A 53,298-nucleotide genomic window follows, 5' to 3' on the forward strand; every position below is an offset into this window, starting at 1 on the left:
GGGGAGGACGGAGGATATGTTCATTTCCTTTTTCTATCTTTCTCATCCCATAGAAATTGGTTCTTGCTCTACTACAGGGAAAGGAGCTAGCTGTTTGGCGAGTATCTGGTAAGTTGTTAAGGTCTATTCTACCCCTAAAATTTAAAATAGTACACAAGTTGGTGGTAAAGTTCATAAAATATATAAGAAAGCAACTTAATAAGTGATTAATATAATTAAGAAATTATTTAAAACACATTAAGGATGGCAGGACAGGTGATGTGTCAAGCAAGGCTGCAGCATGTGGGAGCTCCTGGATAACATTGTGATCCAGGGCAAACCCATCTGAAGTAAGTGTTTGTGGCTTCAGGAACTTCGGCACAGAGTCATCGAGCTGGAGCTGAGCTGCAGACTCTGCGACACATCAGGTAGGAAGAAAGTTACCTGGATGCTTAATACCAGGAGGCGGTCACACCACTTAGAATAGGGTCTTCTGATTTGATCAGTGGCCAGGAACAGGAAGGTGTGACTGCAAGTGAGGCAGGTAGGAGGACCCAGAGGTCAGGAGTATAGGAGTGTGAGCCTTTGCAATTGTCCAATAGGTTTGAGGTTCTCTCAGCTTGTTTGGATGAGAGCAGGGTCTGCAGGGTAGATGAGCAAACTGACCATGGCACCATGGTACAGGAAGCCATCCAAGTGGGGGGAGCAGAAAGGAACATAGTGGTAGTAGGGGACAGTGTAGAGAAGGGGGTTGATACTGTTCTCTGTAGCAAAGCACGAGAGTCTAGACAGCTTTGTTGCCTGCCCAGTGCCAAGGTTTGGGACATCTGCTCAGGGCTGGAGAGGAATTTGCAGTGGGAGGGCAAGGTTCCGGTGGTCGTGGTCCATGTAGATACCAACAACATAGGCAGGATGAGGGGGGAGGCTCTGCATAGTCAGTTTGACGAGCTCGGCAGCAAATTAAAAAGCAGCACCTCAAAAGGTAATCATTTCTGGATTATTACCTAAGCCACGTGCAAATTGGCATAGGACAAATAAGATTAGAGAAATGAAAGCATGGCTAAAAAACTGATGTGGGAGAAGTGGGTTCAGGTTTGTGGGGCACTGCCACCTGTATTGAGGAAAATGTGATTTGTACCGTTGGGACGGTATACACCTGAACCGTGCTGGGGCTGGTTTCCTCGTAAGCTACATAACTAGGGAAGCAGAGAGGGTTTAAAACTGAATAGTGTGGGCAAAGGATCAAATTTGGGACAATATGGTAAACCAAAGAATGGAGACAAGGCGAGAGAAAGTTATTAATATGGGAAATGATAAACAGATTGTGACAGGAATGGACAGAGAGTACAATTCTAAGAGTAAATCAGCAGGTAAAGCTAGATGCTAGAAAAATAATAAAAGGACAAAACTAAAGGCTCTGTATCTAAATGCACGTAGCATTCAAAACAAAGCAGATGAACTGATAACACAAATAGAAATAAATAAGTTTGATCTGATAGCCATTACCGAGACATGGCTACAGGATGACATAGATTGAGACTGAATACTGAAGGGTACATGACATTTCTGAAGGACAGGAAGTTAGGAAAAGGTGGAGGTGTGGCTCTGTTAATTAATGATGGTGTTAGCACATTAGAGAGGGATGACCCAAGTTCAGGGCACCAGGATGTAGAAGTGCTTTGGGTTGAGATGAGGAATGATAAAGACTTGCGGGAGTGGTGGACAGGCCCCCTAATTGTAACTACATGGCAGGACAGAGTATAAAAGAAGAGAAAATGGGAGCTTGCCAGAAAAGTACAGCAATAATCATGGGGGATTTTAATCTACACATAGACTGGAAGAATCGGGTAGGCAAAAGTAGTGTAGATGAGGCGTTCACAGAATGTTTTCGGGATAGTTTCTTAGAACAGCACGTTCTGGAGCCAACCAGACAGCAGGCTAAACTAGATCTGGTATTGAGCATTGAGATAGGATTAATTGATAACCTCATAGTGAAGGCACTCCTAAGTAGCAGCAATCATAATATGATTGAATTTTCCATTCATTTTGAGGGAGAAACGAGTGCGTTCAAAGCTAGTATTTTAAACTTAAATCAGGGCAATTATGAGGGCATGAATGCAGAGCTAGCTAAAGTGAACTGGCAAATGAGGTTAAGGAATAGGTCCATAGAGGTTCAGTGGCAGACATTTAAAGGGATATTTCAGAATACACAGAATTAATACATTCCAATGAGAAAGAAAATTTCCAAGGGGAGGGCCTACCATCCGTGGTTAACTAAAAAAGTTAGACAGTATCAAACTTTAAAAAAGCATATAATTACACAAAGATAGGTGGCAGATCAGAAGATTGGCCAGAATATAAAGAACAACAAAGAATGACAAAAAGATTAAAAAGGAGGGAAAAATTAGAGTATGAGAGAAAGCTAACTAGTAATATAAAGGCAGATAGTAAGAGTTTCAATAGATATTTAAATAAGAAAAGAGTTATCAAAGTGAGCATTTGTCCTACAGAAAGTGCGTCTAGGGGATTGATAATGGAAAATAAGGAGATGGCTTCGGTCTTCACTATAGAGGACACAAGCAACATCCCAGAAATAGCTGTAAATCAGGAAATGGAAGGGAGGGAGGAACTCGGTAAAATTACAATCACCAGGGAAGTGATATTAAGCAAATTGTCGGGACTGCGGGCTGACAAGTCCCCAGGTCCAGATTTCACCCTAAGGCCTTGAAAGAAATGGCTAGTGAGATAGTTAATGCACTGGTATTAATTTTCCAAAATTCTCTAGATTCAAGGAAGGTTCCAGAGATTGGAAAATAGCAAATGTAACTCCTTTATTCAAAATGAGAGGGAGACAGAAACTTACAGGTCAGTTAGCCTAACATCTGTCATAGGGAAATATTAGAAGCTATTATTAAAGATGTTATACCAGGGCACTTAGAAAAATTCAAGGTAATCAGACAGAGTCAACATGGTTTTGTAAAAGGAAAATCACGTTTAACCAATTTATTGGAGTTCTTTGAAGGAGTTACATGTGCTGTGGGTAAAGGGGAACCAGTGGATCTACTGTACTTGGATTTCCAGAAGGCATTTGATAAATTGCCACATCAAAGGTTATTGCAGGAAATAAAAGCTCATAGTGTAGGGGGTAACATATTGACATGGATAGAAGATTGGCTAGATAACAGGAGGCAGAGAGTTGGCATAAATGGGTCTTTTTCTGGTTGGCAGGATGTGATGAGTAGTGAGCCACAGGGATCAGTGTCGGGGCTCAACCTCATATAATTTACATAAATGACTTGGATGAAGGGACCGAAGGAATGGTTGCTAAATTTCCAGATGATACAAAGATAGGTAGGAAAGTAAATTGTGAAGAGGACTTAAGGAGGCTACAAAGTGACATAGATAGGTTATGTTAATGGGCAAAGATCTGACAAATGGGATATAATGTGGACAAATGTGAAATTGTTCATTTTGGCAGGAAGAATAAAAAAGAAGCTTATTATCTAAATGGTGAAAGATTGCAGAGCTCTTAGATTCAAAGGGATCTGGGTGTCCTAGTGCTTGAATCACAAAAGGTTAGTATGCAGCTACAGCAGGTAATTAGGAAAGCTAATAGAATGTTATCATTTATTGTGATGGGAATTGATTTGGAAAGTAGGGAGATTATGCTTCAGTTGTACAGGGCATTGGGCACAGTCCTTATTTAAAGAAAGATGTAAATATGTTAGCAGCAGTTCAGAGAAGGTTTACTAGACTAACACCAGGAATGGGTGGGTTGTCTTATGAGGAAATGCTGGATAGGTTCAGCTAGCATCCACTGGAATTTAGAAGAGTAAGAGGTGACTTAATTGAAATCTTTAAGATCCTGAGGGGTCTTGATAGGGTGGATGTGGAGAGGATGTTTCCTCTTGTGGGAGAATCTAGAACTAAGGGTTACAGTTTAAAAATAAGGGGTTGCTCATTTAAGACAGAGATGACAAGAAATTTTTTCTTTCAGAGGGTTAAGAGTCTTTAGAACTCTGTTCCTCAAAAGGCAGTGGAAGCAGAGTCTTTGAATATTTCTAAGGTAGAGCTAGATAGATTCTTGATTAACAAGGGGGTGACAGGTTATTGGGTGTGGACAGGAATGTGGGGTTGAGGTTACATTCAGATCAGCCATGATCTTATTGAATGGCGGAGCAGGCTTGAGGGGCTGAATGGCTTACTCCTGCTCCCAATTTGTATGTTCACTATGGAGCCCAATTTGTGGCCTGAGTATTGACAAGCTGCTTCACTATGGCTGACATTGCAGCTGATCCTGATGCTGATCCTCAGCAGACATCCACATACATATGTTTTAGGATTCGTTAAAAGGATTCTGAAGCAGGTGCCAATCCCCTCACACCACCATTACCTTGATTGCGGATCTATTAGAGCATATTGTAGTCCACCATGCTATTTGAGTGTATCTAACTCAGCATAAACCAAGGGTTAAATTTACTAGTTTCCTTTTTTTATTTGTCTATCTCTTGCTTGCATTTCTATTACTGATAGCTGTGTACCAGAAAATAAGTGATAAGATTGCAAGCAGCTACCTCTAGTAGACATTAACGTCATAAAACAGTCCTATAAAATGAGTGGAGTATATAAGTCATCCATCCAACAGTTGATATTTTCTCCATAATATTATCTGAATTAAAACCAGACCTGTCACCCCTGCCTACAGCAAAAAGATTTTGTAGAACCTTCAAGCTGTTGAAACTGCTTTCAGCATGGTATGCTGTTGGTTCATGCTTCCAGTTATCACTTTCCCATTTTTTTCACTTCAACCCACATGGACTGCAGCAGTTCAAGGTGACTCAACACCACCTTCTCAACGGCAATTAGGGATGGACAATAAATGCTGGCCTTGCCAGCAATGTTCAATCCCTTGCACCAACAAAAAAGAACCCTCCTAATGTGCACCAAGTTGAACTCAAATGTGTTATGTCTTCTGGTTCCCATATGTTAGAAATAGTCACAGGAGAGGGGAACCAAGGATCTTTCGTTCCTGACACGGATTCACAGAGGCAGGAAATCTGAGGTGTTGTGAGACAGAGTTAGGCCCACCACCCCAGATGCTGATCAGTGGCAGCCACAGGGGCTCCTAAATGCAATTCTATGAGACTTGGTCGCAGTTGTTTTGTTAAACATAAGGCCCTTTAGCCCTCACCTCTCAGAACCTCTTCAGCTTTCCCACCCACTCCCCATGCCCATACATGCCAACTCATGCCAACCCATGTCTCCCACCCATTTCTATGGCCCCTATGCCAACATAGTGTCAACTAATGCCAACCCATGCCCCCATCCACTTCAATGCCTCCTTTATAGCCTCATTCCAACCTAGCCAGTATCCACCACATGCAGACCGCAGAAGCCATGCTGAGAGGAAACAAAATAGTTCTAAATATCTATTACAGAGTTCACTATGTATAAAAAAACTTTTAAAAAAATTCATTCGTGGGATGTGGGCATTGCTGGCTAGGCCAGCATGTATTTCCCATCCCTAAATGCCCTTGAGAAGGCAGTAATGAGCTGCCTTCTTGAACTGCTGCAGTCCATGAAAGTCGATTCAATTCAATGACATCTCCCCAAAGTATTTAATCCCTTAAAAAAACATTTGTATTCACAATCCCCCATCAAAAACAGCTAACCTTTAATAATGTATTTCAGCTGTCAATCAAACTGTGAACTTAGAGACCCCTATTGCCGCTCCCCCCCCACACCTCCCCCCCCCCCCCCACCCCCGACCTCTCCCCCATCCTGTGATGATGATAGATTGTGGAAAGCACTAAGGCATTGATAATGCTACAATGATAGCTCTTAGGATGATGTACAGAAACAGTATTGAAACTACTACAGATCTTTTTTACTTTCATAGACATAGGCAAGCATTTTTTAATTGTTAAAGGGCTGGGGATTTAAATAGCTTGGCAGTTCTTCATACCTTATCTGCCCTTCAAGAGCATTTAGATGTACTGAAAAAATTTGCAATTCACACACTGCAGGATAAAGTCCTTGCTGCAGTGAAAATAGGACCTGATTAAACTCAGCATTGAATTCAAATAGCCCTGTTGAGTTTGGGTTTCTCTCATGTTAGTCATGCTTCCCCCTGTTTCCCCACCCCCACGCACCTGTAAAAATGGTTTCTGCCAGATGTGGGGGCAGGACCTCTGGATTTGGGGTCTGTATGCCATTTTGGATATGCCACGGAGTCACCATAACTTGACAAAAATCCAGGCCAAGGAGGAATTTCTTTATTCCCTTTTTAATCCCTTGAATCCTGTGAATTTTTGGAATACCCCACCCCAGCAGAGTGTGAATGCTCAGTTGATGAGTATATTTAAGACTCCACTCAATAGATTTTTGGACACTAAGGGATATGGGGCCAGTGAAGAAATGTGGAGTTGATATAAATAGAGCCGTGATCTTATTAAATAGCAGATTTGATGGGCCATGTGGCCTATTGCTGTTCTTATTTCTTTTTCTTATTAAATTAAATACTGGACTTCATACATTGCAATATTTTAGGCTATTAATAGACAAGGGAACAGGAGGTAGCCATTTAGCTCCTCAACCCTGTTCTGCCGCCATTCAATTAGATCATGATAGATCTATACCTGGACTCCATTTTTCCACCACTGTTCTATATCCTGGATACCCTTATCTAACAAAAATCTATCTTGGCTTTGATATTTTCAATTGACCTAGCGTCGGCAGTTTTGAGGAAGAGTGTTCCAGATTTCCACAATCATTTGTGTGAAGAAATGCTTCCCGACTTCACCTAGCTCTAATTGTTTTGGACTTTCTCAACAGAGGAAATATTTTCTATTTACGCTATCAAATCCTTTAATCACCTTAAACCTCATTCAGATCATCTCTTAATCTTCCGTACTCAAGGGAGTTCATGCCAAGTTTACACTGTCCTCATAATTTAACTCTTTTAGTCCAAGTATGATTGGGTGAATATGTGCTGAATCTCCCACCCTGTCTTTCCATCCCTGTTGTTTCCGCCACCACCCCACCCCACCCCACCCTCAATATATCCTTCTTCCTTAAGTACGGTGCCTAGAATTGATGTGGTACAACCAGTGCTCTATACAAGCATAACTTGCATCCCTTTGTATTCCAGCCCCTTTGGATACATTATTATTGTATCTACCCTTTATAGCTTTTAGTGATTTCTGTATATGGATCCCTAAATCTCTTTGCTCTTCCACAGTTCCTGGCTTCTCATCATTTAGCTTCCTTAGGTCCAAAGTGAATGACCTCGCACCTCCCCACGAACTCCATCTGCCACCGTTTTGCACACTCGTTTATCTGGTTTTCTGCTTCCATTGATGTTACCTACTGTGCCACCTAACTTAATGTCTTCACCAAACTTGTTTATATGGCCCTTTATTCATTCACCCTTACTTGTTACAAAATTGTGATGCATCTGCATGTGTTATTTTATTATTTGCTTAGGGTGAGAAGAGATGTGAAATAAATGCAAATGAGTGGCTTATTTTAGCTCATCTATCCAGAAAACCCACAGTTCCAAATCATTGGAGAGATGCCGAAGGAAATTTCTAACCAAATATTCATCGACTGCCTGATTAAGATTATAAGAATTCCACAAATAATTATTATACTTATTTAATCTGTGAATGCAGGTCTGGACATATTGATTCATGTTTGATTGCAAAAACAATTGGTAAACTGAATTACATTTTTTCTTGGATTATATTTCTCAAACAAATGGTGCACACATTAATTATTTTGCCACTTGGGCTCAGGGGAGAGGAAAAGGTAGTCACATGATACCAACAGCCATTTTGTGAATACATTTGCTGAAATTGGCTTTAGATGTCGTCAGTTTCACCAAACAAGACTTCGTGTGAAAACATTTAAACGTGGTTGCGTGGTGGATGCCTTATTACCATTAAATGTTTACTAAATGCTTAAAATCCTACACAAAACACAGTACCTCAAGATATTTTTTTCAAAACTAACCATAGCGGAACAATGATGTCACATCAGCAGATTTTGCAATTGGCTTACTTAATGCCAAGACACGAATTCCAATGCGCTTATGTTTTCAGATCGAATTAAGCTGAGTTTTAATTAGCAAGCGGATTTGTTCGTTCTCTTCATTAATATTTTGACATTCTCAAAAAAATATAATTTCTCTCTGGCGAAGATTGCGCATTTTTCACATCGGTGCGATCGCTGGCAGCCGATTGGTCAGGTGTGATGTCAATCATCTCTGGACGCCGCCCTACCTGTGTGCCCGATTGGTCAGCTCTATATTCGGCTCGGGCGTCCCATTGGTTACTATGCACTTCATTGCTCGGCACTGAATTGGTCAGGAGCCGCGTTAATCATATACGCCCTCCCTCGTCCGTACGTTCAATTGGCCCAGAGGGATGTCAATCATCACCCCGCCCCGCTGGAGTCCGCGGCGGCTACATAAACGGCTGCATCCCGGAGCCATTCTCATTCAGTTACGAAGCATCTTTAAGAAGCAGTTTTATGCACAATTTATTGCACAATACTGGCTTAATTTTTTAGAAAAAATACAATATAACCTATAGAAATAGATTTTAATTTCTTGAGAAGCTATATATTTATATATCAGCGAAAAAATAAACGACAGCTAGCAATGGTAGATGCCGATGGAACAGGATGCCCTGTCACAAAGACAATACCTACTGCTTGCGGTAAAGATGTGGTTATAAATGGCATTAATGGCCATATCGAAGGCGTTGTGCAAGATGGAAAAACGGCGAAAGGTGTTAGGTCCCCGGAGGAAAGGGAAGCTATGCTGACCGGCGATGTGAAGCCGATCCAGACCCGGGTTTATTGTAAACGGTTCCTCATCCTTACCGTGTTCAGCCTCTACTCCATGGTGAACGCCTTCCAGTGGATCCAGTACAGCATCATCGCCAACATCTTCTGCCATTTTTATCAAGTCTCCTACGAGCAAGTCGACTGGCTCTCGGTGGTCTACATGCTCGTATACGTCCCCCTTATCTTCCCCGCCGCCTGGCTGCTGGACAAGAAAGGCTTGCGGACCGTGGCGCTGCTGGGTTCCGGCCTCAACTGCATCGGAGCATGGATTAAAATCGCCAGCGTGAGGCAGGACCTGTTTGGAGTGACCATGTTCGCCCAGACGGTCTGCTCCATCGCTCAGATTTTTATCCTTGGGCTGCCCTCTAGAGTGGCATCAGTATGGTTTGGGCCTAAAGAGGTGTCTACAGCGTGTGCCACCGCCGTCCTGGGCAATCAGGTAAGGAGCATGTAGTGTGAGGGGTTTAACCCGGGGTTTGGGGGGGGGGGGGTTCGGCCGGGGCGGGGTGGCAGCTTCACGCTAATTTTCTCCGCTCTTGCCCTCTTAACTTTGGGTAAAAGAGGCATCAGCTTGTCGGGTATCGGCAACCTTCCCGCCTATATTTGGGCGCACGAACGGGGTGACCCTCCCCCTTTTCCCGGTGATGCGGAAACTCGCCACAGCGGGAGCGCCGCCACTTGGCACGTTTCCGATCCCCTCCCCTCCCCGGGGATAGGGGGTGGGGTGCGTTTCCCTCGGCGAATGTTCCAGAAGCCGCGTTGCCCCAACCCGCAGTGAAATTTGTCACGTTGCCGTTTCCTCTTCTTTGCAACGCTCTCTCTCTCTACCCTCCCCGTCCCTTAACCTGAGCGAGGTTCAAGAATGACCACCTTGAATTTATGTCCCTCTTAAACCGCCAAGACATGATTATTGGACCTCCCACTCCTTTAAAAATGACGGGACTGGCAATCTAGACGGTTTTCTTAGCCGCAAATGTTTGAACTTGGCTTTATCTTGGATTCCACGCCGTTATCTGCAGTTACATTCCCCTCCCAGCCACGATGCCAGCTTTTAACTCTCCCTTCTCCGAGTTAGGGACATATAGCGCATTCATAACACGTGCATTTCTTAATTTAAGTGGAATTCATCACTTATGTGATTAAAGCAGGAAGTCTTCAAAGAAGATGGCAGCTAAGAGAACATGGCAGAAGAAAATGGTGTCCTGACTAGCATGCAGTTTGTAAGAGTTTGTAATTGGTATCTTGTGTCCATTGTTTATGACCTTTGGCAATGAGATCGGAGGACATCAGCAATGTTGCGCAAGATGATATCTTTTTTTCTTTTAAGTCTTCCACTGGAGGTAGATCAGCTGGGAGCTGTATCCTAGCCCTCTGGCATCAGGGCAGCCTGTAATTGGCAGGTCATGTGGAACAAGTCACATGCTGTTTTTGTAATGACAAGTTCCTGAAACCCTGGCCTTCATTTATTGGAGCCAGATTGATCAGTGAGCATTCATCTGTTTGAATGATTGACTATCTGAGTCGAATAGCCTGAAATGTGATAGTCCTTGGCTTGCTCTCCTTTTTTGATCGTTCTTTTTGATATTTCCAGATTTCTTCCTCTTATTTGCACTTTGAGATTATGGCATGGTTGGTGGATGTTATTTTGAGGGGTTGATAAGTTGGCAAAGCCCCTCCCCTATTCTGTTCAGGCAGTGGCAGTTTTGTCACCCTGAGATACGCTCTTTCATGCTCTTAATGATTAATTCTGTATCCATCAATCAGTTCAGGCCTTATTTCTTAACTTTTTTTCACCCTTTTTTATTACCTTTTTTGGCTCATGGGGGTTTGACATGTCCCTAAGTATTTGGTTTCCACTATATTTGTTTGAGCAACCATTTTTGTTACTATTTGTGTATGCTTTAACATGTCTTCTATTTTCTCTTAAAACCTGACAATAAAGTTTTTTATGAAAGGAAAATTCCAGAACATTTCTGTGCAGTACTGCTGAACTTAATACCTTATTAAAAAAAAAAGTCCCAAGGAATGGCAACAAGGATTTCCATCATTTTTCCAGCTGATACAGATGTTGATTAGTTCTCTCGGATTGAAGGAGAAAATGGAATCAGACGTTTTGAGTTTTGATTGCTTCAGACATAACAGACAGGACTAACAAGTATGCCATTCTGTTTTTTATATTACAGTAGCAAAAACAGGTGAGGCAAACTATGACACAGCTGTGAGCAAACCTTGTGCTGAAGAAAAACTTAGAATGTTTAGACCAGCTAGACAGAAACTTGAATGAGGCACTAGATCTGTACCTCTCAACTTCCATAAATTAGCAGCTGCATGAAAAATCACAGATGTGATACCTTCCACGGGCATAGATTGAATATTGAAAACTTCTGACTTGCAAGCTTCAGGCATAGAACAAACACAGCATTGTAATAACACCCATAAACAACATGTCATAACAGAGTACAAATAGAGTTCCAAGGAACAAAATAGCATCTTCAAATGATTCTGATGGTAATAACCTCTACACAGAGGACAAGTATCCTGCCTGCCAGAGGTAAACTCTGCAGATTGTGCGGTAAACAAAACTGCTTCGTGTGACCCTGTCATTCTAAATCGGGGAATAGTACAAAACAACGGAACCCAAGGCTTCAGAAGATGGTGTACAAAATAACACAGCCAGAGGGCGATAACCTGGGCTGTCCATGCCCAAATGCAGAATAGGTGATGAATATGTCAAGTAACCTATCCAAGTCACGTGATTGAAATGATCGTGTTGCACATCCCTATGAAAGGAGTGATAGACACCGGAGTAAGTGCGAGCTTACTCAACAAGAGTGCCTATAACAAACGAGCATTAATATCTTTCGTTGGATGGTGGGCAGCTCTGCTTGAATAATGCATCTTATGATTCTACAATATGGAGCCATGGCTTTTGAAACTTGACCTCATCACAATACAGTAGAATTAGCTCCCAAATCCAGGTATATAAATCTTTTGCAGAAGCTATGATCAACGTAATAATGGAATTTCTTCAACATTCAAATGCTATCCAACATACTATATTGGCATACCTGGATAACGGTGCTCCACGCAGCCCAAGTGAGGTAAGAAGCCTACTGGGAATAGTGAATGATTGTGCCAGATGTATACCTGATTTTGTCACAATCACCCAACCCATTACAGGAACTAACACAAAATTGTTAGTTGGAACTAGGAGCTGAAATGTCAACTGTTTGAGATACGAAAGAACCAAATAGTGAGTAACACAATAATGGCATACTTACACCCAGTCAAGCTGGCTGAATGTTATGGTAAAGACAAATCTAGTCAGCCTAGGCGATGTCCTTTTCTATCCAAAGATGCCCATTTCAGGGTACAGCTGGTGTAATAGATTATTCAATCAGTCATTGACACCTGTTGAATAGCATTTATTTAAAAATAGAATATGAAGCACTAACCAGCACATGGAGCTTTGAACTCTTTTGTTTATACCATTTCTGAAGCTCAGCCCACATGGATACTGATCAGTAAACTTCTCCATACATGATAACTAAAAGTAAAAGCTTTTAGACTGGTTTTATAGTTCAATGAGTAGATTAAAATGCGACATCACGCTTTCAGCCAATTTTCACTTCCATCATCACTGGCATCAATCTATGGCTCTATACCAAAAATAATGCTTTTACTTCATCTGAGAACAGATCCTTGCTTGAGTCAATCTTGAGGGTGGAGGAGTCTTTTTTTGTCTATTTTCTGGATTTTTCTCTCTTTAACTTCTGGAAGGGGGAAAATTCTGGGATGCAGCGCCATGTGCTGTGGTAGTCCTTCAATGTCTCCCCAATTGGCTGTTCTTCATTTGTGAATTTGGATAATAAGTTTGGGCTATTAGACTCAGGAACTTAATAGCCAACTCTAATCCTCTTATCAGGTTCCCACATACAGATGTTCAGTACAGTGTGGGGATACAGTACTAAAATGGATTTGTGTTTGTCACTTTCACTTCAAACCAGTCTTATTACTTCAACCTGTGACACTATCATGGTCACTTGTGCCCGATTACATTAAGCTCTGCCTTTGTGGTGCAGAAACTAATTAACACTGCCCTTCCATCTTTGGATTTTGTATTTTAATCCAGTTTGGACTGGATGAAAAGGTGCCTTGAATGATCCTAACCAGGAACGAGGTAGGCAGTTTTTAATTGGGTTGCTAACTTGTGATTTAAGAACCTTGCATGAAGTCTTGATTAACTAGGTGGCATATTGATACATGATGCTCACCACCTCTTCCTCTTTCCCCGTCCAATTCTACAATCTATTAATATATCTCCAGTCCCACTCTCGTAGAAGTGTTATACTGGGAACTCATTTGGTGAATGAGAATAATTGTGGTTTTGACAAGTTTTAGTCGGGAAGGGGAAATGTGGTTTACAATCAACTCCCATACTTTGCTGTCCTTTCCTGAAGTATCTTAACTGATTATAAATTCATCGATTTGCACCTATCACGTGACAAGGCTTCCATTTGTTGCGCATCCCTAGTAATGGGCTGTCTTGAGTAGTGATTTGAGTTTTGGGAACATTAGCATAGTGCTTGTTATTGGACCAGTAATTCAAAAGCCTGGATGAATGATCTGGAGACGAGTTCAAATCCCCTTTTGGCAGCTGGAGGATTTAAATTCAAGTTAATCAAATAAATCTGGGATAAGAAGCTAGTTTGTCATAGTGACCTTGAAACTACCGAGTTACCATAAAATTCATTAATACTCTTGAGGAAGGAAATCTGTCCTTACCTGGTTTGGCCTTTATGTAACTTGACCGAAAGGTTGTTAAATCTTAATGGTCCTCTGAAGTGGCCTAGCGAGTCACTGTTGCTGCAAGGTGCTGCAACAAAGTTAGAATAAAACTGCATGGACCACCTGGCATCAACGTTCGACATCTGATTCGGACATAACAAAGCAGTCAACTCTGCAACCCGCTCAGTACCATTTGGGGACTTGTGCCAAAATTGGAGAACTGTACCGTAGGCTTGACATGCGACAGCTTGACACAGTCATGCTCAAAGAATGAAATGCTTCGACCAGCGTCCAAAATTCCTCAGTCACCATCCCTGGTTATGTCCTGTCCCACCAGGGATGGCCAAACAGTGGTATACAGTGAGGAAGGAGTGGTCCTGGGAACCCACAACATTAAATTGAGAGTCTATGGAGTCTCATAGGATCATCTCAAACATGGACAAGCAAACCCCTTATTGGTTATTGCCTACCATTCTCCAAACTGATGAATCTGTACCCCTCCATGTTGATTACCACTTGGAAGAAGCACTGAGGAATAGCAAGGGCACAGAAGGTACTGAGTAAGAGGCTTCAATATCCATCATAAAAAGTAGCTTGGTAGCATCACTGCTGACCCAGTGCTGAAGGACATAAGTGCCAAGCTGGGGTTATGGCAGGTGGTTAGAGAACCTCACCAACCTACCTGTTGCAGGTGCATCTGCCCAGTATTGGTGGAGTGACCATTGCAGGGTCCTTAGGGATACAAAGTCCTGTCTGCAGGCTGAGGACATCCTCCATTGTGTTGCATGGCAGTACCACTGTGCTAAGTGGGAAAGATCCAGAACAGATCTAGCAGCTGAACTGGACATCCCTGAAACCATGTGGGCAACATGCAGCAAAATTGTATTCCACCACAAGCTGTAACCTCATGGCCTTGCATATCCCTCACTCTACGTTGCCATCAAGCCAGGGGTCAACCCTTGTTCAATGAGGCGCAGAGGAGAACATGACAGAAGCAGCACCAGGCATACTTAAAATTGTGGTGCCAACTTGGTGATGCTGCCGCACAGTACTGCATGCATGCTGAACATGCAATGGACATCGCTAAGCGATCAAATGGCCAATGGATCAGATCAAAGTTCTGCAGTTCTGGCACATTCAATTGTGAATGGTGGTCGATACCAATTAAAGCATGAATGGAGGTAAGGGAGGATGGGGATTAGTAGGGAGTTAGGTTTCATAAGTATTCCCATCTTCAGTGATAGCAGAGCCCAGATGTGAGAATGAGGCTGAAGTATTTGCAACCATCTTTGGCCGGAAGTGCTGAATGGATAATCCATCTCAGTCTCATCCTGAGGTTCTCCACCATCATAGATGCCAGCCTTCAGACAATTCAATTCACTCCACTTAAGAAGCAGCGGAGTGCACTGAAACAGAAAAGACAATGGGCCACAACAGCATCCCAGCTGAGGTGCTGAAGACTCCAGAACAAGCAGTCGCTCTAGCCATGAAGCTCCCATACAGCTGTAGCTGGCATTGGTGGGGGGAGGAGGAGGGTGATCCCTCCATTGGCTAAAATCATAACTAACATAAAGGAAAGCTGATGTGGTTGTTGTCCATGTTGTAGTTCATCAATTACCTTTTTAGCCCATCACAAGGTAAAAAGCTAAGGATTTCAGTGTCGAGTTTAATTTGCTGCTCCTCGGATAGTGAAGGGATCTGTGCCCGCATACGACACTGGACATCATTCAGGCTCGGGCTGATGAGTGGCAAGGAACATTTGTTCCTTGGAAGGTCAATAACCATCTCCAAGAAAGTTTAACCACCTCCTCTTGCCATTCAATGACATTACCATCACTAAATTCTGGGGTTCACCATTGATCAAAAATTTGACTGCACCAGCTGCATATATTTTGAGGCTACAACAGCAGGTTGTTCTCCACTGAGTGACTTGCCCCTTGACTCCCCAAAACCTTTCCGCCACCTGCAATAGAGAAATCAGTCTTGCACTGGAATACTCTCAACTTGCCTGGATGAATGCAGCTCCAACAACACTAAGAAACTTGACACCATCCAGGGAAAAGCAGCTTGCTTGATTGGCACTCTATCCAACACCTTAAAACGTTCAATCCCTCCACCACTGGTGCATACGGCTGCAGTATGTGCAATCCGTCAGATGCACTGCAGCAACTCAGCAAGGATTCATTGACCTCGCAATCCTCTGGCCCGAACCACCCAAGAGTGACGTGGGTAGAATGCACGTGTGAACACCACCTCAAATTTCCCCTCTGGGTTGCACATCAACCTGACTTGGAAATATTTTTCGGGGTCAAATTCCTGCAACTTCCTCACTATAGGAGTACCTTCACCACAGGGACTGCAGCAGTTCAAGAAAACCCTTATGCACAATTAGAGGTGGGCAATAAATTCTGGTCTTCCCATAAATAAGTTATGCAGCTGAGTGGCTGCTAAGCTGCTTAAGTTGGTTGAGAGTCAACTATGTATTATATCATAAGTACTTGTTGCCCTCTGATAGCCACCAAAGCAGTCATGATTCCAGTGGGCTTGAAGGGAATTGGTGAGAACAATCCTGTCCTAGGGATCCGTGTGCACAATTCCAACAGAGGTTAGTGGTGTTTGTGAGCTGACATTTTTTTCCCACTCCCAGTTTCCCATCCCAAATCTTCAAGGTGGTGCAAAAACAAATGCCTACTCTAAGGCTGCTATTTTCAGCGAGCACATAGTAATACTCGATCTTGTTTTTGATTTTCTTCAGGCCAAGTGTGATGTGTTCCATTCTTAACTGATGGGAAGAGCAGGCAATATTTATCTAGTAGTTTAGCCTTTACTTAATAATATTGTTCAGGTGCAAGAGCTAGATTAGAAAAGAAAATTATACTTTTGTTCCATTGGTGAATCCATTGGGAGATAGCACAAAAATATAGCTTTTTTTCAGTTAAAATTATTATTGGATTATTACTTGATCCCTCATTTTTTTTCTTAGTTTTCCCTTTCAGCTTTTGCATTTTGTAAGGGTGCCATCTTTAGAAGCTTTATTTCTTTTGAACCTTGTAATAGTATTTATTTTTAATAATAGATTTACAGGAATTGTTCAAAAATGCAACCACTCAGATCTGGAGAATAATGAAAACTACCCAACAAAACAGTATCTTTCTGTATGGGACATGTATGTCAAAAATGGTGATTAAAAGCTTCAAACAAGGCTAAATTATTATTCAAAATATGGATTCAAATAGCATCTGTCTGTTTATGTTTCCAATATTTCTGTCAGGCCACAATTCTGATCAGCGTCTTGCTCGAGTGGAAACTGCAGAAATGTTGCTCCATGCAGTGATGGGACTGATAGTTCCCAGTTATTGAGTTTCTACTCAAGTTGTAAATAGCGGCTAAACTATTTGCAGGAAGAGAAAACTTTAGACTACCACTTCTGGTTTGTTACAAAAGCTGGGATAATCCCTGCTAATGAAATACCCTTGATTGCTGAAGAGGAAACAGTACTGAGTATCAGCTCTTTCTTCATCAATTAAACGCTGTGAAGGGAGCCCCAAGGACAGATGGAACAAAGCTTCAAAGGCCCACAGGTTTAGTGAAGAGATGCTTCAAATAGACCTTAGGCTGTACTAAAACAAAAACAATTACCTGGTAAAAGTCAGCAGGTCTGGCAGCGTCGGCGGAGAAGAAAAGATTTGGCGTTTCGAGTCCTCATGACCCTTCAACAGAATTGCTGTTCCAGGGTCATGAGGACTCGAAACGTCAACTCTTTTCTCTGCCGATGCTGTCAGACCTGCTGAGTTTTTTCAGGTAATTCTGTTTTTGTTTTGGATTTCCAGCATCCGCAGTTTTTTGTTTTTATCTCTTAGGCTGTGCTACTCGTTTCGTGCAACACCTTTCTAATTGGAATCCTAATCAGCAATTGTTGCTTCTTTGAAGTGATACTTTGTAACTTCTATAAATATTACAATATCAAGTGAAATCTTTGTATTTTGAAGTAGATATTTTCTTTTTTGTTAAGTCTAATATCAGTGTGATGATCAGATCATAAAACTCCTAAGCAGAAACTCATCAAACACAAGTAGCGTGTTGTGTACCTGACCACGTTTTCCATTGTGAATTTTTCATAATACTAAATAACATGACAATGACATTTGATTTATTCACCTTTATGCTTTGGGTGACACATTTAAATTTCAAGTAGATTATTTTGAGAATGTACAAGCAATTAAGGTGGCTTTAAGTTTAAACAAAGATCAATTATTTGCAAATATTATTAGTATTTAGACCAAAGCTGAGATGTACAATTGATTTTCAGGAAAAACAGTGAATCTAACTAGCTAAATTAGATGACCTAAAGTTTTTTCCTTGGACACAACATGGAAGTTGGATCTGAAAATATGTCCAGCCCTTGTTTTGCTAATGTCAAGTTACTCCCAAGTATCCTCCCAAACTCATTAGGATGCCCAAGCTTTAAATGGCCGTAAACCAGTGTAACTAGCTGAGGGTCAAGGAAATGCCAAACCTATGTTAGCTATTTTCTTGTTTGTCTCTTGAGTTATACCTTATTTAATTATTCATGTACAACATGTTGAAGAACCTAAAATTTTCAACTTGTAATGTGCCTTCATAAGTATAAATCAGGCCTTGGAGGATAATTAAGGAAAACACACTCCAAAAATTTTTTAAAAACTGAAAAATTAGTTTGTATTCTACTATAATCTGGCTATAATGTTGAGATACCTCAACACCTCCCCTCCACCCACAATGGAATGTATTTGGAGGACACTCATTTGTTGGGTTGGGAACCAGGTGCAAGGCCAGTTTTGTGGGTGGAGGTTCATTTGGCCACAGGTTTAATTGATGGATGTAAAAGAAACTTGGGCGGATAGCTCACTATAGGCCAAAACTCCCAGTCTTTGAAACTGCGTAATTAATTTTCATCCAGGTTCTAAGTGTTAACAGTGTAAGCGCAGAGGGACCTCCAGGGCAATGTATTTAATCTTGAGCTGCTGAACTCCATTAGAAGTTTCAGACTTATAAATTGTAATTTTTATTTAAATGTAACAAATGCTATATTTTTATGTTTGATTTGTGTTTTTGTTTCACAGCTTGGTGTGGCTTTTGGTTTTCTTTTACCTCCAATTTTGGTGCCTAATACTAAAGATGATCTTACCCTTATGGCAAGAAATATAAGTATATTGTTCTATGGGACAGCAACAATAGCCACAGTGCTCTTCATCTTGGTTGTAGCAGGTAAGTTTATTTTCTTCTCAGAACTTGAAAGTCAAATAGCAGTTTATATTGATGGCTGGTATCTGAAGGTATGTATCCATAGGCTTGGTATACAACTATAGTGTGCTACAGTAGTAGCACTAATTTCTTTACAACATGGAAAACAAACATTCACTCCTGAATAGGAAGTCAGCAGCTAAATACACGGGTTAATAGGCTTTGCTTGGAATAACGTTCTGAATCCATGTAATTGCTTGTCAAACCACCCTGGTTTAAATTTGTGCCCAGGGACTCAGTAAGCTTGAGTTAGCAATTGCCAAGGTACCAACTACGGGGGTCAAAGAATCACTTTGGACATGGGTAAGGTATCATAGCTGCTGCAGAAATGCACCATGGATGTTCAGGACATGGGTGTGATGCCAGAACTTCAGAACATAATCCTTTGCTCATAGAGTGGTACAAAATATTTCAAGGCCACTTTGGCTAAATCAAAGCAATTAACTTTTAACATCTGTGTGGATTTGCATTGAAGCTGAACTCAATATTGTATGTAGTTGTGGGTAGGGAGGTCTTGTGGCACAGTGGGTAGCAACCCTACCTCTGGCCAGAAGCTCCAAGTTCAAGTCCCACTTCAGGACTTCATGGCCATGGAAGCCAAGCAGGTTGATGGAAGGCAGTGAGAGCGCGTGAATTTCCCAGTCAGCCATACTGCAGAAGGCAACAGCAAACCACTGCAGTACTTTGCTAAGCATAACCATGGACCAATCCAGTAGAAGGCCATGGTTGCCAGTGCCCTTAGGGCATGGTACCCAAAGGAGGGGGAGCTCTAGTAATCCTGCATTCAAAAGAAACTTAGTGCATTGTTTCACTGTAATAGGCAGTTATAGCTGATTTTAGGGATAGTTTGTCTGGAACTGAATGGTGTAAAATAAATAATTTTTCTATGTGACAAATCAAAGAAATTACCTCAGTCCCAAATGCTGCCAAATAATATTGCATGCAAATGGGATGCAGACACAAATGCCCAACTGGCTGATACTGACTCTCTCACAGCTTCCTCCAAATTTGGATTGTCCAACCAAGAAGCCAATGACATCAGGTTGCAGGGCGATGGACAGCCATGGAGCCCAGGGATTCGGGCTCGAGAAAGCAGCATTAAAGCAGTGGTGGCTGAGCGCTCTGGGGATTTGCACTCTCCCTTGAAGAGGAACAAATGCCCAGTGTAAACAATAGCAGTATTTATGTACAACATCTTAATACCTAGCAGAGTATCTAGAAAAGAAAAGAAAAATCTCCTTTTAAAGAAAGAGATTGGAAACCATGTGGATCCCAGTTGGACAAGCTATCCAGTAGCTGGTGTTATTTTGAAATGAACTGCATCCACTTTTCCTGACTAATTCATGATGTTTCCTAGGCTTCTGCCAGGCTTGTGAACCATAAGAATTGTAAGAACTTCTTGGATTAGATTTAGAATTTAGAGTCATGCAGGTCAAGATGCTGCCATTTGGCCCATCACCTCTATTGTTGGCTCTGAAGAAACTGCAATTAATCACACTCCCATGCACTTTGCTCATAGGCCTGCAAGTTTTTCTTTTCAACGTCTATCCAATTTCTTCGGCCAGAATCAGAGTTTACTTATGAAAAAATCAGTCTTAATCCTTTTAATCAGTATCTTATTTTACTAATATTTAATAGAAATTGAGCTGAGTCCAAGTTTGAACCATCTGTATTCATTGTTGACAACCTATTCCTATCAAGATTTGGACTGTCAAGTTGGGGTTTAGATCCAATGGAGGGTTAATTTATTCCATGCCCAGCATAGGAGAAGGACACCTGCAATTGAATTTGTAACAGGCAAATAATTGACTTTGTAAAACAATGGATTACATATTTAAAAACACTATTTGTGCAGAACATGTAGAAAGTAACCAAGAAAACCAAGTGACTGTCCATACACTGGACTGCGATAGACATCATATCTTTTGTTTTTTTAAATGAGGCTAAATTATAAATAAACCTTAAGAGACTTCTTGGTGATCTCATTACTATAAGTAGCTCTTGGGTTAAGTTATCTAGGTCAAGTGTCTACTGTTTCTTTCCCTTGGTAGAATCTGGCGATATCTGAGCTAGAATCTGAAGATCTAAGTAGGAATTGAAAATGCCTTGCCTTGATCTCCAAATGTAATTTTTAGAAAGAAATACAAATGAATGCTAATGTTGCAGGAGAATAGAAACTCAACATTCTAGAATTAATACGACCTTTCTTGCATCACATCTGCTTAGTTTTGCTACACAAGTTCTCCCCATCGCTCTCTCGCCCCCTATATCTTGTGATGTTAAGTTGCAATTTGACATAGTATGCTTAGCTTCTTGTTTTTTTTTTCCCTTCTAAATAGTATTCAAGGAAAAGCCTCCCCTTCCTCCAAGCCAGTCCCAAGCAGTGCTTTTGGACACACCTGATGAATATTCCTACAAACAATCAATTATAAACTTGTTCAGAAATGTTCCATTTGTGCTACTGCTGCTAAGTTATGGTGAGTAATTTCATAATTCCTATTTTAATTTTAATTTGGGTTACTCAACATTTCAGTGATATGTTTCAAATTTTTCACTCCATTCTTTGTTTCGTAGTTAACCTTTACTTTGTTGAATGTTCTTCATAGCTGTCAAAGTGACCGTTCTGAAGTTTTTCTAGTTTTCCTGATCCAAGTCTTTTAGTCATAGAAAATTACTGTCAATATATACAAATCACATCTGCTATTGCAGGGAAAGCACTGAAGTACTGTGGTGCCACTGTGGCCTTAAAGAAAATCACTCCTAATTAACTACTATGATTTTTCTTCATACCAGCAGTACTCATCCGAGTGCACAGTCTTGTGTCCAAGTTTTGCTTTGTCAACTTAGCCTGTTAACAGCTGACTAGTTTGGCCAAATGCATTACATATTATACATAAAACAGACTTCAATTTTGTTGAAACATGAAAGTATTTTACTTTTTTAAAAAACATTTTTTGAATTTTACTAGTAACCCTGACTTGAAACTATTTTAAACATACTTCCAAGCAACTCATACTTCCAAGCTCTGGTTTCCTGTAGGTGTTTGCTCTTGGTGGAGTAAAGTCCAATGGTACTTTCAGTTCTCTGGTACTTTGTCATTTTTGTGAAAGCCTTTGCAATATAGCTGAATGGCATTGTAGCTGACCCTCTCATAGCTCAATGTATGTATCAGTATATGGGTATTTTCCAGGATCACCTCAATGGCGAACAGAAAATGGAAGCTTAGGGTTGTTTGGGCCAGGTACTGCACTGAGATGCCTAACTCAGGACATAAAGAAATTTCATATAGCTTCTGTTGATATGGTTTAGTTAATGGCATACTTGTTTAAATTTTCCAAAGGATGATAGTTTGTTCATGAGTTCTGATTTGTACTCAGAAGTTTTGCCTATATAGTTCAATGTTTGTTGATTCCCAGTATGCATTAGTTGGATATGTTGAGCATAGGGCTGATTAAAACTTCTAGATATTTTTCAATTCCATCCTGAGGAAATAAGCAGGAAAGGTGGGAGTACAGTCGAATAAAACTTATCTGAATTGAAATTGATAGTTTTAAGAACTGTATTACTATTGTCGGCTAACGTATTACATATGTTTTTAATTTGTTCAGGTATTCTGACAGGGTCCTATTATTCTGTAGGAACACTGTTAAATCAGATGATCATCACTTACTATGAGGTAAGTTGATAATCTTTTAATATAAAACTAATTTTTTCTTGAAATACTATCTTCAATTAACCCTAAAACAACTGATTTACCTGTGAAAGGTGATTTATCTTCATCAGTAAAATGCACGGTTACTTGACCAAAATTCAGTGTTTTGCTTTACTTAACAAAAGTTGATTTCTGAAAGCACAGATTACTTTGAAAACTTGTATTTGTAGCCATATAGAGTATTTTGAGTTTAATTGTATTAGTACTAAAATTGATTTTTTATTTTTATTTTAAAGAACAGCTATATAAAGTTGTGTCAAGCCAAAATCACTAATTAAATTAGATATAAACTGAGTTTAAGCAGGTAGTGCAGATTTGTTTTGGGATTTTTGCTGTCACTGATAATGGAATCTGAGATTGGTAAACTCTGCTACATGCATTTATTTAACTCTTACATAACGTAGTTGCCTTCTCTTCACACAGTATTTCTGTCCACTGATTTGTTTTACGAAAAAGTCAACACTGAATTTAGTTCTTGAGCCGCTTCTTGAATTCTAATAGTGATTCACAGTTCCACATTCATGTTATTTCTCATCCCTCGTTTATTTTAGCATATGCTAATTTATATTTATCTTGTGTTTATAGCACCAGGTTGCTACACATTGTTACAGATCCACAATACTTTTTCTTTAATGACCTGATTTGAGTCAAATAGTTACTCACAGCCTTAGTTGACCTCTGACCTAGGGAGTTTGCAAGAAAGTTATAGTTGCAGTTTAATTGCCAATGACAATAAACATCTATGCTAGCAGAGCTCCATGGGGAATTTACTAGTACTGTGTTATACAAGAATGTAAAATTTCATATTTGAATTCGATCTGTTTTTGTTGCAAGGGAGAAGAATTGAATGCTGGGAGAATTGGACTGACTTTAGTGGTAGCAGGGATGGTAGGTTCCATCATCGCTGGTCTCTGGGTGGACCGAACAAAGACATACAAGTGAGTATAGTTGTCAGCACTCACTGCAGTCAATGTAAGTGGTAAAGAAAGCAAATTTTTCTTAGGATGATATTTGGAGTGTTACTGATATCCATTTTAGTTACTTGTTCTTGGGCAGCTCTAAAAGATCAATTATGATGATCCTACATTTTAGGCATCAGACTAAATGTGATAATGACAGCCTCTTTGCGAAAATTCTTGGTTTTAAGTACTATGCTTCTCAGACTTAACGTTTTTTGCTGGTGCCAGTTTGGAAATGATATTGTGCCACTAGGCCTACAGAGTCCTACCCTGTGAATAGCTTAGGATAATGGCAACTCTTCAAAAGTCACTTGCTATTCTGACTCAGCTGTGGCTTGCTACCCAAGTATTTTAACTGTGTCTGAGACCTTGAATTATTAGGTTTCTGGTAATTGAGATTATAATGTACAAATGTTTTATAAAAATAACATTCTTCTTTCAGTTTGCAATGTGGCTATATATGCATGTATTTTAGAATGTAAATATATTTCTTTCAATGTGTGTCTTTCTCCTCTTCCTCTCTCCTCTCTCTACCCCCTCATTACTTCAGTAATAAAGGATGAAAAAGCTCACCCATCTCACCTGGTTAGAAATCTGTGGTTCTTTTCATCTACTTTTAGGTCCAATCTCAAGACTTTTTCCTTTGCAAAGGCTGTGTTTGGACTCACATCCAACTCCCTATTGCCATTCAATCTCCAGTTAAATTATTCTCAAAGTGGCATTTTGGGTGTTCTAGGTGCCTATAACAGAAAGTTCATTAGGTCAAATCTTGAATAAACTGCTGAACAATTTGCTGATAAATTGAAGTATCTGAATTTCAGTAACTAAATCCTTAATCAGTTATCCTATTATTCTACACAACATCTAATGTTCTAAGAGAGTCAGCTAATTATGTGTGAGACAATAACGCAAAATTACAACGGAAAACAAGAACTCAACCGGAATCCAAATTTAGGAGTTCATGCGTGTGCAAGAAAATTGACAGGATTTTTCATATTAAAACCTTGATATAGACATACAAGACCAGTTAGCACTTGCTCCACCTGTCCATATTCTTAATAGTTTATTATAGCAATCTGAATATTTGTGCCCAGATCCACAAGTCAAATTTGCTTTAATCGACTGAATGAATAATTGGCAATTTATTACAATTTTAATTGTTACCTGCTTTTTAAAGCCTTTTCTTTTCGGGCTAAATATGTTTTTGCTAGGTTTTTCAAAAACAGGAGGATTCAGTTAAAACAGACTAATGCACCTGTTGATTTGGCATGCTACTTGAATTGCTGTGTTCATATGGACTTGCACTTGGGTTTTGATGCAGGAAATTGCTTTCAGGTGTTTATAAACCACTTCCCATGTCCACAATTTTTGATGAGTTACTGATATGGTACTTGCCATTCATTCTGTTAAGCATGATCTGCTATTCATGATCATGGCTGATTTATCTTGTCTCCACTTAGCTGCTGTTGGCCCATATCCTTTGATAACTTAATAAAGCTATCTATAAATATAGAAACGAAATACTGTGGAAACTAGGAATTTGAAACAAGATTTGTCCGTTAGGCCATGGCCACCATTAGGAAAAAAAGTCCAAGGATTTAAAGGGGGTTTGCAACTGTTAAAGCTCAGTCTGAGCTTAGTGGCAGCCATTGCCCTCTGAGTTTACCACCTCACTGGGGGTCGTCCCCCAAAGTTTGGGAAGCCGTGATTTAAACCATGGTATCATCTTGGTGAATCTGTACTGTACCCTCAAAGTCCAATATATATTTCCTGATGTTTTGTGCCTAAAATTAAATCAGGTACTGTGGATGGGTTCTGACCAAGATGCTGTATAACTGAAGCATCACATCCATACATACGTCTTCCAACCCTCTTGAGATGAAGGCCAACATTCCATTAGTCTTATTGATTACTTTTTATACTTTATTTTCATTAACATAGCTCTTGTTGCATTGTGACATCTATAATAAATATTAAACCTTTAGAAGGGCAAATGTTCCATGCTATAAAAGATGATGAGTAATCAGTTGCACTTTTTCATAATGTTGTTGAAGGAAGAATGATGGCCAGGATACTGGGTGTTTCATGAATCAGTATGCAGTTGTGTAAAATTTGACTCGTGGAGAGCTGCAGGGGTATAATATTGACCTTAAGCCAGAGTTTGAAGGAATTATTGCACATTTGATCACTTCTCTAACCAAAAAATAATAATTTGAACTTATTTCAATAGCCCAAAATTGGTGTTTTTATTACATCTCTAGACTTTAAATTTATTTTTCAAAATGGGGAACTTTGTAACCCTTTTTGCCTGTGCTTTGTGACAGTGGGCAGCAGTGTCTGTTCTATTGTCTGCTAACATCAGTCATTGAAGACTATTACTCACTGACGTCAATTAGTGGGCAATAGTGAAAACGTTCTGATATGAAACAACTCTTCAGCCAATTGTGTTTAGCATTTCAGTGGAAGGTATGATTTTTTTTTAAACACTTATTGTATCAACCCTATTAGAAATCTGTCTGCTTATTTGTACCTAATTTGGCATGAACCAGTGGCCCAGAATTTGCTGGGAAAATAAATGAGTTTAAGGTGCATGCCATTATTAGTGTGTAAATTGTCCAGTAATTTGTGGTGAGACTGGCAGTTTGTCAACACCCCCTCCAAGAGTTTCAGGAAATTGCTGCATTTACACATCAAATACCAATTAAGCTTGCCATAAAAATTTGGGGCTGGTACTTAGAAGTGTTAGGATGCTTTTAATTACTAAATTTATGTTCCTGCAATGCCACTCAACCTCTCTGGCATAGAAAAGGAACGATTGAAACTGGAAACTGATTCATGCAGGTAGTAAATTATTCTTTGAATGAAAAAAAAACTTACTTTCCTTTATCTCACTTCCTCTCTTAATCTATTCTTTCCTCCCTCTCTTTATTTCATTCTGTACTTAATTTACTCTAATTCACCCTACTTCCTTCTCTGTCATTTCCTGTTTTTGTCCTTAAATCTCATTGGTTAAGGGGATAGACTGGTGGTCCTTTCATTCACGAAGGTTCCAGCTACCCCATTATACTTCAGCAATTCGCAACACAAAATCTTTTTGAGCTGGAGGTAAGGGAAAAAGTCTTAATTTTGCAGGGCACGCTCCAGCAAATTCTGGGCCAGTGTCTCTTTCAATATCCACTAGAAGAATTTTGAATACTTATCTAGAAATTTGTTCTTAGCAAACATACTTCTTCATTGTTAAATATATGCATGTTTTTTCCCAGTAGTCCAGAACTAATGTACTGATATGAATGTTGTATGGGAATTCTACCTTAAATTCTTTTTCTCATTTGCAGGCAAACCACCCTTGCGGTCTACATTATCGCATTTATTGGAATGCTCATTTTCACCTTCACATTAAATCTTGGTTACCTCCAAATCATCTTTGTCACAGCAGGAGCCTTGGGGTAAGAAACTATTCTATGTTTCAACAAAATAGACTAAGGAATGTTCTTAATGTTTTGTCTATCTCTAAAAAATTCAGATAACTGAGAATGTTATTGCATATGCTGTTGCATTGAAAATGTTAGCTGTCAGAAATGTTATTCATTGAAGTGACGTTTTGAATCTGTATCTAATTTAGATTAACTTGTTAAATGGTCGTGTTAATTTTACAGCTGGATTTACTTAAATCTTTTAAGATGCAGTATTTGATAATATGGAAATTTGCCAGACAGTTTTGGTGACCCTTTTTCCCTTGCCAATTCTCCTGCCTGCTCTACTGGGTATTGACTCCTTGCTAGGGTATAGTTTCAGTTTGATTATATGTAAGCCTTGGTGCTGATTGTCATCAGAGTATTCTCCTTCAGTGGGTATCACATTTCAGTCCTACCTGTTCTGACATGATACCTACACACTTAAATTTTCTGCAAGTGTCACGGGATAGCAATGCAAATTGGGAACTTGGCCTTCTTTCTATTCACCCCGCTACACCACAGGAGTAAGTTCCATTCTGTTGTCTGTACCTCTCTATTGGTTAGAATTGGAATAAAACACAGGAACCTTTTGGTCTGTTTGAGCTTTTCACTAAATAAACTTGCAGAGTAAGCAGGGAAACCTGATATCTCTGACTTGATTTAATTTATCACCAAATGTATTTGGATTGAGTGAGCAAATGCCGGTAATTAGGTAACTTTTGCAACTTAATTTTTTTTAGTGAGTTGAAGTTGGTAATTTTTGGAAAGTGCAAATATATCTTGGGAATAGAATTTATAGGACTGCTAGAGTCCCAGCAAGTGCAGTCTCAACACTGACAGCAACTCTTACCCTGCATTCTCAAGAGTGACTGTAAAAGATTTTTGGTCAATATATAAGACACTTAATTGGCATCCTAGAAGAATAAAATAGAACATGGAACCATGATTAGAACGTCTTGTAACCATCTTTAATCTCTACATCTGTTAATAAACAAAGTTTGTTATAGTACGGCACCTAGAAATTAATGGTAATTCCCATTGTGACCCGCTCAACAATTTAAATTTAACAGTGTAACTGCCTAAAGTTTTGCTGTGGGCTGTCATTTTGATGATTGCTGCCTCTGCTGTAGCAGTCACAGAGTCCCAACGTTTGTATTCAAATAACATCTTGTTTTTGTACAAAACATGGGCCATCCATATTTTTTTAATGCTGCATTAAGGTTGAAAAATAGAAACATTCCCAGTATATTAATTGCTTAGCAGTAATTGAGTTTCATTTATACACATATTTCACATATATTAATCAGCCAGTCAATAAAATGCAATAAATTAAGTATCTTTTATGTGAGAATGAGCTTGCCCTTTGAACCCTCCATTGAGATGTAATGGAATCTTTATCAAGTTTATTTGTGACAATGTATCCGCTTTTTACTGTTCTTTAATACCTGTTAGGGACATAATGTTTTTTAAAATGTTTGTAGGTGGCCCAGTGGTGTACTAACATGTTGCGCCACAGAGTAATGGACATGGGTTCACCGCGCGATTCCTTGTATGGTGAGTTCTTGATCTCAACCAGTTAGTCTAGGGGAGAGACTTCCCCAGAGCAAGGGAGGGAAGTCACCTGCACACCTCCGAACAGCTGGTTCAAGAGCACTATTAACAAAAGCTTGGGAAGAGGTGGTCACCCCACCTTTAGTTAAGGAAAATCTATGCCATGCAGGCTGAGAAAATAATTCTCAGAGCTGAGTGGAGTAATTAGATTCCTACCCCAGCTTTGAACTGTTGAGAAGGTTTGACCTTTCTCATTCAGAGGTGAGCATACCAAGTACAATGAATTGTGTCCATAGCGCACATTTACTGAGAGCTGGGTACACTGGAGCAGTTACCCTTACAGCTGTCTGTAAGAGTTTATCTATTAGCTAAAGCTCCAGGACCATTCAATAAGTGAAAAGTGAAAATGTTCTTTTTACAGTGGTTAATGTTTTATTAACCTGTCGAAAATTTGTTCTTTTCCACTTCCGGAATGTAAAATACAAGTTATAGTTGTAGACATAGTACATGTCTGTCTCAGTTCACTTATGAGCTGAATGAGATATTTCACTACATTCCCTCTGCTATGGGATGCAGTACTGTATTTTATTTATCGCTTTCAATTGCTAAGTCACTAAATTTATTAGCTTTACTGACTATTCAATGAAATGTAAATTGAATAGAGTTGTTTTGCACTCAGCTTTAGTGTAACCTATTTTTTCTAATGTGACATGTCTAAAATACCATATGATGTACAATTAGTTAACTGCACTGTTAAATTATGAACTGACTATCAGTTTTCCAACCTTTTCCTTCATGTGGTACCCCATTTGTGGTGGTGAACAAGAGCTGAATAAGCACACAGTTTGGCCGTCTTGGTGACTATAAACCGCACAAGTGAGAAAGATGATTCACTGGAAGCTCACACTTCAGTACGTGCCCAAAAATCGAAGGGGGTCAGGCATCACTTGATGTTTTTCTCTATTCTATTTAAAGCCACTTTATTTTCATCAGTTCAACTATCCTAAACTATTCTCTGCTCCCTGTAGTGCAGTTCTGTCAGAATCTGAAGGTATACAGCATGTTTCATGTGTGCAATAGCTAGCGCGTATAGTTTTTTTAAAAAGTATTTTCCCTAGTGCATTTTAAGGACTTTTGTGGAGGATACTGATAAAAGTACTGACATTGAGTTAACTTGAGTTGTGCTGCATATACCATAGTTGTACCTAGATGAAATTGGAATTGTACACCCATTTAGTTGTATCAGCAAGATAATAGATCAAGTAATGTGGACTTTATCATTCAGAAGCTCCATTTCAGCATTGAGTCGAATCTATATGTTATCCTTTCAGTGATTTAACATGCACCTTTCCAAGAAGCTAAATTCTTTTAGTGGAAGAGTGGTCACTGCAAATGTTTTCTGCTTTTTGCAAGATTTTCTGCAGAGCAGCATTGGTGTTTCTACATTTTGTAATTGCATGGGTTGTACTTCTCTGGCTACCTTATGGACAAGTTCATCCAAATATTAATCCTTAGCAGGGATTAATTCTTATCTCAGATGTAGAATAGCCAGATAAATTGATCTGACCCAAACTCTAGTTTCAAACATGAGGGGAAAGTAGCCCTGCACCTGATGGCATAAGATGGGGATATAAACCAGGAAATGTGTATTATATAACTGATAAGTTAGTGATGATGCAATGCAACTATTCTTCACCACCTCCCTTTCTCCAATACCATTCTTATTCTTTCTCCTTCTCTGTCGCTATCCTTATCTAGCTAAGTTTGTGATTTAAAACCAATGCAGGCTGCTATTTGCTTATACAGTATTGTCTTAAATGAAGCTATTTTGACCATACCATTTCAGTTACTGATGCCTGCATGCTAATACCATTGACTATTAATTTGGGAACAAATATGAAGATCTGAAGGCTTATAGCTGGGGGGGGAGGAATGATTAGTGGGTTTCGGTGTCTACTAAGTGTTTGTCCCCATTAAATACCAGAGTCAAATTTCGACGTCTGTTGCACTGCAGTTCTGTGTATTTTTTAATTGCAGTGTTGGAAGATAGATTTTAAATTTTGAGATTTAAATAATTAGAGAAAAGTAAGTTGACTTTGTTTATAGTCCTTGGACAATGGACTGGAAGAGTTCAATACAAACACAATCTAGAGGACTGCCCACAAGTTAATGCAAACAACAAGGTTTAAGTGCAGTAAATTCTACGTGCACACAAACCCAAAGAAAGGCAGTTTGTTTGAATGTGCAGCAGTTCATGCTGGTCTGGGATGCTTTTTTTTCCTCTAGTTCGAAGCAAGATCTAACTAAATGATGCAACTATATTCTAAGATGTATAAATAATTACGCTCCCATTAAAGAGCGGGTTTCTAAGGGTTTGTATGTAACAATTTTAGTCTACAAATTGTTGTGGACTCATGTTTTTAGATCAACATATACACTAATAGTTCTACTAACCAAATTGATCTGATAATCTATACGTTTTACATATACAACACTTGGGGGTGAACTTGTAAAATCTGAGAAAGTAACTCCATATTTCAATGCCAGATCTATCTTTTTAACCATCTTAAAATTTCAATTTTACTGAAAAAAAACTTAGATCTCCTAAATATTGAAATCCAAATTATAAATATTCATGACATTAGATTATTGTAAGTATCTATGAATATTTTTTAAATGGTTGAGAGAACTTTTGTATATGAATAAAATGTTTTGCATTTACTCAACATTTCACAGCTGATATTAAAACTGGACAATTTGAAAATTCACAGTCGTCAAAGGATTCAAAAATGGTTTGACACTTGGTTATTTGCTGCAATTCCTGTGCAAAGTGACTAAATACATTTTTATATTTTCAGTTTTTTCATGACTGGTTATCTTCCACTGGGCTTCGAATTTGGTGTAGAAATAACCTATCCAGAACCAGAGGGGACATCGTCTGGACTTCTCAATGCATCTGCACAGGTAAGAGATTAGCAGGTCCATTGTGTTTGGAGCGGGTGGGTCATTAAAGTTAGCTGTTTATCTTGATAAAATGAATACCTTTTATAATTGGTAAATAAGCTAATGAACAACATAATCATTTGTGCATTCTAGTCAGTTTGTTTCAGTACTAACTACTGTGGTGTGTGATTGTATAGCAGAGAGAATATGTCAGATCTGCTGCAACATCAAGTATGCAATGTTAAATATATTCTGTTTTGTCTTAGCCCTGAGACAGATTGATATCTTCTGCTAAATCAGGCTTGTCCAACATTTTCCCGTGGGGGGTGGGCCACATTTCAACTTTTTTCTCACTCAAGGGGCTGATGAGCAAACATCGGAAAGATAAGGTTTGGCACAACATTAAACATGAATTTTTTTTAAAAGCTGACATAGAAAACAACCTACTGAGCAAGAAAACAACGTGGAAACAATGAATTGATGATCTTTTAAAAATGAGTAATAATTAAAGATGACCATTAGAGAGTGAGTGTGACTCATTCCCAGTCTCAGGGTGCTCACTCACTCACCCTCTCATAGTAGAAGAGGGTATGTGGGGGTGAGGGTGAATGAGAGCCCTGAGACTGGGAGTGAGCTGTACACACAGTCTCCTCTCTCTGTCACACACATATACAGAGACACAAACGCACACACACACACGTTCTGTCTCTCTTATCGCACAAAGATATTGTCCCTTCAGGCTCATGCACACACACACTCCAATCTCTCTCCCACTCCTCACCCTCTCGCGCATGCGCTCTGTCTTTCCTCCTTTCGCGCATGCTCACTCGTTCGCTCTCTCTTCCTTCTCCCCCACCCCCATGCATGCCCCTTCTCCCCTCTCTTACGTACGCTCACGCTTTCCCTCATTAGTGAACCTGTCAGCAACAAACGCAGGAAAAAACCAGCCTGTGATTGGACAAGCAACTTCACAGCATTTTTCAAATGTAATTCAGTTGTGTGCCAAGCAAGTTTGAGGGGCTGAGCGCAGAGGACCCAGGAGCCGCAATCTGGCCCACAGGCTGCAAGCTGGACAAGTGCAGTAGGGGTAATTATTAAGTTGCAATTATGGATTTAGAATGATATGTTTAGTGTCAGGGGCACTACATTTGGTCTCTGTCCCTCTGGTTCTTGTTCCTGGTTGCTGCATGGCAATACCTGCTGAAATTGTACATCTGTTGATTCCCCAAGGAAAGAGTTGTTTTTTTTTTGGCAAGATGCAATCAAGTGACTTGCCAACATTAGTACACATATAATCACTTTAGTGAGGTATTGTTGGGTAATTGTGGGACTGTACACAAACTTGCTCATTCTTTCTAGAGGAATTTTGGACAGTTGTTTCAATATTGAGTTTTTATGTAATTGCAGCTCTTTGGAATTGTGTTCACACTGGCCCAAGGAAAGCTGAAAGCAAATCATGGCACGTTAGCAGGAAATCTCTTTCTTTGTTCTTGGATCTTTGTGGGAATCATTCTTACAGGTAATTAGTGGCTTTTACTATTTGAAACTTGTTTTGTAATACATTTCTGTCTGAGGGAAGCAGCACCTTAATCTGTCAATCGTATAAAATGTATTGTGGAACAAGAAAAAGGCTGTTCAGCCCATCAAGGCCATTCCCTCCACAGATCTTGTACGTTCTTTCCTATTCAGGACTACACTCAGCCCTATCAATCTTAAGAAGGAGGCAGCCAACAACTGAAACTCCAAGAAGAAAAAAGCTCTGAAAATTTACCCAGACCCACTTCTGTTCTTGCTCTTTTTCTCTTTCCACATCCCCTCTTCCCAGCTCCCCCCACATGAAGGATAATGACGCAAAATTTCTGGATTAATCCAATCGTACAACGTGCACTACTCAATGCTGACTAGTTCCACTTACGTCTCTGTTGTGCTTCGAACCTTCACAATGGTTCTTTAAATATATTTATCCGGCTTTTTTAAAAAAGAGTTAATTGCCAATGCATTAACTGATTTTGCTGGGAATCTACATATGGAGAAGGGTGCGAAAGATACTTTCTTTCAGCCTCTTAGTCAGCCTTGACGGTTGCTAATTTCCTTTTACTTTTGTGATAATCCATGTTCAAGAATATTTTTCTCTTTGCAATTTAGGGCCCCAAGTCTCCCAATTATATTCGTTGCTCTGTAAACATCCTGCAGTGCATCAGTGTCCTTTATGTACAATGTTCCCAGATCTCATCAGTAAGTTACACTGGGCTAAAATAACCTATTTCAGTTTAGTTATTTGAGCTACTTTCTGGTAGTTTGACTAACTGAGGTAACAACTTTGCGTTAATTGAATCTTTTCGGTGAAAAGTTGGTCTTCACCAAAAATCTTTTCCATAATTCATAATGCAAATTTCTTTTGCACACAAGCCAAGTTTTTCTGATTCTAGCTTGTCCAACTGCTTTTCTTTCCACATTTACTTAAAACTTACCTAGATTTCTTGAGATGCCTTCAATCTTCCATTTGACTATTTGCCTGGAATCCTCAGCAAAATTTAAAATCATTTGAAGTATCCTACTTCCAGATCACTTAAATAGCATAGCAGGGAAGTCAAACAGACTACTGCATAATGTCTCTCAAATTAATCTTCTTTCTCATTGATGATCATCACCCTCTCTTTTCTCTTAGCCAATTTGTTAATTTCCATGAAATTAGTCAGTCTCTTCTCATGTAGAACTTTATCATGTGTCTTCTGAAGATCCAAATAAACTTCACTGGACATTCCTTTTAAGGTTGCAGTTAAATTACCAGAACTAATTTCATACTTATGGGGCATAACCTATTGTTTGTAAAACCATAATGATTACTCTTTAATGCCCCATTAAAATATCATGCTTCAGTCCGCATCTAGCCACTGCATGGAGCTCTTGCAGTGGTAGACATATTAGTTAGTGTCTTATTGCTTAATCTTTGATCGTTCTGGGGTGCATCATTTAATACTTTCAGTCTCTTCCTGATGTTCATGCTTGTTTGCGATTTTTTAAGCAGTTTGACTGTACCTGGAATTTGTCCAGTATTTTGTTGAATGGAGAGTGACGTGAAGTATTAATACCTAACGTCATTTATTGACCTGTCTACTCAATCTCCCACGTAAAAGAACCTACCAGCTTATTTCTTACAGTTGAGAGGTTACTTTGAATTTTTCTTACTGCTATCTCCAGTCTTCATTTCCATTCTTGTGGTCTTTGTTTCCATTTTCATGGAAGCATAGTTTCTATTCCATTTGTTTCTTCTTGCCTTTTAAAATAACATTTTCTTTAGTGCTCCTTATTCATTTACTGCAATATCAGGTTCCAGTTTTTCTCCTAGGAATAAACTTTCATTTCCTTTTTAATTCTCCCCTTTACTCCATTATGGAGGTATTTAAGTTTACTATTTATGCAGTTGTTGTTGCCACAACAATTAGCACATCAAGTCTACTTATTCAGTGGCTGCTATAAAACAAGTTTTTCACTCCTTTCTAGATTATTAGTCATTCCTGATGGGTTGCTGACTACTACATCTAATATCGATCTACTGTAGTACTGCTTCCCATGTTAAGAAAAGTAACTTACTGCATCTATGAAAATGTTCATCCCTTTCCTTTCAGTTAACTCTGGTTTGTCCACATTGCTCTAGGATAGCCAGTTCTCACATCTTCACAGTTTTATTTACCCAAGCATCTGAACGTCCTTAATCGCTTTCACTTGACTAAAACATTTCCCCAATTACTGTGCTCTTATTAATTTCCACCCTTATTGATTTTGCTAATAGATTGTTGTTTTCATTTTTTGATAGTTGTTTTATCATCACTCTAACACTGGTCTTCTGCCTAGTTTTATCATTCAGAAACATCCCATCATTGTAGTTTCATCTCTTGTTAATCCTGTGTTTACAGCTGTGATTTTATATATTTTTATTAGCTTCATGTCTAACCACCTCCTCCAATTACTTTTTTTTGTTAACGCAAAAGCATTTTTTGTCTCTATTTTGTTATGTGTGGTCATCATTACTTTTTTTTTCTAAAGTCAGTTCCTTTCAATACATGTTACTTGAACAGATAATCGCTGAGCTAAGGTACCCTGCCTGTTGTGTACCCTGGATAGACTCGCTTTACACCCTCGTCATCCCCTCGTTTCTAATACTTTCTAACTATTTCCCCTCGTCTGCTTCAAGACCTCTGGTTCAACTGCACTCTCTTTAATGGAACAATAACCCATCTTTCTGTGGCCTTTACCATTGCTGTTGGAAAATTGTATGCTGCATTAATATTCATACATAACTCACTTTTATTTACTGAGTTTCCTGTTAAAATGGCAAGAATTAGATGATGCACCATTTAAATCACCTATACCATTTTATTCCGAAATGCTACCATTGATTCTGCAGTGAAGAAACATGCACTTCCTTTGACACGTTCACTGAGAAAATTTGGTCATTTCTACCTGCTAGATGTCTGCAGTAAACCCTTTTGAGGCTGTAATTATGTGGCCTCGAGTAACTTGCAGTTCTTCCATCATTTTACTCGTAGATCTCATTCAACTGCTGTCATTTAACTTTATTTTTTACAAAATTCTTTCTCATAACATGATCCCTACACCTAGTATGCCTCTTACTTGTATTTACCTTTGTCACATTGACCCTTTTTAAATAATAGGTATGCCTTAAGAATCTACTATGTTTCATCCATTTTGATTCTCTGGTATCCCTGGAGGTTTCATATTCAGGTTCCTTTATTTTTGGATTTCTTAAGTTCCAGTATTGTCTGTCAGCAACAACATTTTGAAAATCCTTGCTGCACTCATTGGGCTTTTACTCACACTGGAGAAAAAGCTGCAGCAAATCTTGAACTTTGCAAACTCAAAACTTAGATCTGTATACCTTCAGAGTTTGTTGATAAAAAAATTTTCAACTGACTGTAACTGTAAACATTGTGCACACTCTCCACCCAAAATATTGTATATTCTTAACCAATTTACCCAGTTTTTTTCCTAATAAATCGCAGAGCTCCTTTTACCAGCTGCTCCTCTCTCCAGCACAGGAAGTATATAGCCAGTTCAACAAACTACAGGTACTAAGTTTTGATTGTATGTTGAGTACTGTAAATACATATAGTAAACTACAGTAGGTTTTCACAGCATTTATGCAAAAGCCATATCAGCTAGGTGAATCAGTTAATTAGATAGTTGAATGAAAGTTATTGGTAGTGCATAAAGAGAGAATTTTGAGATGGGGGATCAAACAATAGCTAGAACTCATAAGACAGTGAAAGGACAGTTTTATTTTTGAGGAATAATGTTAGATCCTGTTCTTGAAGTACATGGCTGAAGAATGAAATTCAAAGAAAATATGTTTGGAAAACTTCACTCCATTATTCCTTGAAATCCCAGTGGAATGGGTCATTGAAGAATTTTTGACAAAACTGGAAAGAGACCAACTTCCTTGTAGCGACATAAACGGCCTGCAACCCAACATGCTCTTCTGGTCATCCAGATGCAGCTCTGGGTGGTTAAAACTACATCTCACCATTCTTGAAATTTAGACCAAATGTGGAAGTGAGAGGCCCTATGCAATTAGTTGAGGTTCCATAATGATGAGTTGCTGTCCTATGGGAGGCTGCTACCAGTAGTCCCAAGACTGAAGTTGTGTACAAATTCTCAACTAAGTACACTGACTCCAACAGAACTTCTTGAATGTATTGCAGCTTTCTAACAGATTTCCAGTATCTCTTCTCTATATAGTGCGTGAATATTAAACGCTGATCACTCTCTGTCACTTGAAATAAAGGCATATGGCAAAACATGGTGGCTATGCAAGTGGCGGTAAGAAAAAAATCAGTGGTAAGGGCAGAAGTTCACTTAATGGATTAATGTGAATGGAAAGCTCAATGAAGGGGAGACAGAATAATGTAATTATAAAGACAGGTGGAGCAGTTTTCAAAAACTTAACTCCTTTTCAGAGTCATTATGATGTTCATAAACTATTAAGCCTTCATTCTTGCAGTTTGACACCCTGTGAACTCTTGTGTGTTCTGAAACATTATGGGGCACACTCAGCTCTTGTTTCGTTTACTGACATGTTTGTATTAACAAGTCAATTGTGAAGCTAGTCTGTTTAGGTTTTAGGAAAGGAATATAACCTGTCTACATGAACGAACCAAGATTGTGACTGTCCATGGAAAATCGTGTACAGGGTAAGGCGGCGTTATGCTGCTGTTAGTAACAGAAACCACCGTATAACCAGAAACAATTCTGATGGGGATTTGATGGTACTGAGGATTGGAACACTGTCCTCTCACTTCTGGGACATGTTTTGAAATAAGGCTGAATGTATGGAATGAAAGCCTCCTTTTGGTTGGTGTTAAAGACTTTAAATGATGTGAATCTGGTAATATGGCACCAGTCAGCAACCTGACTCTTGAGGCCATAAAAATAGCTGATGAGGAAATATCACTCTGGTGTTCTGAGGTTGCAATTAAGACACTTTGTTGGGGCAGTTTAAAGGGAGTTTTACTCTGCATCTGACCAATACTCAACCTTGGCAGGAGTGCTTGGTGCTGGCTGGGGATGCCAAAAATTAGTTTCTAACTCTTAACTTTACATCCAAGCACAAAGAAACCCTGATCATCTGACCTGCTATAAACACTATTCTGTACACATCAAAGCAAGATAGTGTCAGTTTATTTTTTTGTTTCTCCAGCAGAAGGTTCATACTAGTCTGTCCACCCTCTGATGTGGAAAAGTGACAATTTTTTTCCTCCACCACTAGACATGGTATGCAACTGTTGTTGTTACAGGTAATGAATCTGTAGGGGTATGGCTTAGTGAAATGTCTTTGTTTTTAAAAAAAAACCCTTTCCATGTTAAATGTGCACACTCAAACCTTTTGAGTTCTTCAGTAGCTGCTGACAGCAAGTTGGGAAAACTGCATATATTATATGAAAGAGACAGATGCTTCTAATAGAAATATAAATTCCAGTAGGTAACATTTACTGCATGCACAAATAATCCTTTGATTAAACTTATTAGTTTAAAGCATAAACTTGAAAAGAATGGAGCCACTGCACAACAGCCATAAATACACATTCTACTTACTCATCAGATATGCAGGTATAATATGGTGAATTAGCTTCTGTACTTGAGATTGGATGTAGCATTTATCCATACTGAATGGAGGGAGAAGGAATAGCTGGGAGTGATTATGAGGCAATAATTTATTTTGGAACTTTACATAAATTACAATATAAATCTCATGGCTTTTTAAAATTATCTAACAATGAATTTTGTATAACACTCCTGACTTCTCAATCAGCACTCTGCAATGTTTTGTATCTCTCATGAGCAGCTGTCAAAATGACTGGCGCCGCATGTGACTGATGATAAATAATGATGCAGATGTCTGTTGAGGTCAAGTTTAATAACAGGAATCATACTTGTATTGCAATCACGCCAAATGGTAGAGCTACGAGAAGTCTTCATAGGCAATTCTCCCTCCTAGGCCCTAATGTTCTTCACAATTCTTGCTCCAAACCCAAGTCTTGGGCTGTTATTGTGGAAAATGGTACTGACCTGCGTGATGGTAACACTTAGCCATAAAAATAAGCACTTTTGTAAAAGTTTTAAACTTCTTGTATACTTCAAATACTTACCATTTGAGGGCCTCTGGTTTGTAGAAAATAATGCAACAATCACGGGCTCTGAAATATGTGTTTTTGTGGTAGCTTTTGCACAATTATTTTATTTTGTTAAACCATTGGTCCTACCTTCATATCCTCTTTTTATATGGCCTTGAAATCACTCCCTTCTATTGGTGACTTCTGATATATGCTGGACATTTTTATTTCTAAATTGGTTAGTCTTACTATTTTCAGCCAGTGTTCTGTCTGGAAGCTGTATGAGGTAAGAACTCTGCAAAAATGTAAAGACAATACTTTTTGTTGCGTGTGTGGTGCTGCTATTCAGTTAAATTAAAGTAAGTTCCTTGTCGGTGATTTTTTTGTAAAAGAAAGGTTGACAGAAGCTGATTGCAAATTATTTGTTCCTTGCTGGTTTCTGTGATAAATTGACACAATTGTATAACATCCACAGAAAGTTATTAAGGCAAATGTAATCGATTACAATGGAATTGTCATTATAATAGAACAACTCCTGTTTAAAGAATATAAATGAGATGTGTTTCAGTAATATTTCTCTATTGTTACTTTTAATGACTAGAAATGTATTTGTAAAATCTTAGTTTGTATGATACAAACTATCTGAAAATCTTCATTTTAAGTTATGCATTTTGAAAGCTTCATATTTTACATGGTTTAAAAAGATGCTGAATAAAGTTTGCTGTACCAGATGTTATAAAATTTTATTATGGTTTAATTGACTATGTAAGTAAACTAACCAATCTTCTTCTAGAAGGTTGAAATTGTTCACTTTCATAGGTTCCATTGCTGATAAAATGTGCATATAAGAAGAAATAGATTGTTTCATAATTTCTCTTTTCTTTACAGTTTTCATAAAATCAGACTTAAGAAGACAACAAGCAAACTTAACTGCAGGTGCACAGGTAGGTTGATCACTTTTCCTTTTTTCACTTGTGAAAAGGGAGTATTTGTTTGATGTGAAGCAGGTTTATGAATGAGGTTTCAAGAATTAGGTTCCAGGTTTTTTTCCCATATGATTATTGTGCTATTAAGACCTCCTTTATAGTTTCCTAGTTTTTGAGGTTCCACGGGCAGAATTTTTAGGTCGGCGGGCGTAATCGGCAGGTCCTGGATCAGGCGGGGAACGGACTGCCGACCGCAGTCAGCCCCCGACCACGATTTCATGCTGGCTGGCCAATTAACGGCCAGCCAGCGTGAAACGCACGCTGAGAAGCTCAGCACTGCTGGCGTGGGCGCGGGAAGAAAACTCTAGCCCTCAAAAGTTCAATGCATAGTTCATTGACACTGCTGTCAACATAGGTACTTTTACCTCCGATTTAGATAATTCAGACGTCATTGTGCTACAATTACTACATGATGAGCGTGCAGCAATCTAAGTACTGGACCTGCCATACATGGGTGCTTTGTTCCAACTTCAGTTGGCATAGTCAGTTTGATTTTATTGGGCATGTTCTCTTGGCAGGTGATTGGATTGGTTTACTGCAAACAGTGCATGCTCACTTCTGCACCCAATTCTCCACTGCTTTCCAGGATGAGTGCTTGCAAAATTTATTCTCGCACTTTAATTGGAATGTCCTGCCTTCGAATAATAAACCAGATGTTGGTTTGATATTGCATATGAATCCTGAGTCATCTACTTTTACCTGTATATCTAGTGATAATAGAGAATCTTTAATGAGGCTTTGTGTGATAGTCATTCTATTATCCCAAAAACTGGAGATGTTAATTCAATATTATTTTCCATTGCCAAGTTCCCTCACTTTACTTGACCTAATATGCATACAGTATTTCAATTTAGACATGTTTTTTACTTGGAGGTGATGTTCCCAGTAAACTTCCAAGTCTCACACCATCCTGACTTGGAAATCTATGGCCACTCCTTCACTGTCATTGGGTCAAAATCCTGGAACTTCCTCCCCTAACAGCATTGTAAGTGTACCTTTGCCACATGGACTGCAACAGTTCCAGAAATTGGTTCAAAATCACCATTTCAAGTGCAATTAGGAATGGGTTTAAGCACTGACCTTGCCAGTGACGCTCGTATCCCATGAACGAGTAAAAAAAAAAAAGCTGCTGCCGTCTCGAATTAAAACAGATAAGTTTGCATGCAGAATAAGACAGAGTGCCTATTGATGCTGCTGTCAGCCAGTGAGCTGCGCTGTCAGCCATTAAGTTGGAAGCAGCATGAGAATTACAGAAGAACACTAGGAAACTGTCTTATTACAGCAAACAAAATCTGAACAAAAAAAATACTTATGATGAGAAGTGGGTGATTTATCCAGCGAAATGCAGTGAGTGGAGCATTGTTAGGTATAAATTATGTGCGTAAAATCAATCTTAACCACATACTGTAGCAATTGATGAATTATTCATGCATTTCCATTCTGGCCAGGAATAGTGGTGTGACTACATGCAGCCCGAATAAGGTGGTGATCATGTATACAGCTGGTTGACTAGGAAAGAAAAGCATTTTACTGAAACCTTTTTAAAAGTTATTAGAATAATTAATTGAAATATTACAGACTACTTACTAAAGCACATGCAAGGGCAGTAGCTAGAGAAGAAAGTTCACAGAATTATTATAGTGCAGAAGGAGGCCAGTCGGCCTATCCTGTCTGCATCAGCTCTCCAAATGAGCAGCTCACTTAGTGCCATTCTCCAGCCTTCTGCCCATAAACCTGCACATTCTTACTTTCTCAAAAACAGTCTAATTCCCTTTTGAATGTTACAGCTGCCATATTCTCAGGCAGTGCATTCCAGACCCTAACCGCTTGCTGTGTAAACAAGTTTGTTCTCATATCGCTTTCACTTTTGCCAATTACTTTTAATCTGTGCCCCCTCATTCTTGATACTTTCACAAGTGGGAGCAGTTTTTCTCCATCTACTTTGTCTAGACCCCTCATAATTTTAAAAATTTAATCCAGAGAACTGTAAATTTGTAGGCAAAACTAGAAATGAAGCACATGATGGAAAAAATTGAAGAATGGCGATGAACAAGGCCACCTGAATTCAAGTACACAAATTAAAAGTTTAAGTGAAAGAAGCTAAAGCCATATTAAAAAATGACCAACACTTTGGGTTTAAAAGCTATGAAAACTTCTTTATAAAACTTCTTCAGTGTTAGCTGTGCACCAATTGTGTGGTATTGATATATTTTTTTTCTCTCCAGCTTGCTGTTCGGGATTCACTAGAAAAAGTTTCCACTTCACAAAATGAACTACACGCACCAGCAGAAACCGCAATCTGATTACTATGGGAGAATGGATAGCAGTGGTACAACGCACAACTAGTACATAGCACTGAAAAAAATATGAACAGCTGCTAAGGGTGCAATGGTTAGAAAACTGTGATAATTTATTAACGGTGACCAATATTTATTAGAAGTTCTTGATAATCGACTCATTGTAACAGGTTTCAAGAGCATTACGTTGTAGCCCAGTAATTTGGATACTTCTACAAAACAAAATGGACAGTTTGATTAGTTTGAGGAAATATCATTTATACAGGAGATTTAAACTGAATCAGATTTCCATTTTTAAGTGTAAAAATTTAAAAAGCTTACTTTGAACACCATTTTCATTATTACGTACAATCTTCTGTTGTCTGAATGTCATTTTTAATGTGTTCAGTAATTTTCTAGATGTAAGCACACAGTTTTCAACATCGTTCTGGGGAGATAAAATCCCATCCTCTTTTTAAAAAAAACGACTGTGATTTTTGTTGGTTATTGCTCTTGGGCATGTTGGATGAGTTTCAAGAACTGGTCAGTGTTCTGTAAAGTGAAGGAGCATTGAGTCCTCCACAAAGTAAACTTTCTAGCCTTCTTAACATTCAAAGAAGTTTAATTTTTAGTTAAATTGTGTATAAATAACTTTTGCACAATTTGTAACATCTGTAAAAGCAATTTCAGTGGAAATGCACTTGATTCTTGTTAAATAGTTAAAACTGTAATGTGCTTAGCAAGTAGCTTGCACAGATTTGATAGGTTTTATATATCTGCAGTGAGTTACAACTTTTGACCTGTAATGAAATGCTACAGATGTCTATGTATGTAAAGATGTTAGTGAACAGAAAATATTCACAACATAACTTGCACTTAAATCTATTAAATTCACAGGAATGAATAGAGTAGGTTTAAGATTCACAAATGATATTCTATCTTGAACTTCATGTGAAGCTAGAGAGTGAAAAATGTACAGTTTGTTGTCCAGTGCAGTTTATGTACTGTAAGCCCCCAAGGGGTGGGGGAAACAAGTATCTGTTCATCAAAATAGATGTGCCTTTAATATTGATATGAGAAGATGTAACAGATTTCAATTGTGTAGATGCAGTGAATTCTAAGAACTGTATTAAGGTCCAAATGATCAAACTCGTGCAAGATCATTAGTCCCTAGAAGCTGGATGGTACTGTATATATTGACAACGTAGAACCAAAGGTATTTTTTCCCATTCCTCCTTGCATCAATGATAACCTTAGCAGTTCTGTGTTTTCATTCATTTGCAAAGATTTGTAGTTCTCTTATTGCTACCAGGTGACGTTATCAATTTATGAACCAGTCACTGTGGAAGTGCACATTGTAGTTATTTTGGTTCAAGTTTCACATACCTGTATATAATTGTAAAATTTTCTTCTTTCAAGTGATTTTAATACACAATGAAATTTTTATTTTGCATACAATGATTTGTTGTGTTTTTTTTTCTCCCTCTCTTTCCCCAGATAGCTTGGCTGAAATCAGGAATTGATTGTGTAGAGAATTGTAGTGTCATGTCTGCAGCCCACTATTCTGCAGAACAACTTTTGATTGCACCTATGGGTGCCAGTGTTTTCATAATGTTTGCTTTTTCTGGAGCAGTTCAGTGGGGGTGGAGTTGTCCTTAAAAGATGGTCCAGTTTTTTTTTTCTGTGTTGGTGACATTGCTATTTAGCATGAACTGCATGTTTGAGTACTGCAGTCTAAGCCAACTATTTTTAAAAAAGCTAGCATTTTGAAGCTGCTTCATACTAATATGTTAAATGATAAATGTCTTTTAGAAAAGAAAGGTCTAGTCCTGGTTAAAATTTCAATTGAAAAACAAAACCTTTGACACAAAACATATTTTAATAGCCAATTATGGTTACACCACTCATGACTATAACTTGACAAATAAATATTAGTTCAGTAATCTCACTTGCAGGGACTAGCTGGTGTACATTAGTGCACTGTCCTTTCATTTCTAGGACCTGGATTCCAATCCAACCCATGTGAAAATCCCATGACTCTGGCAGTTGTAAGAGTCCTATGTGGAATAAACTTGAATTGTCTTAATCCAGTTCTTGCATCAGGCCAACAAAACAAAATTACTAAGCATAAATTTGAAATAGTGTTGGACATCATGGGAAGTGGCATAAAAAAATTTGATGAATGCTCTTAGGTGGATCTGAGTCAGCCTAATTCTGGCTATTTCAAATCTGCCCTGGGAGGGTTTGATTTTAAGAGCTCCTAAGCATGTGGCTCATTTCTCACCACAAAATTTCACCAAAATAGACTGATGCAGAATTCAGGTGTAGGATTTTGGGACTATTACTAGGTCTTCCTCAGCCAGTGCTCCAAAAGATACATTATTGTCACTGGATTAAGCTGAATTTCTATAATCCGTGACTCACTGGCACTGTAATCATTTTAAAATCAGGTCAGGAAGTAACTGGAGTATGGGGAGTATGTCCCTGACATGGGTGGTTAGTGGTAAGACCACATTGCAGTACTGATATTTTTTGTGATATCAAGTGTCAAAAAGTTGAAGAAATTAAAACTAGCTCCATGGGCAAGTAACTAATATGCAGTGGTTGAGACTGCACCTGCCCTTGATTTCTAAAGTTTCCTGAGGTTTTCAAGGTGGTACACAATCTTCTGAGGAAGTATTAAGTAATTGCACGGGAGGTATTAAAGTTCCCTCTACCACATATGTATCATTGGAAATAATTGTTCATAAGCTATTAAATTAATTTGTAGCACTTCTGTGGGACCTCCTTGCTCTGTGCTTTGCCTTGAAAGATGGCAGCATAGCGGCTAGGTTACTGGGCTAGTAATTCAGATGTCTAGACTAAAGATTTGGGGGCATTCACAGTAGTTGGAAAATTTAATTCAATTAACTAAGCTAAGCTGAAATAAAAAGCTAGTATCAGTAATGGTGACCATAAAGTTACTGGAGTGTCGTAAAAATCCTATTTTGTTTACTTCCTTTCGGGAAGGAAAGCTACCATTCGTACCTAATCTAGCCTATATGTGACGCCAGATCCATAGCAGTTGCTAGACTCCTAATTGCCTCCTGAAATGGCCTAGCACACCACTCAGTTGTCCTGTGGACAATTGAAGATGGGCATTAGATGCTGGTCTTGTCAACAACACCTGCATCCCATAAATGAATATTTTAAAACGTTACAAAGTTTCCCTTGAAATGTCTTTCTTTTTTGCCCTCTTCCTTGAAAGCACACATTTTTATGACACAATGTACCTTGGTGAACTGGTTGGTCTTAAATTATGATCCTAGATAATGAAAATTTCTGAATCTGACCATTTTCTCTCTTTTTAATGACATATGTTTCAAGGGGTGCTAATTACCCTCCACTACCACCACCTGCCCCCCAGCTGGCTATTGTTCATTTGGAATATAGATGGTGAGATTAATAAATTGTTTTATCACAGGGAGCTTCACAGTTGAACCCATGTGCACTTAGGCAGTTCCAGTGAGGTTGCTGGAGACCTCTAGGTTTGTTTTTCTGATCCACTGATGTCTTGGCTGAGATTGACTAACTTGAATCACAATGAAGTTCAAAGCAGTGACCCTACTATTCAGTGTGGTCAGTGTATATGAGGATTGTGTCATGTAAGAGATTGAGTAGAGTAGGCCTATATTTCCTAGAATTTAAAAGATGTGATCTAATTGAAACACATTAAATTCGTAAGGGCCTTGACAGGGTAGATGTTGAGAAAATGTTTCCCTTGGCTAATGAGTCTAGAACTGGGGTGACAGTCCCAGAATAAGGGGCTGGCCAGTTAGGACTCAAATGAGGAGAAATGCCTTCACTTAAGGGATTGTGAATCTTTGGAATTCTCAACCCCAGAGAGTTTTGGGTGATCAGCTGTTGATTATGTTCAAAACATCAATAGGCTTTTGGGTACTACGGGACTTCAGAGAAATGAGAATAGTGCAGGAAGGTGGAGTGTAGAAGGAAGGTTTGCCATGATCTTATTGAATGGTGGAGCAAGTTCAAATGGCCTATTATTGGCTGAATACAGGGGTCATTCAAGAAAAGTGCATGGCAAGTATTCAACATTAGCCTTACTAAAACACTCATTTGAGTTGATACCATGCTGGTTTAACAGCACACTGCTATGTCAGAACTAGGATTCTAAACCACATTGGTTTGAGGTATAGTAAATATTTGTCCATACTGAACTTCAAGTTTGTATATCTATACATATCTAGTTAATCTCTATTTGGTCATTCATGCATTTTTTGGCATGATTTTGCAGTTGTGATTGAACACCTTGGTGATAGCAACTAAAAAGATTGCAGACAAGTTAGTTTTCCTTTAAAAATACCTAGCACACATGTTTGGAGAAGTAGTTGACTTTACTGAAAAATTAGATTCAAATGAGCACACTCAACTATTATGATGAAACTAACCATTTCAGTGCTGGCCTCCCAAATGTAGGGGTTATTATGACCTAACTCTATCTGCATTGGTTCGGACACTTACTTTAAACCTCGTCTGATCTGACTTTGCTCTGGAGTTGGCGGAAAGCTGGATGAGGCAGGATATAAAATCCAGTCTAGTCTGTTTTCTGCCAGATAGTTTAAGAAATTGAATTTGTAGATTTGAGTAGTTTTAATCTAATGGCCATAGCTCCTATATGTTTAATGCATTTTTAAAAAGTGCATTGTGAGGTATGAAATCTACATCGCTAATCACCAAGCAGCATTATCCACGTCTGTTTGTGTCTGAGATCTCTCACACTCTCAACTTGAGAAATGCATATCTTGATTCAGGGAAACATTGCGAGATTCTTGGCAAAGAAGTAACTTCTAAATCTCACTAAAAGGTCACCTTTTGTTTTAAGTGGAAATTGTTGCACTCCATCTGAAAATACTTATAGCTCATTTTAAGAGTTGTGTCCTGCAAAGAAAAATATCAAATTCATTTCCAAATATTTAAATTTATAATAATCTGACTGCTAAACATTATTGCAACCTGATGATTTTTTTAAATGGAAGCCAATTTGAGAAAAGCTAGGAAAGAAATTTAATTATTTGTGTCCTAACCTTGCTTGTAATTTCAATTACCATTTGAGTATTGCTTTTTATTTTGCATTCAAAAATAAATGAATTCTCAGATGACTTTCAGTAGCAATCCTGTTAAATGTGTTTATTGTGGTGTATTGAAGATGTTTCCAGAATTTATAATGGGGAATTTTACTCATAACTATTACAGCTGTGCTGGAGCAGCAAAGTAGACTGATGCAATAGGACCAACTATTGAAAAGTATTGCCTGGGAGGATCCAAAGGTATACTATTTACTGAATGGCAGGTCCAACACTTGTTTACATTATATCCTGTCAGAATGTTTGTAGTTTGAGCAAGTACTGGTTTAACTAAAATGTTTAGTGACTAATCACTATGACCAGACAATATTTTCCCACAACAAAAACAGAAAATGCTGGAAAAACTCAGCAGGCCTGGCAGCATCTGTGGAGAGAGAAACAGAGTTAACGTTTCGAGTCTGTATGACTCTTCTTCAGAGCCCTGAAGGGCCATATGGACTGGACGTTAACTCTGTTTCTCTCTCCACAGATGCTGCCAGACCTGAGTTTTTTCAGCATTTTCTGTTTTTGTTTGATTTCCAGCATCCACAGTATTTTGCTTTTATCTCAATATTTTTCCCATATGGGTAGAAATTTGTATTTGAATAGAATTTGCTGCTGAATATATTAATTGTCACAGTTCTTTGATTTTTTTCCCCTTATTTAAGAAGTGGTTTTCATTTAAGTCTAATGCCTAATTAGCTCAACAATATCAATCTTCTGTTAATTGATAATATAGTGTGCCCTAATTTAGTATTTGCATTTATTCTGTCCCTGTTTTCAGTTCATAGAACTTGCACAGGAGGTGGTCATTTGGTCCGTTGGGCCTCTAACAGCTCTCTGGGGATGACCAGATAGCTCTTCCACTTCTCTCAACTTCTTAATTTTTCTCCTTTTCAAGTAATATCCAATTTCTCTTTTTGAAAGCTACTATTGAATATGCATCTGTTCAAGCAATAGGTTCCACATAATAACTATTTCCTTCTGGTTCTTTTGCCAGTTAACTCAATTCTGTGTCCCCTAGCTATTAACCCACCCTCGAGTGGAAATAGTTTCTCCTAGTTTACTTGATCAGGGTCCCTTGCAATTTTGAATCTCTGTACTAAATAATCCCTGAACCCTCTGCTCTAAGGTGAGCAATCCCAGTGCTTTTCCAGGAGATACTGTTTTAGGAAAATTACTACTTGCCATGTGCAGTCAGTTGTTAATGTCTACAATTCCAAGCATCTCTTAGCATTGGATTTTTGACCCGGTTTTATGTTGTAGTATGTTCCCTGCAAATATTTGGAGCGACAAGAAACTTGGAATAATTTGAAAAATGCAGCAGTGAATTTTTTTCATGTGTAAAATTAGTGCAAATAAGTTAGATTATCTGAGGTGATATGCAGTCAAAAGATATGAATAAGTGGTTATGGTTTCCTGAGTCCTCCATTGTCTAAATACACCCACACTTCCTGATCTCAGCTGTGCTATTGGAGAATCATTTGACATCTGATACTTTGCTTTTCCTTCTCCTCCTTCTTACCCCCTGTCTGAAACAAGTCATTGTTTTCCTTCAGTACTGTGCTGGACCTGAGTTAGTAGAAAACTATACTTTTGAGTCCTGTGCCAAGGAAATGTGTGGAATGAAAAATGTACTGAAAGGACAATTTGAATCTCATTCATTGGTCACATTCCAATTAATTTTATATAAAAAAAACTTCATAAAAGGGCTCCACTTTATAGAACAATAGAAGAATGCTCAAATTGTTTAGCATTTGAGTTTTTTTGTCAATTTTAATTGTCTTTCTCCTTAACTGGTTTGTCATTTGGCGCTCCCACATATATTCCCCAGTTCAAGAAGGTTGAGCAGTGCTTTTTTTTGAGCCTCTGGATTGAAAAGATTGAGCTTTTGCAGCTGTGCATACTGTAATATATATATATATTGTGTATAATGTGTAGATATGTGTGTATATATGTTATATATATTATACATAATAATGGTTGTTATACACAATATCCAAGTGAATTAGGTGTACTTGAAATCAAGATCTCTGCATAGTAATATCATCAATCCAGCAAATGCCTTAATGTATAGGAGAAAAACATAGCTATAAGGCTCCCCTTTAGATGAATATTTCTCACTATCAAGAGTGTCAGTTAAGGGATGTCTTTCTTACTAGTGATATATGTAGTTTTGGTTGACCATAGCAGTATTCTAAATGAAATGAACTGAATTTAATGCGCATTTCCTAAAGTATTTTTCTGAATCACCAGTACCCACTATAATAGTTCTTGGGAAGGTCATCATTCAGATCTATTCTGTGGTTTTGAAGTATTAAAATTTGCTAATTTATTGCTATTTAACTTTTTAAAATCTCTACACCAGCTCAAACATACTGCAGTTGGAACAAATAACTGACCATAGATTCTAGATTCATATCCTTGAGTAGTTATTCCCATCAATGTTCTTCTATAAAGTGTTGCCCCTTTTAAAATAAATATTGTGTTGAATTTATTTTTTGCAAACCCTTGAATTTTTATAGCTGTAAACACTAGTACATTGAATTCTGAGAACATACTGAGAATTCTGTTTTACACAAATGTTGAACTTTTAAGTTAGCTAACATGTTTGGCATACCAATATAGTTTTTTACGTCTGATTTATTTTGCCATTATAACTTACAACTATTCTATAGTTCTCAAACTTTTTAAATAATCTGTATGATAAAATTATACTTTTTTAGACTTGCGGAATAATTATCAATATAGTTAAAAAGCAAAATACATGCATTGCTCAAGTTGGTCAACCACTGAACAGATAAAGTGCTGTGTGACTATCGGTTAGAACTGTTGTATCCTCATTGTAGTATTTATGTTGGCTAGAAGAGGTAATTGAAATGAGTCAGATATACCTTATTTAGGGTATGTAATTAAGCTGTTCAGCGTTGTGCTTGTATGTGTACCAGATGTTATCTTTAAATATTTATTCTCCTTTTGTCTGTCTGAATTATATCATTACACCTCATGCTGAAAACACTGGATGATTGGTTTAAAATGGATTATGCATGTGTTCAACAAGTTACATAAGAATTTCAAGATCAAAAAAATTGTTGCTTTAGAGTATGTTTGGTAAAACCGTATTATGGCTTTAGAAGGAAATAAGCTAGTAAACATTTATAGAAGATTCATATTTTCCATTTGATTAGCCAGGTAGTACAGTTAGTGCTTCATACTCCTCTCCTTTCAAAAGGCTTCCATTCACTCAAGTTTCCAGTAAAACTATTTTCAAAAATGTACAAGTACGCTATTTTTACTGCATTATAAATTGGAGGTAATTGCAGACGTTACACTCTGGTTTGAACAGCAGTGATGGAGGCCAAGGAGCAAATTGTGTGTCAATTTGCTTGTCCTAACAGTGCATAATGGCAAGAAAACCAGTCACCTCCCAATATATGCTTTTAAATTACGAATGTTAGAGACAATTCATTCATCATCTCAAAATTGCTCAATTCCTGCAGTTCTTATCTGCTATTAAACCCACTTTTTTGGTTTGCATAACATTAGGTGCAAGCTATTTAAATAATTTAGTAGTTTTTGTGCCGCTTTGGGCTTTGCAGTAATGTGACACAATCGTAGCTCTTTTAACACGTGAGCTACCTTTTGAAGCAGGAAGTTTCCATGCAGTCTTGAACATTTTCTTGCTCTTAGTAGGAGATGAGATGAATCACTGAGTCCACTGATTTTTTTAAGTTATAGCCACCATTATTCCTGTTAGATGTTGAAACTTAACACTTTCATTGGATATCACTAATGGTTTATGAAGACAGCCGTTTAAAAATTGTTTAATCTGTTGTTTGGTCATTTTTAGAAGATAAGTCATTTTTTAAATCTGTCCTGAACATGAGAGATCACATGGAGAAGTGAGTGGGGATCTTCATTTTTGCTTTTGTGTTTGTTTCTGATATGAGTTTGTAGGAGCTTTCTGTCAAAATTACATTAGCTTGAGGATTCGAGTTCCAATATAACAGTTTAAGTTACTTCCATTGTCTTGCCTTTGGATTGGCTTGAAACTTTGTGCAGAACAGTCCATGAATCATGTGAATCATCCTATTATCTAACTCCAAGAAGAAATTGTATTGCTTAATCTATCTAAATATTGAATGCATAAAGACTTAGTGGTTTGAATGGGTGTATCATTTACTTCTACTCAAGAAGCATCATAAAACTAACCATTGTTAAAAGATGACCAAGATTTTATTGCTTTTTATATAAGCAAAATAAAAATTTAGATTAATTGGTTGTTCTAAATAGAAATAAAGTTTATAAAGTTCTCTGCATCCTAGAAAAAAATGGCACAATAATAAAACGGCATGTTGCAACATACTTTATTAACAAAGATGGCTGGATATCAGTGACACAAGGGCAAATTTGCCCATCAGCAAGCTCCTCAGATTCAGTCCATTACTAAGTATAACACATTTCAACTGGTAAATAATGCGGAACCTTTAAAATTAATTTCAAACCACCGATGTTCCATCTTCAGGAGTGATTAAAGCCCTCTGAAAATTGCTTGTGTTTTAAATGCCAGAAAAACTGGAAAGCCATTTCAGATATAGCCATTTTGTGCAAGTAACTCTAATTGCATTAGGAAGCTATGGGCAGTAGAGCCAAAAGCATACTTTTAAAGTAGTTTATAATGGTTGGACAGTTGTTTGAAAGTGGAGAGTACACCAAGGTTTTACCCATCTATGTATCCCTTTTTTCTTTGTAGCTCTTCTATTATTGTTCTTTCCTAGAATCTTGGTTAAGGAGAGTTTCTTTATTGTCTACATTAGATTTGAATCAATTAACTGCATTTAGCACTGTGTATAACAACTGTACATTTAGTGTTTTGCTTCTTGGAAGCTATATTGTAATTATGTCCTGTTGTACACATGCTGTATTACCTCTTGTTTTTCATGAAATATTTAAAATAAAATAATAAAAATAAAATACTTGGCTGCAGTCAAATTTGTTTTAGAGAGCACAGTTTAATTTGGACACAGGAAAGCTTTTAAAGTTAATGTGAATTGGTGTTTCCTCTAAGCCCTGCAGCACCCCAAAGCTTCCTGTGCAAGCTGTATACTAGTACCAGGCATGCGTGTAAAAGATTTAAATGTGTACTTAAACAAATCAGCCAATCACTACAAACAAAAATGAGGGGGCATGTTGATCCGAAGCTGTATTTGGTTCAAAGGAATTTATCTTGCATAGGGAATTGGTCACCAGTACACTAGAATTTTTGGTTTTAGCTAGCTGATGTGATAGATTTCAGTTTCCTGCAAGACTTGGATCCAATCAGCTATCCCGAGAACATTCATCTAATATAGTTGGTTATTTTACTATGGGGAGGTCAAATTGAGTCAACATAACGTTTGATTGGATGCTGTTTAAAAAGAATGAGGTACTTGTGCTATGCTTTCTGGTGTTTAATATGGCATTTTTCCCAGCATTGAAGGCAATGATTCAAGCTGATTTTGGTTCCACTGCTGTTGGCAATCATCTTGTAGCTTGCCCATGGCTTTTTCCATGTGTGAACTTGTATTGAATTATAAAGTTATGTAACAGAAAGAAGACATTCAGCCCATTGCACTTCTGGTGCAGTTTTTCAGTTAGTGGAGTCTAATCTACAGTAAACGACATGCAATTTTGACCCTAATGGCTAAGGCCAATCATGTCATTTCTAGATGTCTACACATACTTTCTATTGTATTTGCAACTTCTTTCACTTACCCCTGTCA

The 53,298-nt window shown here is 38.4% G+C and overlaps 1 protein-coding gene across 10 annotated transcripts; it reads left to right on the top strand.

The window, feature by feature from the left end:
- Window positions 1-8,478: 8,478 nt before the first annotated feature.
- On the top strand, window positions 8,479-43,871 carry flvcr1 (FLVCR heme transporter 1). Of its 10 annotated transcripts, none has more exons than XR_005941299.1 (12): window positions 8,479-9,268; window positions 18,720-18,864; window positions 21,240-21,377; window positions 22,509-22,576; window positions 23,447-23,550; window positions 26,907-27,017; window positions 31,436-31,541; window positions 32,928-33,039; window positions 36,545-36,610; window positions 38,239-38,335; window positions 40,040-40,095; window positions 42,363-42,444. XR_005941299.1 is itself a non-coding variant. In XM_041173453.1 (10 exons), the coding sequence occupies exons 1-10, from the start codon at window positions 8,642-8,644 to the stop codon at window positions 42,438-42,440; spliced, it is 1,545 nt and encodes a 514-aa protein (XP_041029387.1). In that variant the 5' UTR covers window positions 8,479-8,641; the 3' UTR covers window positions 42,441-43,871. The 10 variants fall into 10 exon arrangements, 2 of the variants coding, with proteins under 2 accessions (XP_041029387.1, XP_041029430.1); XR_005941298.1 differs by having other exon boundaries at window positions 38,242-38,335; XR_005941297.1 differs by lacking the exon at window positions 38,239-38,335 and having other exon boundaries at window positions 42,363-43,871.
- Window positions 43,872-53,298: the final 9,427 nt, after the last annotated feature.

The sequence above is a fragment of the Carcharodon carcharias genome, chromosome 2 (genome assembly GCF_017639515.1).
Source record: "Carcharodon carcharias isolate sCarCar2 chromosome 2, sCarCar2.pri, whole genome shotgun sequence".
Lineage (NCBI taxonomy): Eukaryota > Metazoa > Chordata > Chondrichthyes > Lamniformes > Lamnidae > Carcharodon > Carcharodon carcharias.

Excerpts from the sequence above, each read along its gene's own strand:
- flvcr1 (XM_041173453.1), top strand. The coding sequence starts at position 8,642 with ATGGTAGATGCCGATGGAACAGGATGCCCTGTCACAAAGACAATACCT. Across the intron at positions 9,269-18,719 it reads CCGCCGTCCTGGGCAATCAG|CTTGGTGTGGCTTTTGGTTT; the intron begins GTAAGGAGCATG and ends TTTGTTTCACAG. Across the intron at positions 33,040-40,039 it reads TGTGGGAATCATTCTTACAG|TTTTCATAAAATCAGACTTA; the intron begins GTAATTAGTGGC and ends TTTTCTTTACAG.